Raw genomic sequence first — 72,089 nt, 5'->3', positions numbered from 1 at the left:
TTCTGGAAGGTGTAAATCAAAAGATTTTATCTTACACCTGTCAGCCTGGCTACGATTAACAAAACCAGTGATAGCTCATCCTAGTGAGGATGTAGAGTATGAGGAACTCTCCTCCATTAGTCTCCTTATACAATCACCATGGAAATCAGTGTGGCATTTCTTCAGGAAGATGGAAATCTACTTACCTCAAGATCTAGCTCCTCTTGGGCATATACCCAAAGGATACTTCATCCTACTACAGAAACACTTACTCAAACTTGTTTATTGTCACACTATTCATAATAATCAGAAACTGGAAACAAAGTGAGTGTTCCTCAACAGATGAATGGATAAAGAAAACATGGTACATTTACACAATGGAATATTATTCATTCATCAAAACAATGAAATCATAAAATTCACTGGGGGGGGGAAGGATCCTACGTGAGGTAACCCAGACCCAGAAAAGCAAATATTATTTGTATTTGCTTATATGTAAATATTAGCTGTTAAATTAATGATAACTAAGCTACAATCAGAACCACATAAGTTAGGTATAGAGTATGGGACTTAGGAGCATGGGGGAGGGGCACAGATAAATTCCCCCCAGAAAAGGGAAATAGAGTAGTAGAACAGATAATTATGGATGAATTATGGTTGGGGATTAGAATAGGGAAATCAGATGGAGGGGGTAGGGAAGAGAGAAACTGGGGAGAGAATATAGGGCAAGACAGCTAAAAGTAAAGGGCATTTGAGGCATAGTATGGAAATTTGATATAGCAGAAGCCTCTTCAAATATATACATATATGAAGGAGATCTAAATGAAATTGCCAAATAGTGAGGAAGACAGTTCCCAACTACACATTGTCAACAAATGAAGCTTCCAGGACCAAGAATGGGTTATATCTAATTGAGTTGTTGGCCAAAGAGGGTCTCACTACAAAGCAACCCACGCTGTTGTCAAGATTATAAGTTACACTCCCCTCAACCTCAAGACAAGGTCCTATTGCTGATGACCACACCTACACAACTCACTGAACATGGGGTGTGGAGGTTGTGCCTACCTAGAACTTTCACTCTTATGTGTTAGCATTCATGGTAATGAAAGGTACTCTACATGCTACCAAAGGAGAAAGATAATCACCGACCCAGCTACAAAACCTTTGATCTACAATGCTGTCCTGCCTGCAGGATATGCTAAGGCAATGGTGACACAAAGCTTGTGGGAGTAACTAATACAGACTTGACTTAAAGTCTGCTTCGTGATATGGAAACTTCTAGACACCGCTCACTGGTTGGATGACCAAGAACCCGAAACTAGATAGCCCAAGGAGCAAGGGGAAAAACCAACTACTGTTATACTAAAAAAAAAAAAAAGGCAATAAAATGACTCCTAATAACATTCTGTCATATTCATAGATCAGTGCCTTGCTCAGCTATCATCAGGGAAGCTTCCTGCTATAGGAGATGGGAACAAGTACAGAGACCCACAACTGGACAATTGGCAGAATGAAAGACCTTGGAATAATCAACCCTAAAATAAATGTTAAATCCTTCCCTCACAGCTCAGGGAACTCTAGAATAGAGGATGCAGAAAAAAGTAAGAGTCAGAGGGGACAGAAGACACCAAGGAAATGAGGCCCCCTAAATCAACAGGACCAGTGCACCTATCAACTCTCACTGAGACTGAGACAGCATGCACAGGGCCTGCATGGTTCTGCACCAGATGGGGTCCTAGAGCTGAAAGAGGTCGTCACATGTCCCCACCCCAACCCAGAAGCTTTCTCTACTGATAACCACTTGTAAATGAAAAGTTAGTTTCTTCCAGGAGAGTCTTACTAGGGAAACAAACTACTCTTTAGAGTAGGCTGCGTGTCCAGCAGTAGACAGCCCACAGAAAAGGAACTCGAGGGCATCTTCAGAAATTCCTTGTCTTACAATGTCATGTCAGGGTTGTTGGGTTTTTTTTTTTTTTGTAACTTTTTTGTTATTTATTTTTATTTTATTTTATTCATGTATTTTTATTTAATTTATTCTCTGTCTCTTTCAGTCTGTCTCTGTCTCTGTCTCTTTCTGTCTGTCTCTGTCTCTCTGTCTCTCTCTCTCTTTCCCTCTCTCTCTTTCTCTCCCTCGCTTTCTCTTTTACCTTACAGGCCCTTTGCATATATATTATGGTTTCCAGTTTTGTGGTTTTATGGGATTTCTGAGTGTGTGAATGAGTATGCCTCCCCACCTTTGCCTTTTCCTTGTGCTTTTTCTTCTGCTCCTTTTCTTCTGTTTGTTTTGTCAGACTCAGGTGTACTTATTTTTGCATTATCGTATTGTATTGTATTGTATTGTATTGTGTTGTGTTGTGTTGTGTTGTGTTGTGTTGTATTGTATTATCATCCCTTAGAAGCCTGTCTGCTTTCTAATGAGAGGTAGAAAAGGGTTGGATCTGGATAGGAGGGTTATATGGGGAGGAACTAGGAGGAACCGAGGAAGGGGAAAGTGTAATCAGAATATATTGAATGAGGAAAAAAAAACTATTTTCAATAGAAGGAAAACAAAACCAAAGTATAACCATGTGGTAAGTTGTCTAGACGTCTGGGATCAATGTCAAGCTGCAGCTGAGCCGCCATGTCAATGTGAGGACACCGGTGGTCCAGGGTGTGCTGAAGCACAGCTTCGAGCAAGGAACAAAACGCTCGGGATACTTAGAAGGAGCAGAGGCTGAGCTTGCCAGGTGTGCTGCAGTCAGAGACCAGCTGGCTCTTTCTGTGTCTACACATCAATTTTAGTGAAAGACAGTCTGGGATTGGGGTGAAAGCACGAAGAAAATGATTACTTTGGATGCCTCTATTGTGCAGCAGAGAGAAATGATAACGGGAAATTTAATGAGTGCTTTATTTTTATCAAACACACAAATGAAAGTTGTTAAATAGTGGCTACATTTTGTCTTTTGTGCCCAGGAAATGAAATAATGAGGAAACCTTGAAACTTAAAAAAAACTGTCCTACACACTATCTCCTTCCATTTTTATTCCAGTGCTCATACATACCAGACCTTTTGCATCTGAATAAAAGTAATAGACAGCCCAGTGTGCAGACTTCAGCCCTGTGTCCTCTTCTCCTCGTTGGCTCTAGGGAAGCACACCCGTATCGGTGGATCTATGCATGGAAACATACTTGAACTCTGAGAACGCTGTCTCTTAGCAACCTAACCATGCCACCCCATTTAAGATTATCTTCTCACCATTTCAGCTGCCTGCTTAGCTTGATTGCTCTTTCCCAGTGTGCACACAAGAACGACTGTCAGACAGTCTTGCCTTTTCTGGTGAGTTTTTAAAAGGTTTTTCTGGCTTTCTCAGCTGTCTTATCTGTCCTTTCCTGTAAATGACAGAGAATAAAATGTGTGGCCTCTAGTTCTATATTGCAAATGAATGTTGGTTCCTATAGATAACAACTTCAGAGCATTAAAAAAAGCCAGCAACTCCATATTATGATCAGTATCTTTGAGCCACAAAAAGCACAATTTATAAAATACTATCAAATTCATTAAAGTTGGGGAAAAATGAGCAACTGCACCCTAAACTGTTAATGTTGAAATAAAAGATTTAAAAGAAATATCACCTCAAAACAAATTTAAAAACATAAGTCAACCTTTGGCAAAGATTATTTTAATTTTCAATTTGGCCTTTTACAAAGAACTAGATAGGAAAAGTCAGCCAAATATAAAAATCTTTAGCCGTGACATGATTGTATCTTCTGATACTGGTGTCAATCAAAGAGCTAATTCACTAGTTAATTGTGCTAGCAGGCAGGAAGCACAACTAAAGAGCATGTAGCAGACTGAACTCTGCTTGGTTGATAACTCACATCATTTCCAGCTTCTGAAATGAAAGTTTAACTAAAGCTTCCACTAATTCTGAATTCACATTAATTCATAACTCAGCAAATACTTATTATGAACTTTCTTTAATTTATGCCACAAGAAAATAATTTAAGTATATTTGTCTGGTCAGACTCAAGTATTCCTATTAATGAATATATGTATGGGTATTTTATGACAAAATTAAATAAATGTAATTGATAGGATAGTTACATGGAAAGAATAATCTGGATTCTTTTAATATTGTATATAATTTTAAGAATCAAGCTTTCAGGAGTTACAGAGAATTCCAATTCTTTGCAGAGTTTACAGAGAATTCGAATTCTAAGCTTAAAAGTTGATAAATAAATTGTATGGATTTTGCCTGATTATAAGACATCTAATATTTATTTCATTAAGTTGGGAGTAAAAATTGAAGTATTCTAAATAAACCATTTCCAGAAATAATAGAGGGCATTTAATGAATAATTTAAAGTCTGTTTAGTCATCCTTTCATAAAAGCTATTTTCTCCCATATGAGGGCATAAGTTGAAGACATTTAGCTAATAAAAGGCCAGCTGAGTAGGTCTTGTGAAGGATCCTTGTTGTGTGGTATGTTTATCATGTTCTGGCAGATAAAGCTTGCTTGCCGTCAGAGGGCAGAGTCAGTCACTAGTAGACAAAAATTAACCACAGAGGTTTTAGAAGACGGAAGACAGATAGGAGAGGAAGTAGTAAGGCAGAGCGGAGAGGGACCTGACTCTCTGGTCTGGAGGAAGGAACAGAGCAGGTAGGAAGGGCTGGTGACATCTCTGATCTTTCAGGCTCTTACCCCAATATCTGACTCCTGAATTTTTATTGATAAAGAATAATTAAGAGTAACACTTCAGATTCTGAAAAGTAGAGCAAAGACGTAAAAGTCAAGACTCTTCTATGGACTTTTGTATACATGTGTACAAGGAAAGAGAGTGTTTGGGATAGACTCTACTGCAAGCTGACCAAAAGTATTAAAAAGAACTATTTCATTGGCCCCCAAGTCTTCTAGAAAACTTGAGAATACAGCTTGGAATACACATGACAGACTTTCTCTGTGATGTGTATGATACCCCTCCATGCTGACCCCTGTTTTAAGAACAACAGATCTTCATCTTCTCAACAAGTATCACAATAGACCACGTTACTTATATATACATTTTTAAATACACGTCTGTAACTACACATTGTTGTGATTAATGTGTCTATATTAATGGATAATTTTTAAAAGATGACCAATGTTTATGTCTAATACATTAACATATTTTATACAGTTGGCATAGCATTGTTTTGTTTCTTTGGGGGACCTATGACCTTTGTCTTCAATCACCCCAAGTCATCTACCTATAGTGCTGTGGGAAGGTCTGTGTAATTAGAACTGTCTTGGTAATGGAGACCAGAGCTAAAGTGTGAGGCTTTCTTCTTAAGAGTTTAGGACATTGGAAACTTAAGGCAGAACTTTACATGTGAAATACCTATCTCCATTCCTTCATCACATCACTGTGAGGAGTACTAACTTAAAAGAACTTGGGAACCCCAGACTAGCAGTATGAAGGTAAACACATAAATAGCTATAGGAAAACACCGGAGGATACAGGAGAGAGGGAAAATCAAGTTGATCAGCTATAGGGCCTTTGTATCTTTTACAAATACTTGAGCCCATTGATTAGGAAGGACCCCTGGCAAGCAAGGAGGGGCAGGAGCTACATGCTACAGGGAGGACAGTAATAGGAGTTGGCACTTTCATTCATGTTAGTGAGAAACTGGAGCAGATGTTCCATGTCTAGTCACTGCCAACATGGAGCTATGGATATTTTGCTGCAGTACAGTGGCTGATGACAGGTAAACCTGAGATAGATAAGTTAGAAGCCCCTCTTATACTGATGAGGAGAGACAGAGATCAGAAGCTGGGGAAGAGTGGCAAAGCTGTTATCACCTGAGCTAAATGGAAAGGGATGTGGACCAAACACACTCTTCGGCCTCTTTGGTTCATGGACAGGGTAGTTGCAGTTATTAGTTCAGAAATTCGTGCTACTTAGCCAGTGGTATAGTCACACACTTTGAAGCGTCAAGATAATCTTGCCTCCATTATACCCTGAGATTTGTAGAAAGGTTAAAAGACAGCATAAAACTGACAAACTGGGCATTTGCTTCCAAAATTACCCTGTATTACACAGAGATATTTAACTCATTGTGTTAGATTTAGTTTTCTTGGTTTTAATAATAGAAAGGCTTACCAAGGTTTAGTGATACAAACCTATAATCCCAGTTTTCTCTGGAAGGAAGAGGATCAGAAGCTCAAAGCCTGTTTGGGCTGCACTGAGTATGTTAGCTACTTTTCTACTGCTATGATAAAACACCATGACCAAGGCAACTCATAGAGAAGAGAGACTTTATTTGTGTTTATGGTTCCAGGATAAGATTTCACCATGATGGGAAGGTTTGGCAGCAGCAGTAGATATAGCAGCCAGTACTGAAGGATGAGAGTCACATCCTCCATTATAAGCATGAAAGAGAGAGGGCAAGTTGGAAGCAGACAAGGCTTTTTATTCTCAAAGCTTACCCTTGGTGGCATACTTTTAACAAGACAACACCTCCCCTCAAAAGTACCATTTACCAGGAGACAAGGGTTCAAATGCCTGAGCCTATGGGGGACATTTCTCATTTATAACACCACAGTGAGATCAAGGACAGGCTGGAAAAGTTAGAGATGCCTTGTCCCAAAATAAAAATTGAGAAGAGGGCCAAGTTTGTAGCAGAGTAATACAATACTTATTCGGTATGTTCAAAGAATAGGTTCAATGTATGATTCTATAATGACTATGTTTTAATTTATTTTTATTTTATTTTATGTTTCTTTTGTTTATTTGTATTTATTTTATTTTATTTTGCTTGCATAAATGCTATGTCAGTGGAGACAAGTGGAGGGAATTGGATTCTCTGTAACTGGAGCTACAGAAGGTTTTAGTTGCCTTCTGAGTGAGTGCTAGTAATCAAACCCAGGTCCTCTGCAAGAGCAATAAGTGCTTTTAACCTCTGAACCATCTCTCCCGTCCCCTGGTTCCACAATACAGAAAGTGTTTGTTATTGTGAAGAAATTTAGAAGAAATAGCTGAAGAATGAGGGATAAACTCATTACATTCTCTTGCGTGTTTAAGATGTGTTCACATTCACATGTTTACAGGCCTCTAACATACAAGCAGTGCAGGAAACATGTGACTGCAACCTTATCAAAAACTTTGAAAATTCCCACACTTGCTTAATCCCTGACCAGATGTAAACATGGGTGCTTATTGTTTAAGCTGTAAAACTACATGTGACCCTGAGGGGACAGTTCTCAAAGTGTGTTGTGTTATTGCTGGTCTTCAATATTCTTGATCATTAAAAGTTTTAATTATCCCTAGACATTGTTTTTTTCACTGTGCCTATATGGTACTGATATAGCTATTTTGATGTGTTATAAATCTTGACCATATTACACAATTAACAATTTCCTAAATTCATTTCAAAATTATTATTTATTTTATTTATATTCTTCCACAAATGATCTGAAAGGCACATTTTATTGTTTGTTCTTTGACAGTTTAACAATATTTGACAAAAGGGACATTTATACAATTATTCTCTCTACCATACCCTCTCTAATCTTGCTTTCAACCATAATGCACGCACACACACACACACACACACACACACACACACACAACCCCACCAGTGGCTCTCCCAGATGAATAGGTTTCAGGGTTTTTTTGTTTTTTTGTTTTTTTTTCATCAACCATTTATTTTTATTGTAGACATTTGTATAACCTTTGGATTGGAACTATCCAATGGAACCATTTTCTAGGTAAGATAGCCTTTGCAAATATGAAGTCACAGATTTGGATGCCTGTGCTAGGTCTGCACAAGATGGGCTCCCAGTAGCTAGATGTACACAGAGAAAGGGTTCAAGATGCCTTGTGCTTCACTACTGAACTATTTGCCGCTGATAGATCAGAGGAGAGGGGGGCCGTTGTCTTCATTTCCATGATGTTTTATTTTAAGCAATAACAAAGCTGTCTGCCATTATAAAAATAAAAATCATCAGTTGCTTACTAAAGGAGACAAATTTTATCAAACAAAAATGAGAGCACAGATATGACAAATTAGTAATGCTTTGACTTCCTCCTGGATTCCTACTCTTTTAGATTTCCGGGAAATCTGTTTGTGGGAGAACTGTGAGGCCATGTCTAAAACTGAGATGTCAATCAGATGCAATGGTGAGGGAAGCCATATGGCTCTCTGTATTTCCCATGTTGGAAGAATGACAAATTGTACATTCAGTTGCTACCATCACAATTTTCTCTACTGTGTAGAGAAAATACAAACTGGAACAAATGAATTTACCTCAATCTTCCTGCCTTCCTTTCTTTTTTTTCTTTTCTTCTTCCTTTTTCTTTCTTTCTTTCTTTCTTTCTTTCTTTCTTTCTTTCTTTCTTTCTTCCTTCCTTCCTTCCTTCCTTCCTTCCTTCCTTCCTTTCTTCCTTCCTTCCTTCCTTCCTTCCTTCCTTCCTTCCTTCCTTCCTTCCTTCCTTTCTTTCTCTCTCTCTCTCTTTCTTTCTTTTTAAATCAACAAGATTAGTATGAGCTGATCATGTTTACTCATACCTAAAACCCTAGCATTTGGGAGGCTGAGGCAGGAGGATTACTGTGAATTGGAAATCAACTTGTACAACAGTGTAAGGTCTTGTCTCAAAACTGGACCTAAGGCTCTAGAAACATTTTGGAAAAGGGAATAGAAGGATTATAAGGGCAAGTAGATCACAGAGTTTGCTGTGAGACTGTGCCTCCTAGTCATTTTAGAGGCTACTGCATTCATGATATCTCAAGACATGACTGCTTGAATATGAGGTAAACAAGGACATCAATATAGGCCAAAGTGGAAAGAGAAAAAACACAAGGCCTTAAGCAATCACAAAGAACTACAGGCAACTCAGGAATGTTGCAATCAGAAAAAAAAATAGCCTTCTCCAGGGAAGAGCACATCAGTTGCTTATCTAAAACCAAAAGGTCAACCATGAAAACACACATACAAGTAACATTATATAAACAGAGCAGGTTATATTTAGAAATATACACATATACACAGATATGTACATGCATATAACAACAATTAATAAAAAAGAGGTCATGAATTTGAAGAGAGCAAGGAGGGATATCTGGGAAAGTTTGAGGGAGGAAAGTGAATGGGTAGGTAAATAATATAATTATAATCACAAAAAATTAAAAAAATAATTAAACCTGATCAAATCCATATTTCCATTCTTTATTATAATCAAAAGATACAAAAATGTGGAACACAGAACTGAGTGTAAAAAACAATGGTTGACAGGCAGATCTCTTAGAGTTTGAGGCCAGCCTGGTCTACAGAGCAAGATCCAGGACAGGCACCAAAACTACACAGAGAAACCCTGTTAAAGTGTTGGCTAAGTGTACAGAAAACTGTGGTCATCCCATTCTGTGCAATGAACTTAACAGAAAATACTTCTATTATAAAGCAGTGTTCTTTGTGATGAAAATAAGATAATGATGTTAGGTATTAGAATAACTTGTTCTAAATAGTGTCATATCCAGTTAACAAAAAATATTTAGGCACAGATGTCAGCATATGCACCTAAAAAGTTACTTGATATCTTTATTTAGTTATATCATTCATATTCTGTGAAGACGCTGTCCAAGAGAGCTAGAGACCACAACAAATACCCATTTTAAAGAAGAAATTTCATTTCTCTTTATGTATCTCCATGTATCTCTACTTTTTGTTCTTATGCTGCTTCTGATTTCCTACTATTCTCTTGCATAAAGTATTGACAATATGATCTACTTTGTATTCCCTGTAAATTTCACTTCATTGTTGATTTCTCATGTTTGTGTCACATGTGTTTATAGTACTGTATAGAGCATACTATGTGTGTGAAACATAAAATATATGGTATATACAAATATATAGAGATATAGTATTTATAACTATAAGCTCAGATTATAGAAATAAATTTCTGAGAATAGAATTACCAATTGATAAACTATTCAACTTTCAGTAGACTGTGGGGACACAAAAGAAACTCAATATTCGAAAACCTTCATAATGTAAAAAAGTACAAAGGTTTTCTTCTAATTCCTGGGTGTTATTTGCTGAGTTCCTTGATAATGAGATGAAACACTAGATGGAACAAGGGGTAATCTACATGAAATTTTACTATTAATATCAATAAACCACATGCATTCAATGAGAAGTACAGTTTTTAATAGCTCTTGATTTTTCAGCATAAAGGAATTTGATAAAATCGTGTAGAGAGAATTTTTCCCACATAATATTTTTATTCATTATTTGGGAATTTCCCATCATGCATCCCAATAACACTCACTTCCCAGTCATCTCAGGTCCATTCCCCACCCTTATGACCTCCCCCCACCAAAAAAAAAGAGGAATTAAAAAATGTCCCATTTATGTTGTCCATCTACTCACAGGAGCATGGCCGAATTCCAAGCAGATCTAGTTTGAGGCCAGCTTGGTCTACAGAGCAAGTTCTAGGACAGCCAGGGCTACACAGAGAAAGCCTGTCTCAAAAAACAAAGAGGAAGAGGAGGAGGAGGAGGAGGAGGAGGAGGAGGAGGAGGAGGAGGAGGAGATTTTAACTGGAATATTCAAGTTCAATGTTGGGTTCAATTAACAGTTCGTGAGTATGAGACTCACAGCACTTGAGCTGCTTCTGCACTGTTGCTTCTAAATCTTGTTTACAAAAGTTTAATTGAACGGTAATTACAGGAGTTAATCAGTGAACGGTAAGTGCCTACTCGACATGTTCTGGATAATCCAGGAAAATTTGATGTATGCCTTCTAAAGATCATAGTGAATAATGAAAATCATAAAATAGCCCATCAGGCATTCTATCTAGCATGTTTAGAGAAATTTTCAATTATTAAAGTAAAATTAACAGACACTATTTTGGCCATTGTCTGTATAACACAGCCAATGTCTTAATTATTTGGAGCATAAAAGTAAATATTTCCTTTTAAAATTATTTGTTAAGAGATTTTCATCGATTCCTACAAATTAAGGTGCTATTTTATAGCAATAATTTTCAAATAATGCTGGCTTTAAATTGAACAAATGTAGTCAAATCTGTATCTTCAATCTATGTGACACATGGGAAATTACTGCAAGGATCTCCTCTTTCTTTTATATCTGTAACATAATAATACTACATGTTCTGAAAGGTTCCATGGTATATAAACAATGAAAGATAATGTTATCAAGTTCTTAGTGTGGTGCCTATCACATAATAAATTCTTAGTGAGGTGTGAGGAGATGGATATCAGAAAAAAACACCCCTAAAACATTAAAAATGTGGGTACACAGGAGGTTTTAGGGAAAAGGAAAATGATGTAATTATGCCATAATCACAAAAATTTTTAAAATGTCTTTTAAAAAGTATCATAAAAAAACAAGAAGCATGGAACTGCAGGAAACATTCTATATCTCATTTAATTTTAAAACAATAGCATAAAGCACGGTCATTGCTCCTGTTTAACAGATGAAGAAAATGAGGCAGCTTGTTCAGGTTACACAGCCAATACAAGACAGAACATGAGTTAAACACATAAAGGTAGTAGCTATTTGTACCATGATGTTATTGTCACCACCACCATTGTCAGTGCATGCTGCAATCTCTGTAGCAGACTAGGCTATAAAAATGAGCTCTTGGGTACTTCCAAAGATAATTGCCTCCCCTTGGAAGGAATCCAGAACAAGCCCACATTAAGCTAAATTCTGCATTAGAGTGGGCTGTCATACAGTTGGGAGGATTTATTCCAAGCACCTAGAAGGCACATGAAAGATGAATACATAGAAGTCATCAAAATTTTTTACCCTTTAAACATATCCCAGTGCTATGAGGAGAAAGGGAACAAAACCATTTTATCCATACACAAAGGCATTTTTAAATATCCACATAACTGACTTATGTAGCTGTCAACCTCTGAGAAATCAAATACAAGGCAAACTGATGCATGCACTGCATGAAATGCCATCTCCTTTGTCAATGAATAATAGAATTTAAGGGGATTTCATGCAAACATATGAGCCTAGAATGATGGGATTAAAAATGAAAAAGTAGAATTTTCCCAAGTTGACTTCTTTAAAGCTTTTTATTCAAATTACTTTCTCATCAAATTTCCTTATCAAATCATAAAATACTATGAAGTTAAAGGATTTGGGATATAAATTAATAGTGAATATATATTTTCTTAAATAAAACTTCAATGATTTAAGATCATATCTGTGTGGTATCATTATTTTGAAACACTAATATCAAGAGTAATTTCACAGACACATCATATTATGTCCCCCAAATGGACTCCAGATAGGTTGAGTATAAAATTAATATGATAATACTATTTTTCAAAATAAAAATATGGTTTTTTGTTTTGTTTTTGAGACAGGGTTTCTGTGTAGTTTTGGTGCCTGGATCTTGCTCTGTAGTCCAGGCTGGCCTCAAACTCACAGAGATCTGCCTGGCTCTGCCTCCTGAGTGCTGGGATCAAAGGCATGCACCACCACTGCATTTTATAATAGGATTTCCAAAGTGTTTCAAATGACTTTTAATATTTATTTTCACAATTGTCATCAAAGAGACAATCTGAAGAATGTCATGATGACAATGCTAGTCTATATGAGCACTTTGAGAATTCAGATACTTAGTAAAGGGCTTTATGCTTAAAGAGTCACAATTCATATGTGTATGTGTGGGGCATATATGTGATATATATGCATGTGTGTGTGTTCATGTGCCTATGTAGGCAAAGGACCAGAAGAGAATTCGACGTGTTCTGCTCTATCACTCTCCAGCTTATTCCCTTGAGACAGGATCTACTGAACCCAGATGTATATTGACATCCAACAAGCCCCGATAATCTTTCTTTCTTTGCCCCTGTAGAGCACTCGAGTAGGCAGGCCACCAACTTACGGTTTTAAATGGGTTCTAGAAATTTGAACTCAGGTCCTCATGGTTGCACAAGTGCTCTTACCCACTGAATGACATCTTCATACTCCTAAAGATGGTTATTATTATTATAATTACTTGCATAGAACACTATTCATCACAACTGAGGGTCAGGGATCTGCCAGTGTCGCCCATAAGACTCCATCACTTTCCACATCTATAGTAGTTCTGTAAATTTTACCCATTTCCTTGCTAGGATCTATAAGGCTAGTGTAGTCCTTTACTACTGATCATAAGACTTAACAGAACTATGAACTTCTTCCTCTTTTAATACCTAAATCATCTATAATTGCAATGAAATTTTATCCTCAATATAAAAGGACATGCAAAACAACAGAGTATCTAAACATATTGATGAACTGTTTGCTGGGATAATTCTGTCTGTATATTTTCTCTTGAAAGGGTTCTCTTGAGAAGTAAAAGTTAATCAAAAAGATAGCTACTAATAGAACTATAACCTAGAAACACCAGAATTAAAAGAATTTAGTGAAATTGCTCTGCAGTTCTCACTGCCTAGCTGAACATTTCACAATCTAACCTGTTTTCTTCCCAGCATATATTAAGCATATATTAGAATATATGCCCAGCACATCATTAACTCTGGCCCTTCATTAGAAACATAAAGCAAAAGTTATCCTACTTTCATTTATTTGAAAACCAACAAAAATGATCGTCTCCACGTTTAACTTATGGAGGCACCTTTTGACATTTATTACTATACTTGAATATGTGTTGGATCAGTATAAACATTTAACTTTTCTGTCTCCATTTCTTCTTCCATTAAACGAGCACATGGACATCTCATAGTGTTGTTATGACTAAATAAGATATTGAAATAGTAGAGTGTCTACAAAATGCCTTGATATAAAGTTAGCAGCCAATAAATTTTTGGTCTTCTTTATTAACACTGGATATCTTGCTAAGGCACTCAGGTCTGCAAAGTAAATAATAATGAAGAGTCCCAGAGTCAGGTGGCAAAGTCTGAACTAGACAACCAAGTGTCTGTCCCATCTATGCAAAAGCTTTTCTCACTACAATAAGCTATATAAATTCTGAAACTACTTACTAAAAAAAAGTCCGGTTCACTTTCCGTGGCAAACACTGGGAAATACTGAGCCTAAATGGTTGCTAGACATAATGATAAATCCTTATCCATGTTTGGAAAGTAAAATATAACTGTCCTAACCCTGCTACACAGCACTTCACCGGTTTGGAAATGTTGCAACATTTTGTAGATGCAGATGGTGAGGAATGAAAATCAAATGCAACAACTCTTGAAGCGTCTTCACACAGATGCAATATGCAGCGTCACTAAGCACTCCTTCCCTCCCTCTTTCCTCACCTTCTACTCTTCTTTAAAGGAGCTGGCCACCTCGGGACGCTGGTTCCAGAGGAGCACTGAGCAAGGGCGGGGCGTAACTCTCAACAGAATCCTGAGGCCAGGAGCCAGGATGCGTGTACAGGCAGAGCTAAGCAGCCAAAGCAGACTATGATCTGTGTTGTGAGCAGCTTTCCCTTTCTGACTGGTGAAGTCAGAATTCTCACGTGTAAGTCAGAAGGGATTAAAGAACACTACAATATCAGCTACAGTGGCTGAGCAACTCCCAGGAGTGTCAGAAGTTACAGGTGAATCACTGTCCTTCCTTCCCACCCTTCCAGCCCTGTGTCCAGTTGGCAGGGGACGCAGCTCTAAGAGGCTGGTAGGCACTCAGCCAATCTCAGCTGATCTCCTGAACTTGGCTTCTCCTTTAACCGTGGGGTCGCTGTTATTTAAACCCTTGTCTCAGCCCACGCTTGTTCTATTCCTTGTCTTTCTGCCTTCCTCCTTTTCCTAAAGTGAGAGCTCCCCTTTGTGTTGGAGAACGCGCCTAGAATGCCTCTTCTGAGAAATTTTAAGAAGTGTGCAGTATCCCAGTGCTCAAGAGCACCTGGCAGCCTGGAGTCCCCCAGTTCTTAACGACCCACTGGAACTTCAACTAGAAGCATTAGCTAGCCTTGTTTTTCAACTAAGAGCTGGAAACCTAAGGGAGGAGAGGAGAAAATCTAGCATGAATGACAGATGGGAACCAGAGAGAAGTGGGAGGAAATCTTGAGTCGGGTACCCCAGACATGTTCCCCCACGTGTTCACAGCCCTAGAGAACATCGCAAACTGAATACCTTACAATAGAAGAGGGACGGTTATAATTACTCAAGTTGGGACTCAGATCCTGCTATCACCGCCTCTTTTCACAACTTTCAGTCTGCAACTGGGCAACAGCGCGGGTCACCATCCTGCTTCCTAGCACCTGATAGAGTCCTTCTCTTTCTGCTTGTGCCCTCTGGATCTTCCCATTCCCTCCCTTGCCAGCTCCTTTACTGGACTCGCCGTATATACAATCCATAGAACCGTGTAGCCTAGGGGTCTCAATTACAAAGTTGAGAGAAGGCTCTGCCTGTATCTAGGAAGGGCCACCGGGTCAGGCTGTGTCCTGGGGCTGTTTCCTCCCTGGACGACCCATGATTGCATGACCGGTTCCCTCTGCGCGACCACTCCTGCTCTCCCAGCCTCCTCGCTCTACCGCGCACTCGCAGCTCCCTAGCGACACCAGCCATCAAGCTGGGGGGGTGGAGAGAGTCGGGGTGCGCAAGTGGGAGGCCTCTCCCTCGGGAGCCTGGGAGATCCCTGCCGCCAGCAGGGGCCGTGCCACCGCCCTCGCGGGAACCCAGGCTTTCATCCAGAGCCTTCCCAACTTCGCGGTGCTCTTAGACCAAGGTGGTCAGGATGGATCTGTCACCCCGCCGCCGGCCGCTGCTGGACTCGTCGTCGCTGGACAGCGGCTCGCTGACCTCGCTGGACTCCAGCGTCTTCTGCAGCGAGGGCGAAGGGGAACCCTTGGCTCTCGGGGACTGCCTCACGGTCAACGTGGGCGGCAGCCGCTTCGTGCTCTCGCAGCAGGCTCTGTCCTGCTTCCCGCACACGCGTCTGGGCAAGCTAGCCGTGGTGGTGGCCTCCTATCGCCGCCTGGGAGCCCTGGCTGCCGCTCCCAGTCCCCTGGAGCTTTGTGATGATGCCAACCCGGTGGACAACGAGTACTTCTTCGACCGCAGCTCCCAGGCGTTCCGCTATGTCCTGCACTACTACCGCACCGGCCGCCTGCACGTCATGGAACAGCTGTGCGCTCTCTCCTTTCTTCAGGAGATCCAGTATTGGGGCATCGACGAACTCAGCATCGACTCCTGCTGCAGGGACAGGTACCCACAGGGCGCGGCAGCTGGGTGGGAAGGCAGGAGAGGGTGATAAGAAAGCACAGGCAAAGACTCGAGGCTGTGCATAAACTTGCCTACCCCAGCCTTGTGAATAGATGTGTCCGCCTCTTGACTGGAAGGTAAGGTGTTTGTGTGAGGCCAGAAATCAATCCTAAAGTCAACTTGTGCGTTGAACTTTAAAAGCAAAACAACAACAACAAAACTCCTTGCCCAATTTCTTCCAGAGACTAAATACTCTGACTTCTTATGAAAGCCCAGGCTGATCAGACTTTGTGTAAACACCTGGTAATTAAGTAGCTGAGTCAGAAGAAAGAAAGAAAAAAACAAAAAAACAAAAAAACAAAAAAACAAAAAAAAAAAAAAAAAAAAAAACCTATGTCTGAAAAGATACACAGGAATGGAAGGGTTTGGATTATTATCATTCATCATATCAGAACTTGAACTCTGAAAAACTTGCTTGAAGGATCTCTTCAGACCCTTAATGAGAGTTCATTTCTCGGATGATTATTATAGGCTCTGACAGTGACTTATTGTTGACCTCTCACTACTATTACTCCTTCATGGATGTTTTTCTTTTGTACACACAAATGTTCCAGGTGACAAACAGATGTTCTTGTCACCAGAAAATAAGTCACAAAAGTTCATTGGTCCAAAATTGCCTAGTTATGTATAAATCCTGTTTCCATAAATTTCTACTAGGAAATTGTCGTTTAAAAAGTCAGAAGTGGGAAATCTGGCAGGGACCACCCTGGGTAAAATGTTAATATATTTCTATATTTTATCACTATGTGTGACCTCTTTGTCAAATTTAATTCTCTTGTAGTTCTGTGTGTGTGTGTGTGTGTGTGTGTGTGTGTGTTTAATTAATTACAAAGTTGTCTTCCCTAAAAGATACTTCAGAAGAAAGGAGCTGAGTGAAACGCTTGACTTTAAGAAGGACACAGATGACCAGGAAAGTCAACATGAGAGTGAACAGGACTTCTCACAAGGACCTTGTCCCACTGTCCGCCAAAAGCTCTGGGATATCCTGGAGAAACCTGGGTCTTCCACAGCAGCCAGGATCTTTGGAGTAATCTCCATCATTTTTGTGGCAGTGTCCATCGTCAACATGGCCCTGATGTCAGCTGAGTTAAGCTGGCTCAACCTACAGCTGCTGGAGATCTTGGAATATGTGTGCATCAGCTGGTTCACAGGGGAATTCATCCTGCGCTTCCTGTGTGTGAAAGACAGGTGCCGCTTCCTGAGGAAGGTACCCAACATAATAGACCTCCTTGCCATCTTGCCCTTCTACATAACTCTTCTGGTGGAAAGTCTGAGTGGCAGCCACACCACACAGGAGCTGGAAAATGTGGGGCGCTTGGTCCAGGTTTTGAGGCTCCTCAGGGCTCTTCGCATGCTAAAACTGGGAAGGCATTCTACAGGTATTCCTATTTTATTGGTGCCTTTTAATTTCCCTTTGTTTAAATGCTTTGATCCCAGCACTTGGGAGGTGAAGGTAGGTGGATCTCTGTGAGTTTGAGGCCAACCTGGTCTACAAAGCAAGTTCCAGGACAGCCAGGACACAGAGAAACTCTGTCTTGAAAGAAAACAAACAAACAAACAAACAAAAACCAAGCTTTAAATAGTTGAACACATCACCACCTTCCAGCTTTACCCAACTCTCACCTCTTAAAAAGTACTAGAAAGCAAAATCTTCAAGATGTTATCAGAGACATAGAGCTATCTCTCACACGGTTTCTGTTTACAGGGCATGGTGGAACAATTTGATCATCTTTTAACTTTTAACTTTATTATATCTCAGTGCTATGTGTATACACACACACATATATGTATATGTATACACACACACATATATATATACACATACATAAATACATTTTTCTTCTCAAAGGTCAAGCATACAACATACATAAATGGCATATAAATTATATGCTATACATTGGGCCATTAGCTATTTTGTATTCCACTTCCAAAATGTATATATATATATATATATATATATATATATATATATATATATATATATAATTTTATTCTTGACTGGAGAGAAGAGTCTTCCTTAATCATGGCAGACAAGAGATGGCCAGGTGTTGATGGTCTTCCTCTAGTTTTTGATGAATAAGTAGAATCATTAATCTTTGGAAGAAAGAGATGGCAGTAACTAAATGCCTTACTTAGTTATTGAGAATTTATTAAACTTTGAAAGATCAAATGAATATTTTCTAGAACCCATACACACACACACACACACACACACACACACACTAACCTGACCTTGAAAATTAGAGCCAATGCCAATGGAAATTGAACAGAGCAATTAAAGAGAACTTTTATTTTCTGAAAGTAATGGTGCTCAGCAGTTGGTTTTCTGACTAATTCATATTCTAGGGTTATAAAGTTATACTTTAAAAGAAAATGAGAATATTTCCATGAGTTTGTTGAAATGTAAATTCTCAACCCCAGCTGTCAGAAGGTAAAATTTTAGTATATGGATTACTTTCTGGACCATGCACTTTAATAGGTATGCAATTATTTTTGAGCTAGGTATTTGGGGAGTCATGTGTTTTTGAGAAACACTGGAGCAACATGCATAATAATACAGTACAAATGTATATACACACAATGTGTTTACAGAGTACTACTGCAGTGAATGTTCACAAAGATATATCTGAATGACCACTGTAAGGGTGGTGGTAGCTATGTCTGCCTATTAACGTAGGAAGAAATTAACCTGCAATTTCTTTTCCTACATCTCTGTAATTAAGACTCACCCTACAAAATTCTACTTGTGTATTTTCCTAGCTAGTCTTACACACCAGGGATCTGATGATGGGGTTTCCAAGAACTTTTACAAGTAACACTCTTTGTTTCCTGACACAGATAATGGGATGCTTGCTTTGAGTATTTATAAACTCTTCCCAGGATTCAATTTCTAAAACACTGAGAGCTACATTTTTTTTCCAAAAGAAAAGAAAAGAAAAGGGAAATAATAGTAATTTCCACACTGTCACCTTCAAAAGTTTTCTCAGTTCTAAAGAAAGTACAAAGTATTAACAAAGCCTTAATTTATTTAAAGTGTATGACAAATACATGAATATTTGATAGTTTTATGTCAAATATAACATTTAGAAAATATGGCCACAAACATCATGAGTCCCCACATATTTGGAACATTTGTTGAGAGATATTATATAATAATGGTTAGGATCCTTGACAGTCTTGGTGTAACTCCGGTCTTGTAGCTTTGTACTAGACACACCAGCCCTGTTACTGTCAAACTCCTTATCTGTAAAGTAACACAACAGTGACAACATCTGTCACATGGTATTTTTGAGGAGTGTCTGAATTTAGTTATGTGGGTGATATTTTTATTTTAAGTGAAATCAGTTGTTCTAAACACTATACTTATGTCAATTTATTTCTAAACTGTCATTCTATATAGACACACTAAAGACAATTTTTCTAATGAGATATTACAAAGTTATTCTGGATATTCTTTTGAAGTTAAACTTCAAAGTTAATGTGCGTTGTTCTTTTAAAATAGGCGATAATAAGACCAAAATATCTCAATATTTGAAGAAAAATCTTCAAAATAAATAGACTGTGGGTAGTATTCTAATAATGCATTTCAAATAATCTCTAAGGGTGAATAAAAATGAAAAGCATTCTTTTTATTAATTTGGGCTTTCAAGACAATTTATTTGTGCTGTCATGTTGGTATGACTTCAAAAGAAACATTTGTCTAACCTTGGAAAAGGTTTCTCACTGGTTAGTTCAAAGCCTGGTTTATAATGGGCTCTTGCTGCTTTCTTTAGCACATAAGTTTTTTACAGGTGTTACAGGACTCCCATAGGTCTGGATCTCCTGATAGTTGGTAAATTTCTCTAGTTCTTCCATTAATACACATTTTGGCAATGAAAAAATATTGCTTAGTCTTTATCTTCTTACAAGGAATCAGAAACATCATATGGTCAAGGGAGATAAGGACTAGAATTTTAATGGGTATTCTGAGAATTCTAGAACCTTCTTATGTACTAGTAAGAATGTGTTCTGGATATATATTTGATGTCTGTGGTGTCACTGGTGCCTAACTTACTCCTGTGTTTTTACTTCATTGCCATGGAATACATCCTTCCTCTCTGGATTTCAGTCAATGAAGCCTCTGATTGAATTAATCTTTATCATGAGTCAGAAAATAAGAGGCAAAAATATATGACAGCAACATCAAAACAATGATAAAAAGAAGTATCTGAAATGACATACTGAAAAGAAGCTTTGATCATGTGAGCCCTCCACATTACATCCTGGCAAAGGACTTTGATAACATGAAGTGATAAACTCCTGTAAGACAGCCTCTGTCTGTCTTTCAGTCTCATGTTTTCAAATTAAAAAAAGACAGAAATAGCATGAACCCAAGGATTATACAAGTAAATGAATGAATATAGTTACATTTCTCCTTATCTTTCAAACCTGGCCCCACTAACAAGACTATAAGCTTTCTGAAAACAGAGGTCATGATTTAGTCTTCATTGTATCCCCCAAAACATTGCTCAGCATATTAGTTATGCAGAACATGCTTGTGGGTGGATTTCTAGGGGGGAGAGAGGAAGGAGAGAAGGAAAGCAAAGAAGGATGCTCATGCCTGACAGCAGCTCTTCTCTTGCAGGATTGCGCTCTCTTGGGATGACAATCACCCAGTGCTATGAAGAAGTTGGCCTACTGCTCCTGTTTCTATCTGTGGGGATTTCTATATTTTCAACAATAGAATACTTTGCAGAGCAAAGCATTCCTGACACAACCTTCACAAGTGTTCCTTGTGCATGGTGGTGGGCCACCACTTCCATGACTACAGTAGGATATGGGGACATTAGACCAGACACCACTACAGGCAAAATTGTGGCCTTCATGTGTATCCTATCGGGAATCCTTGTCTTGGCCTTGCCTATTGCCATTATTAACGATCGCTTCTCTGCTTGCTACTTCACTTTGAAACTCAAGGAAGCAGCCGTGAGACAGCGGGAAGCTCTCAAGAAGCTTACAAAGAATATTGCCACTGACTCATATATCAGTGTTAACCTGAGAGATGTCTATGCCCGGAGCATCATGGAGATGCTTCGATTAAAGGGCAGGGAAAGAGCAAGTACTAGAAGCAGTGGTGGAGATGATTTCTGGTTTTAAGTTTACCTATGTACATTTGACTGGATTGATGAAGCCTTGCTACTATGGATATCTGTATATTGATGATGAGTTTCTTGAACTCTTCTCATCTTCTTTCTGGTCTATTGATTTCCTAGAATATTTAACATCTGCTATAGCAACTACTGATTATTTTGACACACATGTCTTCAACATAGCTGATTAATAAAACCAAAATGATTTGGGAAAAGAAATACATATCTGAATTTTCAAATATTAATGAATATAATTTCATACAAAATATAATTTCAGACTTTAAAAGTTTAAAGATTTATGTGTTAATGTTTTTAGGTTTTTGCAGCTTTGGGTTTACTTTTTTTAATGGAAGTTGAACTGCACAGCCCAGAGGGAAAAAAATTAGTGAACATTTGAAATTACACTGAACATCATTTTGCTATTTAAAAATATTATCCAAATAAATTACGTTTTCTCTATAAATTAGACATTATATTCTGTTGAGCATAATGATAAGCTTTACAAGCAAACACTGAAACTTTGTGGTCTTAGAGGGTACCTCTTTTTCCATCAAGTGCAAATCACTGGGCCAAAATGGACAGAGCTCCGCCCTTCATCACTCCAGTTGCAAGTGGCCTCAGACTGCTGAGAATGCAGTAAGTGAGGCTTCAAGTGCCTAGCCAGCTTCATCATCCCAGCTGAGTGTGGTGTGTGAAGAAGAAAGCAGCACAGGTCTTTGTGAAAATTAGATGGTTTGTAAAATGTCTCATTATGGATGAACTATTTAAGTTATGCCTTCAAAACCATGAAATCATGAATATGTAAAAGTGAAGTTGTTAAGATCCTAAATTTATTCATTGAAAAGATTAGATAGCCTTTTTATGAGTGAAAAATATGTTGAATGGCATCATTAGATGAACTTGAAAATCTTTTTATTTGTTAAAAAATATTGTGGAAAGCTTTCTGATTGTTGAGGTAAATAACAAATGTTCAGACTTTGCAGGCACTTTGACAGTATTTATGGTAGTAATACAATGCCTAAATGTTGTGGCATTTAATTAAAGCCAAAAGTTTTTAAAGCTAAGAAATAACCCTGGTTCTAATATAATAGTAAGTAATATTTTCAAAAGCCTGACAGAAGATTCCCTTATTGCCTACTTTCTTGATGTATGCAATAAAGTTCCTAAAGAAAATAAAATTGGTCCTGAGATAGAGATCTTACTCTTCCTATTTATAAAACAAATATACATGAAATGTATATGCATACATACAGAATAACTACAATATCAAAACTTTGTGGGCAATAAAATTAGGAAAAAACAGACACTGTCTTGCTGAAGTTGATGGTAATGAGCATTGCAGAAGCTTTTGCTTTAAATCCTGGGATTGAAATGCAATCCCATCTTCCCAGCATATGCAAAGCAGAGAGAGGAGAAATATAAGCTTGGGGCCAACACAGACTGCATAGCACATTCAAGGTCAGCTTTGACCGAATAGCAAGTTCAAGGACACCTGGAAGGCAGGGTAAGACCCTGTCTCAAAAAGAAAAAGATAATCCTTTGTCTTAATATATGGTTTGATAATTTGTAACATGTTATTTATTATATGGCTACATATTTCACCAAAGGTATTTAAGGCATCCTACTATATTACAAACTACAAATTAAGCAAGAAAGGTGCCAATCATCTGTAAGATGCCATGGATTATAAATACATTCCATATATATATATTATATATATATATATAATACTTACCACAGAGGCAAGGAAATACCTCCTGTTTTCTGGTGTACATGCTTAAATTCTGAACAAATTTCCTTGGCACGAGTTTTAAATTATATCCTCAGGTACTTAAATTTACTTGGCTTGTTTGTACTTCTCCTAAATATTTTAAGAATATTACAAAAAGTAAATAATATTAAAATAAATGTCCTTTATTTTAATGACAGGTTCTTACTATGTAGCCCAGCTAGCCTGGAACTTACAATACAGATGAGGCTGTCCTCAGACTCATAAAAGTCTGCTTCCCAAGTGCTAGTATTAAACTTGTGTAACCACCATATATGGTAATATTTATCATACAAAAAGGCATGGACCCTAAAGCAAGTCTGGGCACCACTAGCCATAACATAAAACTATCCATTGTCTGAATGGGTAGTAGATGTCAGACATAGAAAACAAATTTACTCTGGACTTTCTGGAAATTTCTCCAGTAATAATTGTCACTAGACTACAGTCTGTAGTTTCCCTCAAATATCACAATTATATAATTACTCTTACATTCCTCTAAAATATTTTACTTTAGAGTAGATTTTGTTCACATAATATATTCTAATTATGGTTTTGACTTTCCCAACTCTGAGATTCTCCCCACTCCCCTCCCATCCAAATTCACACTATTTCCACACCATTTATGCTCTCCCTTAGAAAACAAATGGGCATCTGAAGAATAATAATAAAATAAGATGAAAAAACAACAGGAAGCTAGGCGGTGGTGGTGCACACCTTTAATCCCAGCACTCGGGAGGCAGAGCCAGGCAGATCACTGTGAGTTTGAGGCCAGCCTGGTCTACAGAGCAAGATTCAGGACAAGTACCAAAATTACACAGAGAAACCCTGTCTCCAAAAACCAAAACCAAAAAAAAAAAAAAAAAAAAAAAAAACCAACCAGCAGAAGTACAATAAAACAAACGGAAGAAATAAACCAAAAACCCACAGGAAGCACATACAGATGCACACATACACACATATTTGCACATACAGATGCACACATACACACATATTTGCACACACAGGAAGCCAAAATATATACATAAAGTACCTATAAGGTTACAAAAAAAAAAAGAAGCTTTGACAGAACAATATGAGACAAAGAACCTCCAAAGATACCACTGAATTTGTTTTGTGTTAGCTATCTACTGCTGGACATTGTGTTTGTATATCCGGTGAGACTACAATGGAGAGAACTGGTTTTTCATTTGTGAGTGGTTATCAACTGGCAATAGCTTCTGGGTTAGGAATGGGGCTTGTTTTAAATTCGCCTCTTGGCTCTGGGACCTCATCTGGCACAGACCCAGGCAGGCTCTGTGTATGCTGTCACAGTCTCTGTGAGTTCATATGTGCACCAATCCTGCTGTGCTTAGAGGGCCATGGTTCCTCCATCCCCTCTGGCTCTTATACTCTTTCTGCCTGTTTCTATGTGGTTCTCTGAGCCCTGAGGGGGGCGGGTAGGATTTGATGAAATATCTCCATCAAATCCCACTCAGAACTTGAACTGAGTGTTCCAAGGTCTCTCACACTGTGCACACGTGTCTGACTGTGGGTCTCTGTATTTGTTCCAAACCATTGCAAGAGGAAGTTTTTCTAATGGTGATTGGAGCAAGGCATGGATCTATGAATATAGCAGAATATCATTAGGAGTCTTTTTTCTACAATCCTTATTCAGAACGGAAGTATTTGGTGTTCCCCTTAGTTCTCTGAGCTATTGAGTCTCATGGTTTTTGGTCACCTAAGGAGTGTTGGGGATGGCTTCTATTTCATGGAGTAGGCTTTAAGTCGAATCATATTCTGGTTGGTTACTCTCATAAGCTTTGTGCCACTATTGCATTAGCGTATCTTGCAGGCTGATCACCATTGTAGATTGAAGGGTTGATGTTTACCTTTTTCCTTTGGTAGCACACAGAGTATCTTCCAGTAGTACAGACACTAGTGTGTAGTGGTAAAGGCTCTGGGTAGGAACCAGCTTGACTTCTCTGTGTTCAATGAATTGTGTAAGTATTGTCTTGAGCAATACAGACTTGCTGTCAGTTTGTGGAGAGCAACCAATAATGCTGGCAATAGCATGGGTTATTGGAGGTTCCCATGGGGTCCTTTTGGCCAACAACTAGATTAGATATAATCCACTCCTGTCTTCATTTACTGATGAAATATGTCTAGTCAGGTCTTCTTTCCTCCCTTCATTTGGTCCTCCCATTCCTGCCCCACGCAGTCCATCTATACCTATCTATTCTATTTCCCCTGTCTAGGGAAATCCAATCTTTCCCCCTAGTCCCTTATTTTATACCTATTTATCAGTTCAACAAACATTTACTTAAAATCCTATGAGTATTGAGCATTAGAGAGTTTTTGCTAATCAAGAACAAGTCCTATTCTCTTGTATTTAATACCCTATTCAAAGACATGCAGATAAGACAAAGGAAAAAATGAGATATTGAGAGACCAAAACTTAGCTAAGTCCACACAGGAATCACATGGCAAAGTCAATTTATTAATCTACCTGACTCTAAAAAAAATTACCCTAAAATCACCTAGCAGGTTTTCCTAGTACATTCACTATGCCTTAAAAGAAACATAAGCAGATGTGGGACCATGGTTCCAAAAACAGTTGTGGGAGAACTCATAGCTTTTATAGCACAAATATAAACTGTCTTTAGAATAATCAAGAGTTGAAATTTTATTATAAAAATTATATGTATATGTCCACACATCAATTTTCATGAACACAAAGCATCCTAAAATATTTTCTACATGTATGATTTATTAACTATATAAATTTTGTCAAGATACAGACATTTCTAAAAATATTTAAAAGTTTGAAATACTTTACAATACAATTGCTTAGGTGAACTTGTTATTTACAAAATACCAATGAATTTATTCAATAAATATACATATAAGCAAACTCGATTAACTTTAAAGATTAACCAAATGAGAACTCTATTTTATATGTATAATTATGAAAAAATTGGGCATTGTTCAAAATTTATGAATTATTGTTGTAGAACAATATTGAATTTTTTAGAAATCTAAAATAAATAAATTACTGTCTTTCTCTAAGCTATTTGGAGAACACAAATTAAAAACTTTTGAAAGACAAGTAAGATGGCTCAGCAGATAAAGATATCTGCTGCCAAGACCAATGACCTAAGTTGAAGACTCTGGGACCCTGATGATCTAAAAAAAGAACTAACTCCCAAAGGTTGTGTTCTTATATCCATCAATACTCCGTGCCAGTCTTGTGTTGCCCCCGCCCCACTTAATAAAATGCAACAAAAAGTCTGAATGCACACAGTAAAATGTTTAAATGTTTTAAATAAATATTTAAATAAATAAATGTTTAAATATTTTAAAAGGCAAATGTCAGAAGTCACATCACATTCCTGTTTTGTTGTTTCTCTACCATATGTACATAAAATATGCAAGGGACAGTTTGTTTATTATTTTAATGTATGGGAGTAATATGCAGAATGTAGAATTCACAAGGAGTCCAAGAAGGTCAAAATCTTTGTTTTACAAAAGTATTGTTTTCATCATAACCCTTTGACTAGCTCTTACAGAAAATATATATGCTGACTCAAGATGTCTAAACAAAACATTATCTTTGGGTAAGTTTATTTCATTAAGATGAAAATCCTGGTCCTTTGAAAAATCAGGCATTAATTTTTATCTTACCAGGTCTTCAATTTCAGTCCCAGAACTGGTTGACAAATGCTGTGGTCCAATGTCTCCCTTAATGACTGCCATTTACAAAGTATCCCCAATCCACTTTGTAAAGCATGATTATATATGTAAAACTTACAAGGATAACTTTATCAATTAGCCCCATAGGCAATTGTTTACATGGAATACTTGAAAAGTGATGGATACTGACACTTCCCTTTTCCTAACTTCACACATATTATAGTCAGTTCTTAATTCTCTCCCTCACTTCCACTGACCTGCTTTTCTAACATTCAATCAGGGATGCTCCATCCCAATTCAATCCATTCCAAAGCCTAGTTGAAACTGTCCCTCTGGAGAAGGTCAATGCTGTAGCCTGCTCCTCTTTACATTCATGCCAGCAATCCCATTTGGATTCTTGGGTTTGTGAGCAATCAAACTGCACCTCCTGAGTCCATTCACTCTCAAAGTAACTGGAACCTGCTAACACCTCCCTTTGATTCTTCTTTCACTCATAAAATTGAATCATCAAAGAGACATTCTACAAGAACCAGCACCCACATTCATCCACCCACCTCCATCTGTTGTTCTCCTTCCTTCCTTTCTATTACAAGAGTCAACCCGGCTATCTCACTTTTCTCTCCAGATCCAGGGATTGCCTCGGCATCTCTTTCCATTTTCCCCAGCAGATCATCACTTTTCCCTTCTCCCACGGACATCCCTATCACCATAACATATGTCTTAATGTTCCCATTTCAAAAGGAACAAAATAAAAAATATGGACAAATTAGCTCTCTAGATCTCTCTTTATCTAAAATCCACCTAATTTTCTGCTTCCCTTCATGAAGAAATTTCTGTCAGGGGTTTCTGTGTTCAGTATTTCCATTTTTATAGTGTTTCTTATTCTTTCTTAAAAATCTACTCATTAGTTTCCTGCTGACCCATCTCCTGTAAAATTAGGGTTCTCATGATCAGCAATGGCCCAGTCCTGCTAACAACAGTCATATGTGCTCAGGTTTCATATTGCACTTTAAAAGGTTAATTATGGATGCTTCTTTGAAACACTTCCTTCACTTGACTCACAGCACTTTGCAGCTACCTAATTTTACCCTTCCTTAATACTCACCACCTTTTTTGGCTGAGATGTTCCATTAGAGCCAAATCCTTACTCATCTGCTCCTTTTGGTTTATATTTTTTTCACTTGACAAAATAATCTAGTTTGTGACTTAAATATCACTGACATTTAGTCAACTCCTAAATTTCCACACTGAGACCAGACTCTCCTCTCACTGCCTGTATCTAGTTAGCAGATATTTAATAAATACCTCATAATTAGCATGTCAAATGCAAAACTGTTGACATGTTTTCAAAACGTCTAGGTTAAAAAATCTTCTGAGAAGATGATCAAGACAAGTAATTACTGGTTTGTTGATGATGTTCAAGGTATTCATTGTGAAAGTGAACATGTGGACAATACAATATCAGAAAGTCAAACGAGGAGCCTTCAGATCATAGAGCAGATAGGAAAACTGTGATGAGGCTAGAGAAAGGAGGGAAAGATTGTTATGAATGAGGTTCTAAGACATTGTTGTCAGGTTAATAGAGAAGCCTTGAGCAATGGTAGCCACTGAGGAGTGTCCTAACTCTTAGAAATGGAACTATATTGTTACAGTTCATAGAGAAAGATCACAGCTGACTTAAACTGCCGTCACACTTCCCCTAAAAGGAGGACCAAGCAATGCATTTTCTTTGCATCATAGTCAGCCAGTTCATGTGGCTCCCCAGATTTTCTGCAGGCATTTCAGGCCCAACATCTTCATGAATCCCTTGAACCTCTTAGGACACGAGTAGCTTGGGACGAAAAAGGTAGATGGAATGAACTAAACCCTCAGTACTGTTGGCCTCTTAACAACTTTTCGTTGTCCTCTCCCTCCCTCACAATTTATAGCACCTAATCACAGAATGTTATTTTCCACACTACAGCTTAACATCCTAAAGAAATGATAAAGAAAATTCTAGTCATCTTCTGGTAGACTTGAACAATCATTTTCATTCAAGAAAACATTTTTTTAAAAGTCATTATTGTGTGCTGAAGCATATTGCATTATGGTTCACAGTATTATCATTTCCATCTGTTATTAAAGAAAGAGAATGCATAAAAATGGTATAGCAGAGGAATTTTCAAAATATTCTAAACCCTATTGTTTTCTGTTCTAAACTATTAACACCATACTCAGCATGATGCTGCTTTAATGGGCATTTCTAGTAACCCAAGGTTTCAAAACTCCTTTCATGTCTTCCTAGCAACTCGTGTAAGGCCACTGAGTTAGGTAAATATATTTAGCTTTGAGTAACACAATGCAGTTAAATCTGAAGTAACAGAGACTATACTTTACAATTTTTTTTATCTTCTACAGTTGAGTGGATACTCCCAATTATGTGAAACCTTATTTCTTTAATTCACCTTTTTTTTAAAAAGTCTTGTAATCTAAGAGGTTTTATAGGCAAAAAAAGGGAAAAATGAATACATATATATATATATATACATATATATACACAAAATCAAAAATAATTATATCAAAAAATAATTGAATTAAAGAAGATTTGACAGTTGAGTAAATGAATGTATATAAATGAAAAACTAAATGGTAAGTGACAACTCATGGTTAACAAATGTGATTTGGGAATTCAAGGCACAGACAGATTTCTCACTAATCACCTCAGTATTCTAGCAGGATATTTAGTCTGAATTTCAGCTATCTGCCTAGGAAAGCCGAACCTTCTTTAAAAAGTCATTTCAGTTTCTCTAAAAGAGGGCAATATTTCCGAAACCCCACCGTTACTCTTGTCTTTGCTGGTATAGCAAATGTTTTCTCTTAAGTGGTCTATAATTATCATTGTCAACTCACTCTAAATGGTGCATGTGAAAATAAAAGACAGTTATAGTTGCCATGGAAACTGTGCAGAGAATTTATTTCAACAGGCCTCACTTCTAAAGTTAAAAAAAAAATAAAAAAGAGGTTTACAGACAATAGTACTACCTTGACCACAAGCTGCTGGGGAAAGAAAGAAATGACACAGGTGTGCAAGTAAAAACCTTGCTTTTACCTTTAGCTGAACTCACAGCTTCTTGATTCATATGAGCTTATTATGTATAAATTTGTTATCTATTTTCTTTTCAAATGACCAAAGAAAGTGTTTTCCAAAACTCATCCTGCATAACAATGCAGCTTATTTTTTTGTAATATCGTAAGTTCATAATCAATACACAATAACTGTAAATCTTCATTAGAGGTAAGGTAAACATGTATACAATCTATGTAGGGAAAAGGGGCTAGCAAAAGAAACCCACCCTGACCCTGGAGCCCAGAACTAGGAAAAGATGGCTCAGATCAGAGGAGAAAGAAACACAGTTTGGCTCAGTCAGATCAGAGCCATCTCTGCCCCTGGCCAACTGACTTGCGAAACCAACCAATCACAGAGCAGGACAGTAGAATCCTGGGCCCCAAGTCAACCCCTGGTGGACTCCACCCCCAAGACATCCTGTGTAAACTGCCCTGCCTGGTCAGTTAGAAGGAAAAGGCTGTTCTCTCCACCCTAGGAGAGGCAGCTACTCTCCTGGACTCCTCCTTCCCAAATGAATCTCTTTCTCAAAAGAGTTTTGCATGTGAAGATCTTCATTCACTGGCTTTTTCTATTATCCCTCAGGGTTAAGACACGGGCAGTAAATTTCCTAGGTTAAGTTTCTATATCCAATAAACCAAATGAGAGTAGATGTAGGCGATTAATAGCTTTTTAGGATTAGAGCTGGGGGTCAGCGGAGGTTAGCACTTTCCCAAGTTCGCTGAGGGAAAATTTAGAGCATTCACTCTCCTTAATCAGGAGGAACCAGAACCAAAGGTTTTGGACATTCCTTAATCTCCCTAATGTGATCTATTTGAAAGACTCCTTTCCTGACTACATGTCCTGTCAAATGGAAGATAACTGCAGGAAGCTTGTTGGCTTCTAACGTTTGTCTCAGAGAACGGAGTGGTGATTAGGCTGTGGGAACCCAGGTTATTGACCACATGACTAAATTCTCTCACCGGAGATCCCACGAATGGGGGCGGAGGAGTCACCCAACATACCAGCACATGGAAGAAATTGTGCCCAATAATCTATACACTGTTGGGTCTTTTCTGGGGTGGGTCCCACTCAAAGAGGGGAGAGCTTATGGTTTCACACACGAAATCTACAGCAGAAAACAGGCAATTCATTCAAAAGGCAATAACTCCAACACACCCTGCGTTCTTGATTTAATCCTCCATGACAATCAAGGATTCTGATGGGTTGACCTTACAAATGACTGCACAGTTCTCCGGCCTGCAATGATGTACACTGGCCTTGCTGTATCTAGAAGGCCTTAATTCCGTGGTATCTTGCATCATCTCTGGCTCTTACACTCTTTCTCTCTTCTTCCATGGAGTTCCCTGAACCCCGAGAGGAGAGATTTGATGGAGACATACCATTTAGGACTAAGTGTTCCACAGTCTTTTGTCTGACGATGGGTCTCTAATTGTTCCTAGCTGCTGCAATCACAAGCTTCTTCAATGATGGCTGAGCAAGGCACTGACCGACCTATGAATACAGCAGAATGCCATTAGCTGTCATTTTATTGCTGTTCCTTTTTTTTTTTTCCGGGTTTTTTTTCTCTCTTTCTTTTTTATATATATATTTTATTTTACAATACCATTCAGTTCTACATATCAGCCATGGGTTCCCCTATTCTCCCCCCTCCCACCCCCTCCCCTTACTCCCAGCCTACCCCCCATTCCCACCTCCTCCAGGACAAGTCCTCCCCCAAGGACTGTGATCAACCTGGTAGACTCAGTCCAGGCAGGTCCAGTCCCTTCCTCCCAGACTGAGCCAAGTGTCCCTGCATAAGCTCAAGGTTTCAAACAGCCAACTCATGCAATGAGTACAGGACTTGGTCCCACTGCCTAGTTGCCTCCCAAACTGATCAAGCCAATCAACTGTCTCACCTATTCAGAGGGCCTGATCCAGCTGGGGGCCCCTCAACCTTTGGTTCATAGTTCATGTGTTTCCATTCATTTGGCTATTTTTTCAATAATTGAGTAAAACTGAAATTTATTATAGGCCACAGTCGTCCTAGGGACCTCCATGCTATATATATAGCCTCTATGGTTCTATGGGTTGTGGTCTGATTGTTCTTTATTTTATATCTAGAATCCACCTATGAGTGAGTACATACCATGACTGTCTTTCTGGGTTTGGGTTACCTCACTCAGGATGATTTTTTCTAGTTCCACCCATTTGCCTGCAAATTTCATGCTTTCATTGTTTTTCTCTGCTGAGTAGTACTCCGTTGTGTATATGTACCACATTTTTTCATCCATTCTTCCATTGATGGGCATCTAGGTTGCTTCCAGATTCTGGCTATTACAAATAGTGCTGCTATGAACATAGCTGAGCATGTATCTTTATGGTATGAATCAGCATTCCTTGGGTATATGCCCAAGAGTGGGATGGCTGGGTCTTGAGGTAGTTCGATTCCTAATTTTCTGAGAAACCGCCATACTGATTTCCACAGTGGTTGTACAAGTTTACATTCCTGCAGTAGTTATGCGGTTTTCCCATAGGTCCCTGGGTTGTCTGGTCTCAGAATCTTGACAGTTCCATCTCATGGAGTGAGCTTAACCCAAATCAGAAATCGATAGTTTACTCTCATTACCAGTGTGCCCCTATTGCACCAGCATATATTCCAGGCAGGTCACTCTTAAAAGATCAAAGAGTGATCTGCTAGTTTGGTGTTTATCTTTCTCCTTTTTTGGTAGCCTGCAGAGTACCTTCCAGTACCGTGAATACTAGTCCATAGTAGTGAAGGCTATAGGCAGGCACCAGTTCAACTTCTCCATTAACTATAATTAATTAAAGGTAACACATTCCCCATGCTGGAAACTTCATTTGGTGATGAGAGATGTCCAGTTGAGGCTTTGTCTATCCCTTCTTTTTGGCAATTTCATCTAGATCATCCTCATATATAAATATGAATGTGTAGTATATATATATGGAACATATGCTATACATAATATACATATATACTTTATAGTATATAAGGAACATATACTATATAATATAGTATATATATGCATGTATATTGGGAAGCTTATACTATCTATATTAGCTTTTCATACATCTCCTCAAATGGACTTTAGCAAATGGACTTTAGCTGTCCATCTCCTTATTCCTTCCCTTACTCCTCTCTTCCCTCCCCTTCCCTGTTTGATCCTCCAATTCCAGCCACCCACTTTCATCAGTCTATAACTATCTAACCTAGTTTCTTGTGGAGATCAGTATCCCCCCCCCCACTTCCTTAGTCTCCAGCTAACCACTGTGGTTATGTGGATTATAGCTTGGTTATTCTTTAGTTAACAGCTAACATCCACTTTTAAGCAAATACATGCTTTATTTGTCTTTCTGGGTCTGAGTCACCCCACTCAAGATGAATTTTCTAGTTTCTAGTTTCATCCATTTACCTGCAAATTTTATGACTTCATTTTTTTAAATGGCTGAGTAATAGCTCACTTTATAAATATACCATATTTTCTTTATGTGTTCATACATTGACAGACATCTAGGTTGTTTCCAGTTACTGGCTACTAGGAATAGAGCAGCAATGAAAATGTTTGAGCAAGTGTCTCTGTTGTTTGATGAAGCATCCTTTGGGTATATGTCCTTTGGTATAGTTGGATCTTGACACAGTTCTATTCTCATCTTTCTGATGAAACACCACACTAACAGTGTTTGTACAAGTTTGCACTCCCACTAACAATGGATGCACTCCCACTAGTATTCCCCTTCCTCAACATCCTGGCCAGCATTAGCTTTCTTTTGCCTTATTGATCTTAGCCATTCTGATTGGTGTGAGATAAAATCTTAAAGTAGTTTTTGTTTACATTTCACTGCAGGCTAAGAATGTTGACCTTTTAAAACATGTTTCTCAGCCATTTGAGTTTCTTCTTTTGAGAATTACCTGTTTAGATCTGTATCCCATTTTTAATTGGGTAGTCACATACAGAAAGACAAATGCCAGCTGTTTTTGTCTCACATGTAGATGTTGGAGAAAGTTGATGTGAGTGTAGAATCATTACTAAATATAAGGAAGAAGATGGAGTGGACTTGGAGAAGACAGGGTAACAAGCACCAAAGCACAGAGGTTAAAGCAATAAATTTTAGGGTTCTACAGCATGTTGTGACAAATATAGTTCATATGAATCTATTATCCACATCATATATAACAAGAAGAGAGGAAGTGAAAGGCTCACCATGAAAAGTAAGGGCAGGAAGATGGACTATTAACTACTATAATTTTATCAACATTCAGTAGGTTCATGTATTGAAATATACTGTACCTCCATAAATATTTATAATATTATATATTAGTCAAAACTTTTATATTTAAAGTTATTAAAATATTAACTACTCTAGTTTGAGCATTAAATACTAGTGACATGTATAATTGAAAAAATGTGCTAAACATATACATATCTCAGGATTGCAGAACTTTCTTAGCATCATCAAGGCAGTATTTAATCTCCAGCAACACACAAGTAAAAAGCAAAAAGTCTGTGCATAGTAGCCAGGCTCATGCCTGTAATTCCTGCACTTGTAAGGCTGAGGCAAGATGATGGTCTGAGTTCAAAGACAGAGTAGGCTACATATGATATGACTTCAAGGCACGATCTCCAAACAACAATAATGATAGGTATCAAAAAAAAAAAAAAACTTTTGCAAAGTTAAGAAATCAAAGAAATCAATTTGTTTCATCCCAAATCTTCAGTTCACAAATAAGACTCCACTCAGCATCCGTCACATCATATTATAAATATAACTCCAGAGAGTTTCCAGCAGCTATATATGAAAATCCAATTAGCAAAATCATCTTTCATATAGTGCTGACACATTTTCTAGAACTATCTTGTAAAACACAGAGCAAGATACAATCATTTAATTACACATGACACTTTCACAAGGACTTTGCTCATGTGCAAAGATAAACTAATTAACTGGTGCTATAGGGGCAGGTTAACATACAGCACCGAGAAAAGTATTGTGGCATAATTTGTTCAAGCCATACCAGAACTGGCAAGGATGGTATAATAATAGATTTTTTTCTGCCTTACTCCCAATTTTAAAGAAGAAAAAATTATAAATCAAAGAATGTGTATGAAATAAAACAATCACATATATCCAAGTTAGATTCAAGTAAGTTTTATAAAAAAAAATTCTGGGGTTATTTTTTAACCTATGTCATAAAGTTATTTCTCTGAATTATCATTTTAAACACTAAAATTAGAACTCTTTTATCAGTGGTCACATAATCATTAATCCATTATTTGGAGACAACATAAATTATTCTAGCATATAAGAGACATTTATGTACAGAATAAAAAATTATTAGAGTCTTAAATTTATTGATTTATGGCCATTACTACTCTTGGTAAAGTTGACGAAACACAATGTAACACGTAGGGTAGACTAGGAGGAAATGAGACAGATGTGAATGGGATGTACTATGGTGAGGCAGGGAGCTAGGAGCTAAGACTGGAAGAGATCCAAGCCCTCAACAAGAACTGCAAATTTCACTGCGGCAGCTTGTGGAAGAAATGACACAGGAACTTGCAGGGTGTGTCCTGAAAATGTATGTTAGCTGGAAGACTTCCTCAACCTTATTTCTTGATTTTTATGGCACATGATTTCATCATACAGCATCATGTGAGCATACTGTGTTTTTTGTATTTTGGGTTGTTTTTTTTTTTTATGAGCTAATGCAAGTCAGTTTTACCTTCTATTGGTAAAGTAGTTGAGCATTATAAGAAAGCTGGTTTTACAAATTTTTGTGCTGTTTTGAGTTTATAACAGTAACATGACCTCATTTTCTTTCTTCTTCTTCTTCTCCTTCTTCTTCTTCTTCTTCTTCTTTTTTTTTTTTTTTTTTTTGGTTTTTTGAGACAGGGTTTCTCTGTAGCTTTGCACCTTTCCTGGAACTCACTCTGTAGCCCAGGCTGGCCTCAAACTCACAAAGATCCACCTGGCTCTGCCTCCTGAGTACTGGGATTATAGGCGTGCGCCACCACCGCCCAGCTCATGACCTCATTTTCATCCCTGGTAACAATATTATAATTGAAACAAAACACTTATGTCAGAGATTGCTTTATTGTTTTTAAAATGACATTGTGGAATTTTCAGTTTCCCTTCTGCATGTTGGACTCTCTAAAATCCTCACTCTATTCCAGCAATGAAAAAAAACTAGGAAAAATTAAAACCCAACTATACTCCTGGAAGCTACATGAGAAAGGAGGACACAGAGAGACATCATGACCCATGGTTGGGAAAACAAGGAGTCACTGTCCTCCAGCAGAGATCATTACAGGAGCCCCTGCCAGTGTGCTCAGAGTAGGTAAGGCTGAGGGTTAGAAATCTCCAGAGGGAGACAAGAAGGGAGATAGTCAAGTCTAGCCCATCATAGCCTTTTATGTAAGAGAAAGAAAAGAACTCAAACCTTCTACCAAGCTGCCTCACCTATGGGAGGTAGGGTGTGGAGCTGACTAAGGAATGCCAATGGAGCTCTCAGGTTAGAAACGCAGATTCAGTGAATGACAGAGACATCCTGCAGGGCTCCCTTCTCTTTATAGCAAGATGTGACATAACCAAGGTCCCTTTGACCTCAGCTCTTGGAGCACAGCTTATCGTGTGTAAGTCTTACAGTAATTGCCTCTTGGGTTTCCAAAGGGATTTACAAGGCAAATAATTAAGAATAAGCAATAAGGGCCAGGGATATTGCTCACTGGAAGAGTGCTTGTGTAGCATATGTTGTGTCCTAGGTTCAATCCCCAGTAAAACAAAAGGAACTACCACCGATGATACTGTTTTCCTGGGTTGTGATAGGAGTCCAGAAATATCTGAGCTGGAGCAGAGATGAGAGGTACTCAAAACTGAAAAGCAAAGCTATCACACAGGCTTTTAGCAATGATTACAAATACACACATACATATAAATGTGCTACAGTGGATGTGTAGTGTCACAGTCACTCAGGCTTATCTGAAGTTATCAGTGCTTTTTTTTTTTTTTTTTTTTTTTTTACTGTTTAAAACCAGGACAGATAGCTATTGTGTTAATCAATGCTCTCCAGAGGAACAGAACTAGCAGGGTGTGTACGTGTGTGTGTGGTGTGTTAATATGCGTGTAAAACTGGCTCACACTATCAGGAGACTGGCAAGTTCACAAATTGCCATGCAGACCAACAAGAAAGTTGATAAGAGCTGTAGTTCAAGTCTGTGAGGTCAGTCTGCTAGCAGGTTCCCTCTTCCCCAGGTAGGTCTGCTTTGTTTGTCTATTTGTTTAGCAGTTTTTCTTTTCTTTTCTTTTGTTTTCTTTTGTTTTATTTTTTTTCTCTTAATGCTTTCAGAAGAGTAGATAAGCTTACCTATTTCATGAAGGGCAGCCTACTTTCCTGGAAGTTTACCAATTTAAATGTTAATCCTCTTAAAACTACCTTCCAATAAAAATATAGTATTTTATTTAACTAAACAACTGACAATGGAACCTAATCAAGTCCATCTGGTTGACATAAAATCAATTAACATATTTATCCATGGAAAAATTTCAATATCACTTGTCATGAGGGGATTCAGAACTAGTGAGATACCACCACTTCAAGGACGACACAGCAAATGGTAAAAAGAGTGAAGAAGACCCTGTGTTCATGCTGGTGGGAATGCAGTCACATGCAAAGATAAATTGGCAGTTTCTTAGGCAAAAAGAAAAATGTAGCTTTAGCATATGACCCAGCAATCACATTTCTAGATGTTTATCCAAACTTACTAAAAATGTATGATACAAAATATGAAGGCAAATATTTATATCAGATTTATTCAAAATCACAAAAACGGCAACAACCAAGAAGTTCTTCAATAAGCTAACATATAAATAAATTGTGATCTATCTATAAAATGGAATCTTATTTCTCCTTAAAGAGGAACAACTATGGAGAGAAGATGTTGAAGAATGTGGATTTAATCAAGTTCAATATGGCTAATTGAGACATACCAATTAAATGAAATCCTGGTAAATTCAAAGCCATAGAGCCAATGAAATAATCATTAGTTGTCTAAACTTAAATATTGAGGCAGGGACAGAGACATATAGGACAGTGAAATTATTTTGTATAATATGATAATAGTAAATGCATGAGATATTTATTTTTCATCAATAAAAAGCCACACAGCAATGCAAAAAAACTAGTATAGGTTATTTTTTAAATTGTTATATAGAATACCAGAGGATCTATGAAGGAAACCAGACTGATATAAGAGAATCAGCGTATAAGCAAACAAAATAAAGAAAAAGATGTAATGGTTGAGTTTTAATTGATGAAGTTTGCTGTGAGGCTAGTTAATAGTAAATGGTTATTATAGATGTATTTAATATACAACTATGCTGTAATTTAATTATTAAAGAAGTGAATAGTATCTAGTTTGAGCCAGGTCCTCACTGACAGGAGTAAGTAAGACAAGGAGTCTAGAAAAAACCATGTGATTTGAGTTGGATATATCAAGATAAAGTCTTGTTTAATACAATGCCATATAAAATAATAGTATATGCTATTTACATATATAATGTGGCTTGATCTAATTTTGTCATATTAAGTAAAAGGACATAACAGAAATACCATCTCAGTAACTGAGTATGCCTAGTCACCATTATTGGTTTTCTTTCCTTCCTTCTTTCTTTCTTTCCTTTCTTTCTTTCCTTCTTCCTTCCTTCCTTCCTTCCTTCCTTCCTTCCTTCCTTCCTTCCTTCCTTCCTTTCTTTCTTTCTTTCTTTCTTTCTTTCTTTCTTTCTTTCTTTCTTTCTTTTTTGAGATTTATTCATTTATTGTGTATACAGTGTTCTGCCTGCCTGCATGCCTGCAGGCCAGAAGAGGGCACTGGATCTCATTATAGAGGATTATGAGTCAACCTGTGGTTGCTGGGAATTGAACTCAGAACCTCTGGAAGAGCAGCCAGTGCTCTTAACCTCTGAACTATCTCTCCAGCCCTCAATATTGGTTAATAAATGCTATTTTCAGTATGGTTTTTGAAAAAATGATTAGTTATAATACTTGATCAGGAAATACACAAGATTAGTCCAGAATATTTTATGGTTCTAGAAAACTACAAAAAATTCAAAAATAAGTCCCCGAATAAAAAACCTCACACAGAGTACCTATGTCAATGGTATTTAATTAATGTAAAATCTCACAATGACTAAAGCTGACACATCAAGCAACAGAACGAATTAGAGTATTGCAATTTAACCCTATCCATAAATTAAACATTCATGATTCCATCCTGATATTAATTATTGAATAAATAAATTAAAGATGTAAAAGAGACAACTCTACCACACAGGAAAAGGAGCTAAATAATGTATGTAGATGATCCATCTTAGAGAACGGGGAGTAGAGTGTGCCACTCTTTGAGTGTTGGCCATGAAGGGACTTTCTCAGAAAAATAGTAGCAGAGATAATGGAAAAACAGATAGTATTCAGTTCAGAAGCCTGACAAAGACTTTGGCAAGCACTGATCAAAACAAAAGTTACATCTATAATCAAAAACCACATAGATAATGTCTATACTAAATGTATTTCTGAGATCTTCCACCCTTAAACCCACAGTCCAAGCCAGGAAAATTCCATAACAAATCTTATGATGATTTCAAATATACCTCTCAAAACTTTTACAGCAAAGAAAGTCACATACAAGCAGAGATTAACCAGACAGAATGCATGCAAAATGTTTCATGACATCTTATAGTTATGGATGGATGCATGTATGGATGCATGCTTGGATAGACAGATGGATGGATGGATGGATGGATAGGGGTCCTAGAATGAGATTATCAAAAAGGTAGGAATGGGATATAGGGAAATACAACTAAAATTAAGGGTCATTTGAGGGGAAATATGGAAACCTGATACAGTAGATACTTCCTAAAATATATACATATATGAAGGCAATCTAAATGAAATTGCCATATGATGGGCTAGAAAGAGCCTCAACCAATAATCTCTTGTCATCAAATGAAGCTTCTAGTATCAGGATTGGGTTACACATAAGTGATTTGTTGGCTAAAGAGGTTCCATGGGAATCTCAAAACAACCCAGGCTGTTGGCATGACTATAGGTTGCTCCCACAAATTTATGGAAAGACCCCATTGCTGAAGATGACATCTACCCAACTCATGGAAAAGTCAAGCTGGTGCCTATATAATGCCTTTACCCCTAAGTGCTAGTGTATTTGGTTCAGGAAGGTACTCTGGAAGCTACCAAAGGAGAAACATAAACACCAAACCAAGAACAAACCCTTGGATCAACAATGGTGTCCTGCCCTACAAGATATGCTAGCCAATGGTGGCACAAAGTTTGTGGAACTAACTAAAAAATATCTGATTTGACTGATGGCCCACTCTACAAAATGGAATAGACATCATACACCCAACATTGATTGGGTGACCAAGAACCTGAAACTAGATAGCCCAGGGACCTAGGCTAAAATCAAATACTACTGTTCTAGAAACAAAATAACAACAAAAAGTAGTAATAAAATGACTGCTAGTGACAATTCTGCAATATCCAGGTCTTGCTCAACCATCATCAAAGAAGCTTCCTCCTGCAGCACATAGAAACAAATACAGAGACTCACAGCCAGACATTATGCAGAGAGTGAGAGACCTTGCAATACTCATCCCTAAATAGGTTATCTCCATCAAATACCTCACCCCTGCTTAGAGAACCCCAATGAAGAGGAGGCAGAAAGAGTGTAAGAGCCAGAGGGGATGGAGGACAGGAAGAAAGCAAGGCCTTCTAAATCAACACGATAAAAGCATATATGAATTCACAGATACTGAGGAAACATGCACAGGGCCTGCATGAGATCGCACCAGTTGAGGCCCTAGAGCTGAAAGGAGAAGTAATCACATGTCCCCATTCCTGACTCAGGAGCAATCTCCAAATGACAAATGAAAATCCCTGCAAATGAAAATTTAGTTTCCTCCATAGGAGTCTCTTCACGGTAGCCTGCAAGCTCGGTAGTACATGGCCAATAGAAAACAAACTCTTTGGATGTTTCTTGTCTCATACTGTCATGTTAGGGCTTTTCCTCATTTTTTTAATCTTTATCTTACTTTTAATTCTTTTGTTTTTATTTTATTTTATTTATACATTTTTCTCTCTCTGTACTCTACAGGTCCTTTGTGGATATATTATGGCTTACAGTTTAGATTTTTAAGGGTTTCTTGAGTGAGAGAATGACTGGATCTGTTCTTGTATCTTCTCTTGAACTCTTTTCCTTCTTGTTTTGTTTTTTGTTCAATTCCAATGTGTTAACTTTTGTTTAATCATATCATATTATATTGTATTGTTTTATATTATATTACTATTATATTATTATCACATTGTAGCTTGTTTGTTTTCTAATGAGAGACAGAAAGTGGGTGAATCCTGATGGGAGGAGAAGTGTAATAGAGCTGGGAGGAATAGAGAGAGGAGAAACTGTAATCAAGATATATTATATAAGGAAAAAAATCTATTTTCAATAAAAGGAAAAAAATACATACATACACTAAAAAACCCTAAGAAACACCTGAATAACCCATGATCTTAGGTTACTAATATCACATTAATTAATCTTATTTAGTTATAATAATATCCCCCACTCAGACAGCATTCTAATGGGGTCTGTTTATTGAACATAGTGTGGGGACCTTTACTACCATCTTCTCACACTTTCTCTAAATGAAAAGCTCTCCCCAAAGAAACCCTGCTTAACAATTCACGTGATTAAAAATGTATTAACCTAATGAGTGCTGATAAAGTACATTAAATGATCTGTTCCAAAGAGATGATGAATTAAGCCGCAAAAAGAGTTGACATTAATGATTCACCAAATTTCATATCACTTCTCTAAAAAAATCACTAGACATTAAAGTGATCAAGATGTGACTGCACAGTTTAATAACAAGGCTTTTATGGGGAAAGAGGCAAGATAAGAGTTCAGAGAAAGAACAGAATTGTCAAATTTTTCCTTCAGTTTTCATTTTAGTTATTAAAAATTAAAAGCTCATTTAAATTTTAATTGACTTAATATCCACATTACGTTTAATTGTTTGATTCTCAATGGATAATTATCCTTCAGGATAAATGGGTCTATCTTTATTTCAGCATAATTACAAAGAGCACTAGCTATTTTTGCTTGTATTAGAAGCAATTTACCTCTTGTAAAAATGCTCAAAAAAGAGTCCTGTGGATGATTACAGATCATCTCAGATGGCCTTTGCGTTTAAAAGGAGACCCTATTATGTTGTCTATTATCCTCCATCACAACCTCATAGGCTCTTCATCTAACTTTGAGTAATACTGAGGCTTTGCAATCTCCCTGGCACTACGTAATGGCAGGACTTCAGTGGTTTTCCTCCGAAGTACTTGCTGATGCAAAAGGTTTTCACTGAGAATTTGTCACTTTTGAGCCACTTCTTTCCACGTCAGTTTGCCAAAAGTCAGCTTTCTCTCTCAAGCAAAAATACTCAGTGAAACAGCCCTCGAGGAAAAGCACACAAGTAGGATGTCATTAAGGTGTTTTCAATGTTTGTTTAGGTAAACAGTTCTACTTATGGTGTACAATCTACCAGACTAAAGAAACTATTACTTAGGATACCACTCATATAGGACTTTCTTGTTCATCCATTCAGTCTGCGTCTAATACTTTATACACAAAATACATCCAGAGAGTACTTAGATCCTCCAAACAATTTGCTGTGTTTCACATTACCATTCTAAAATATAAAAATAAATCACAATATACAAGTGTTATTGCTACTTACCTCTGATATTACCTACAATAGAAATCTTTGAAATTGACCACTTTCATTGCCTGGGGACATTAGGCTCCTGATTCTTCAGACTTCGAGGCAGATTCACACCACTGACTCTTCAGAGCACTTCCTGGTCTTCAGCCTCTTACCCAAATTGCATCATTCTTTCTCCTTGTGCTGAGTTTTCCAGCTAAAGAAACCAGTCCCTGGGTTCTACCTCTCCAGTATCCAAGAGACAATGGTGGCATATACAGCTGCCAATAGAGTCAATTAATTTAATTTTATGTAGAATATAAAATTTTGGAATTTCAAAGATTGTTTATTTTGTATATGTTACTTAAAAAATCAGGGTATAGATGCTGTAATTTCAAGAGTATTATTTAGTAAACATGAAATTGACTGTTACTATAATAATATACCTAATGAAACAACAATGAAAAAATTAGCTGTGTTTACAATCTCTGTAATTAAATAATTCATCATGGGCATTTAGAATCCATTCCCAGACAAGCAGGTACTAGACTATGAGAGTATGAGTGTGTGTGTGTGTGTGTGTGTGTGTGTGTGTGTGTGTGTGTGTGTGTTTGTGTGTGTGTGTTTTAAATAATTAAAATTCCCAGATACAGAAATTTAAAAAGACATTTTACATTCTGACAAGGTGAGGGCAACTAAATAATTGATATGGAAAAGAAAACACAGGAAAAGTAATTACTTTTTTCAAAATAAACAAATTGCTCCAATTAAACAGCAATATAAAAAATGTTCAGCTAATCTTTGAGTTGGAAGTAGATAGCACAATTAAGTGATCTAGACCCCAAAGCAAATAGAGTAGATAGAAACTGAAAGCATTTTAATGCAAGGGAAAAAGATATTCAATTGGACTTTAAATTACAGAACGGTTCATTTCTCATAGGATTTTTCCACATTAAACCTCAAAGCGAGTAATAACAGGATGTGGGGCCTCAGAAGGACCAAGCCTAATGACATCAGAAAACCCCCTCTTGCTCCAAATAGCTGAACATTTCAGAGACTGAGAAGGCTAATATTGTATCTACAGTTCATTTCATTATTTTGCTCTATTTGTCTTTATTGACAGAATTTCTGAGATCTTGTCTTTCCAATGATTTTATTACATTAAGAATTTTTGCTAAAAAAAATTCAACTGAATGTGCTGGTTGCAACTGTATTTTGGGGTTTGAAAGCATCAAGGCTTCTTCTAAAGAGTTCATTTTAGCATATGAAAGCAAACTGCAAATCAGAAAAAAACATTCCTCTCTCCCAAAGCTAACCTCTAAATGTAGGTTTTATTTTATTTTTAGAGAAAGTAACAGGCTTAGGCTGAAATTATTAAAATATGTATTAATTGTTTCATATAATATTCTTTGATCACATTATTCCCACCCCTACTTTTCACGGGTCCTCCCATCTTCCTCCCCACCCAATTTAATATTCTCCTCTCTAGATAAATTAATAAATAAGTAGGAAAAACAACAAGAAGCAAATTTCAGGAAGTAAAAGAAAGGTGTGAAGGAAGGAAAGAAAGCAAAAAAGAAAGAGAAGGGAAAATCAATAAGACAAAAGAGAGCTGGGCATGGTGGCACACACTTTTAAACTCAGCACTTGGGAGACAGAGTCAGGTGGACCTCTCTAAGTTTGAGGCCAGTCTCGGGTACATAAAGAGTTCCAGGACAACCAGAGTTATATAATGGAGACAAGCTATTATTTAAAAAAAAAAAAAAAGACAAAAAAAATCAAAACAAAACATTAAAAGCTCATGCACATGCGCGCGCGCGCGCGCACACACACACACACGCCCATGAAGTCAGTTCTATGATGTCCAAATATTCTTGGGCATGGGGCCTGTCCAGGGTGTGATTTCTCCTCTGGAGAAAACTGATTGTTTCCCAAAAAGGATCAATTACAAATGGCTTCTTGGTTAGGGGTGGGACTTTGTGTCCACTTCCCCTTCTCAGTGCGGGGATTTTTGTCTTATAGAACCCGTGCAGGTCTTGTGTGTGCTGCCATAATACCTGTGAATTCATATGTATCATTCGTGTTGTGTCTGGAAGATGCTGTTCCCTTGACGTCATCCATATCCTCTGGCCCTTATGGTCTTTCTGCCTCCTCCACTGCACAGATTCCTGAGCCTTCTTTGGGGTGAGAGGTATGATATAGACATCCCTTTTAGAGCTGAATGTTTCCAAGTGTCTCATTCTGCATGCTGCCAGTTGTGGAGCTCTTTGTTAATTACTATCCACTGCAAGAAGCAGCTTCTCTGATGAGGGTTAAAAGATGCACTGTTCAACAGGGAGTATGTCATTAGGAACAATTTTATTGTTATTGAAAACATATTTTAGTATATTTCTTAGTTTACTACTTGAGTGAGATGATATAACAGAATTTCTTATACTTGAATGTTTTCTATATTCATGGGTATTAAATGATTTCTTAAAATAGAATGTTTAATTTGGAATTTCTTTACACTGTTAGAAAAAAGCTCTGCTGGGTTTCTGGATGAAGATGGACATCTGAGACCATCACCACAGCAACCAAGACTTAAAATAATACTGAGTTAGTCATTGGGAACACGATGTAGGCTGCCTTTAATATTTCTGTTTGCCCTTTGTCCCTGCTAATTTATGTGCAATCTACCTCCAAATTTAGTCTATAAAAATTATCTCCCTCTGAGTTTGTAAAGGTATATAAATATTAATTTTTTTAAAAAAAATTCACGTTTAGCTTTATCCCCATAGAAGCCACCTGGTGGCCTCTGCTGATCATGATAGTTGTCAGCTGTTACTCGAAGTAAAAAGTATTACAGTGAAATGCAACTTGGCACAATGAAAAAAATCCAATTTGGGGAGTCAAAATGAATCTGTGTTCTAACCACAATTTTGCAACATTGACATATTTTCTATTCTTTAGATAAAAATAGGATGGCTTAGGTTTGTTATAGAGAGGAATATATATATATGGATATATATATATATATATGCAGGTCACAGATTAGGTGCTCAACATACAGTGAGTCTCAATATATTCTTTTTTCCCAATATAATATTTTTATTGATTATTTGGGACTTTAACACAAGAAAACATGCACACATATTGGGAAATGATGTGAGGTTCTGCAAAGATGGCTCAGTGAGTACAGGCACTTGCTTCCAAGCCCAGTGACCCGAGTTCAGTATCAGGAACCCACACACCAGAAATAATCTATTCTCAAAAATGTGCGCTTACCCACCCCACACACACTGTGGTACATATGCATCCCTGTACACACAGAGACACAGACGTAGACACATACTTACACAAATGTACACAGACAGATACACACATGCACACATAGAAACACACATACACACACATAGAGAAAATAAGTTAAAAAAGAGTTTCATGAAGCATTTTATTGGCCACTGTGATTCTCCCATATTACGCTCACATATAATTTTTAAGTTTGAGGACTAAAATTCATACACATATGTTTGCATATACCTATGTATGTGTATATATGCATTCATTCCCCTAAATAAATATCTATTTGAATATTATGTGTTAGCAGTATAAACAGTACAATTAAAATAAGCCTGTTTATTGTGCTTTTAAAATGGAAATAATTAAAAACTTTATCTTTGTATATGTCTGTGATATCTTTAAATATTTATTTGAATTAACTAATGAGTGAAAAAGATCATCCTCTTTAAGGTGAGTGATGACTTTGCACATAGCCATAAAAATAAAATAATATTTCTAAGTCCCATTCAATCACTATATATATATATAAAAATATATTTACATTTTTGTTCACAAATCTTTGTTTCTTTTTATTACGTTTCTTGTTTATTTATTTACTCCATTGTTTCACAGTTATTTTTACTTCTTCAATATTTTTTGTTACAAGATTTCGTTTTGAATAATTGGTATGTGGTGCTGATAGTTAAATTTTATTCCTACAGTACTAGGCATTAAATATCCAAATAGTAAAGGAAATATGCTTTCTTTCCTAGACTAAACCAAGAAAGTTGAAAACTCCTAATAAATAAATATAGATTAAATATGGGTAGATAAATAAAGCTAGGTAATTATGAATGTCATATGATTAGCTTTGATGTCAGATTTTCCTATGTTCTTTATTCGTGGTAGGCTACTGTACATTCTTCAATGAAAGCAATCAACCAAAATAGATCACATGAAGAAGCAGATAAAAAGCTTCTGAACAGCAAAAGACTCCATCATTCTAACAAAAGCAGCCTTCTGAGTGGAAAAAAAAACCTTCAAAAATCACCCTTCTGATGGAGGATTACTGTCTAGACCAATGGTTTTCAACCTTCCTAATGCTGAGACTCTTTAATACAGTTCCTCATGTGGTAGTGACCCCGACCATAAAATTATTTTTGTTTCTACTTCATAACTATAATTTTGCTACTGTTAGGAACCATAGTGTAAATATTTGATATTCAGGATATATGATATGAGACCCCTCTAAAAGGATCATTCGACGCCCAGAAGTGTTGTGACCCTGAGAACATTGAGAACCACTGATCTAGACTGTACAAAGAACTGAAAAAAGAAAAAAAAACCTGAACATCAAGAAAACAAATAATACAATTAAAAATGAGGTGTAGAACTAAACAGAGAGTTCTCAAATGATGAAAGAAAAATGACTGGCTGAGAAACACTTTCTAAAAGTGTTCAGCACAGACATCCTGTGCCCCTCCCTCACCCATCGCAGCCCCAGCAGCCAGTCAGCAGGTCAACCATCCCCCTGTGTCAGCACTCCCAGAGGCACAGGTATCACCTGCACTGATTGGAGGAAGAATCAACACCTGTACCGATAACTACATCAACCAAGATGGGTAGATGGCAGCGTAAGAACACATTCAGCAACATAAAGAGCAATATGGCACTTCCAGAACCTAGTAGTTCTACAAGAGCAAGACCTGAGCATCCCAGAGCAGATGAAGCAGAAGAAAACAACCTTAAAAATAACTTTATGAAGATGATAGAGGCCCTTAAAGAGGAAGTGAAAAATTCCCTTAAAGAGGTCGAGGAAAAGTCAAACAAAAAAAATTGGACGAAATCAATAAACACCTTAAAGAAAGCCAAGGAAAAACAATCAAACAGGTGAAGGAAACAGTTCAAGACTTGAAAATTGAAATAGAGGCAATAATCACCAAACAATAGTCCCAGTATTCAAACACATTGAATGTGGGACATTTCACATTCAAACTGTAACAAGTGGGCAGACAGGAAAGAAGATAGGGAAAGAGGAAGTAAAGACAGGAGGGAGGAAAGAAGGAGGGTCGAAGAGACAGGAAGGGAAGGAAAAAGGATGGCGAGTGAAAGGGGAGGAAGGATGGAGGGAGATAAGGTTTGTTCCTTTAGAAAACCTACTATATTTACATTTATAAAACACTTGTTCAGTTGAGATGCTTAAATGACAAAATTTTACCACAAAAATAAAAATATGTAGCATACAAGGTTTTCTGACAACAAAAAGAAATAAGCAAAAACAACTAATCTAATGAATCAGGGTTTAACTTCCTTGGCAGTCTCAAAGTGACAATACAAACAAATATTACACAACAATTTAAGTTGATAAAGTATTACATACCAACAGGGATATTTAATTCAGCAGGTTGTTAGTCACATATTTCCAGTATGTGCAATATGTACAAACTTAAGCTAGATCTTCTGTTATACAAATGTGTTACTTATATAAAGTAATAATCTCAGAAAGGAATTCTTTTTGGCTTTGAAATAATATTATTTCAAAGCTGAAAAGCCTTGAGTATAATGTTATCTAGAAAACACCAGATGGTAAATATATCATGCTATAATGAAATTTGCAAATGAAAAGTGGAGAGAGAGGGAAATAATATTCCCAATGGTTGATATACTGAAATAATTGTTTTCCTAAAGAGACAAAATTAAATCAAGCCTTATGTTAAAACTAAAATTCACCATATTAATACTTCACAAAATAATAATCTGTTGCATTCATACTAAAAATTTAAGCTTAGAATGCAATTTATAGAAATTCAAACAATACTAAGAGTAAATGTTACTTTGAGGAAGACAGAATGAAAATAATTATTTTCTTCTTTCATCTCCACTTTCTATAAAATTCAAACATTTAAAGCTATACTTGGTAATTTTCAGTGTTAAAGTATTTCTTTTTCTTTTTTTCTTGTTGTTCAATCTTTTCTTGTTTCTCTTAAGCAATCGCTATCATTTTAAGTGTTTTGTCCAGTTTTTATCTCCTCTCAAATAGCTACTTCCTACCACAAGTTTAAAAAGTTCAATAGGTTAATAGACTCCTCTTCACAAAACCAAACTCTCTCTGCATGAAACAGTAAGATAATTGAATAGAAAGTTCTCGAAGATTTGCTCCCATTGACTTAATTTAAATGGGTTGTAAAATAGTAACTTTGACAGCTTGTCACATAACATAAGTTAATATCATAATTGTAGATGTAAAACTAAGACATGGAACTTTTAGTTTTAAAAATCACATACAGTTTCTCCCACAATAATATTTCATCAAAGCATTGTAAAAGACTATGAGTATTTCTAGCAGACTTTGGTGAAATATATTCCTTGAATATATCAATAGACATTTGAAAATCTCAATGAATATGTCCTTCAAAGGTTGCTATATAGCCTGATAAAGTGTATTTAATGTGTGGATCACTGATCTTAACTCCTTTTCTCTCTTCTGTCAACCATGGTTTCAATTCTTCCCTGTAGTAATTTTCATAATAATTTTAATGAAAGGTTTGATAAAGGCAAGTCTTGGCTTTGTTAATGTAACACAAGCTAGAGTCATCTAAAAGAAGGGAACCACAATTGAGAAAACATCTCCATAAAATCCAGCAAAAGGGCATTGTTTTAAATCATAGTTAATGGGAGAGGGCCTAGCTCAAGGTGCGTGGTGCTATCTGTGGGCTAGTGGTCCTGGGTTCTATAAGAAAGCAGGCTGAGCAAACCGTAGGGAGCAAGCAAGTAAGGAGCACCCCTCCATGGCCGCTACATCAGATCCTGCCTCCAGGTTCCCGTCTTGACTTCCTTTGATGTTGAAGAGTGATATGGAATTGTAAGCCAAATAAACCCTTTCTTCCCCAACTTGCCTTTCAGTCTGATGTTTCATCACAGCAACAGAAACTCTAACCATGACAATGCACAGGCTGAAATTATACACTTACATACATTCTTTCGTCATATCACCTACCTGAAAGAATTTACTTGTTATTTTTAAACTTTTAATAAATTTGTACTGTGATAATAAATTTAATTTCTTTAATACTCACTTACCTCACAGTACAATATATGAATTTACTAAGATTTTATTCACTTCATCTTAAACAAATTTGCCTTCAATTTAAGGAGCTTCACCCACTGAGGAGTACAAGTGTTATGTTTAGAGTATCTCAGTGCTTTCAATACTTTTAAAAACCCTTGTACTGGACAAGAAGGAAGCCTATGTTTTTCTATGCTGTTTAGGTCCTGAGGAGGATGGTAGACTTCAAGGAAAACATTCTCATATATACTCAGACCTATGAGATATATCTTTGTAATTACAGGTCAAATTAAGCTTTTGTGCCAACATTATGATCTGTAAGCCTCATTCATCTGTAGCCTAACAGCTATTGACTTTATCTAGACAGATGAGCTGTTGTGTTCTCCTCTTCCCCTAAACATTAAAGGAGTTCCTTGCTCTCCAAGAACATGAGGAATCTTAGTAATATAGTCTTGACCTTTCCCAGGGATCACAGACCTCAGTTAAACAAGAGAAGCATTGCAGAAGTGATGTGCTACTGAGGTATTTTTTTTGTCAACTTGACACAAGCTGAAATGAGGGAATGTCAGTTGGAAAACTGCCTCCATGAGAATGGAGTGTAGGCAAGTCTGTGGGGAATTTTATTGATTGGCATGGGAGGGCCAAGACAACTTTTGGCAGTGTGGTGACTAGGCAGATGGACCTGGATTGTCTAAGCAAACAAATTCAGCAAGCCAGCGCAAAGCCTTCTTCCATGTCCTTTGCTTCAGTTTCTGTCTCTGTGTTCCTGTCTTGATTTCCTTATTTGACTTGCTTTCATGATGAACAGTAAGTTATAAGATGAAAAACAAAACACCACCACTAAAACACCAACTTTTCTTTCCAAGTTGCTTTTGGTCATGGTCTTTATCACAGTCATAGAAAGCAAACTAGGACACATGCTTGGCAGGGCTAGTGTTTTTCAAAAAATCTCAAATCAACATGAAATTGTGTCATTTTTCCTATATTAGGCAATCTGCCTTACCACTCTATTATCATACATCTCCACTTCCTTTCTCCATAAGCTTGGCAACATCCATCTAGCAACTCTGGTTGGTGATACCTAGCTGAGACCCAAGTGTAAAAATGACATGAGTGGGTTAGAGAGTTATCAAGTGCCACTCAAACATCTGTCTTTTCAGTTGGGATATCTAAAATCAAGATTATCACCTGAATATCTGAAACAATTGGGTATGAATTGAACTTGATATAGAAAATGAAAGTTGTTTCGATTTTTGCCTCTTGGGACTCCTATGCTCACTTTCATTTTCATATGCAGCATTTCACTGCCTGCATAAAGTAGTTAGTAAAAATTGGCTCTTTTAGAGTTGGGTATGTACTTCCTTCTTAACATTTAGAAATCGTTGATACTTTGAGGTATTATAGAGTCCTAGCCTTTAATTTGGTTAAAAGAATTCAAAATTCAATATAACTTCTAGAGGCTGGGAAAATGAAATAACAGTCATAAAAATGATTGGCATGCATAATAGTGAAGAAACGGAACCAATATAAAAACATTCAAAAATGTAAGATTGGACTGGTAATAACATTAAACTAAGGGGCATAGTTAATGGAGGCTCATTCAGAAAGAAAGTGGATTATCTCAGGGTTTCAGAGTTCTTATTAAACAAACACATCTTCTATCCTTTTTTTAAGGAGGAACATGTAAATCACAATAATAAGAATGTTACTGATTATCTTGTATTCTTAAAACACAAATTTTATTGAAACAGAAGTCTGTCCTAGAGTTTCTATAGATATAATGTTCATGTAGTCATAAAACACCACTAATCAGAATAAAAATTAGTTTAACAACTGTGGGTTCATCATGATTGTCAGTTTGATGAGAGTCGCAGTAACCTAGGAGATACACCTTTGGGAATGTATGTGAGAGCGCTTCTCAAGAGGACTGAGTAGATGATGACCTGCCCTCAAACTGAGCATCCAAAGGGCATCCCTAATGTAAAGACATTTGAAAAAAGGAAAGTGTTAACTGCTGTCCTTGCTTCTTCCTGAGTTTGTCTACTGCTACTGGCTTTGCCCACCTCTACTGAGCCAGGACTCCAGATTCTTTTGCTTTCTCATCTGCAGTGAATAGCAGCAACTCCCCAGGCATCTTCTAGGCTTACAGTGTCAGATTCAGACTGATGAAGAATCCAGCTTTGTTGGCTGAGCAACCACCAGGCTCTCTGCCACACCAGCATGTAGATAGTCATTGTAGAACTGCTCAACCTATGTAACACAATTAATAAAAAAATTTTATAGCATATATACATTATGTTAGTTATTTTCCTCTAGAAAAATCCTGCTTAATCCAACTATTCTACCAAACAACCATTTACTTAATGTAATTCATATTTAACATCAATACTACTTATAATTGCTATATTTATACCAAAAGAACCCACAACCATCACAATTCGACATAAGCCCTGCATAAAATGTCAATGAGTTCATGAATAAGTATCCATAAGGAGACCTGTAGAAATCATTACAGGAATATAAGCAGCAAAGTGGGTTAAGACTTGTTTGGTACTTTTGCGTTCGATGCACTGTTGTAATCTGTCATATATAATTCTCAAAAATGTTTTAATTATTAAAATGTCCATTTAAAGATCCAGATTAAATCAGACATGGTGAGTCATACCTAAGTTTAACACTCAGGAAGCTGAGGCAGGAGAATTGCAAAGGAGGTCAAAGTTCACCTGACTTGAGAAGCCAGTTATCTGTTAATGTGAGCTACATATCAAGACCATCTCTAATAATAATAATAACAACCAAACAGCATGCTTAACATAAGATCTAGTGCTGTGGATATCGCTCTATATAAATAAAACACTGACGGCCAGTGACCAGACAGGAAGTATAGGCGGGACAAGGAGAGAGGAGAATTGGGGAAACAGGAAGAAGGGGGGAGAGACACTGCAGCCACTGCCAGGACAAGCAACATGTAAAGCCGCTGGTAAGCCACCAGCCACGTGGCAAGGTATAGATTTATAGAAATGGGTTAATTTAAGATATAAGAACAGTTAGCAAGAAGCCTGCCATGGCCATACAGTTTATAAGTGATATAAGCGTCTGAGTAATTACTTTATATGTGGATTGTGGGACTGCAGGGCTTGGTGGAACCTGGAGAGAAGCCCTCCAGCAACAATCTAGAATAACTAATTAGCAAGGATCATGAAATTAAAAGTTGTGTGGCTTGTAAATGAGGGGACCTGTTCAATTCTGGACTCATCCATGTTCCTTCTCCACTTTCTGCCTGATGATCTTATCTAAACTAAAGAGAGAATTTATTCTCATGATAGTTTTGCATTCAAATAGTCTAGCCACCTCTTTTAAGTCGTCGAGTTTGATATGTAACTAAAATAATGATGGTCACTCTATCATAGCATCACTCAGTTTTTCCCAGGTTCATTTTTAACGAATCAGATTAATTTGTTCAGAGACATTTTATTAAAAAAAAATCCTTTTCCATTATAGACTTGATATAATCTGAGAATTTTCATAGTTACTAGCTGCAATTTCCCTCCTCTAACCCAACCTTTTATATGGTTTATAACCATCTTCTGCACCAGTAAAAACTATAATCATTTAATGCATACATGCTTCACACCTAGTTCTTATACCAGGTTTATGGTATAATGCTGGATCTTATTAAGAGACTTTAGACATTCTAGTTCTTTGAAATAAGTGACTTTAATATAAAAAAGCTGTTGATCCATGGACAGAGTGTTGCATGCCTATGATGCCAGTGCTTAAGAAGCTGAGGCAGGAAGGTTGTGAATTAGACATCAGCCTGAGGTGTGTAGTGAGACCCTCTCTCACAAACCAAAGTCCTGAAACAACTGTTAAATTACAAAATTGTTAAATAGTTTAAAAATCAAAATATAAGTGTTTTGCTGCCACAGGTTGAGGGGTGAGGGGAGGAGGGCATCTTTCCTTCACCATGCCACCACATGGCAGAGAGAGGGGCATGACCTGCTCATCCATTCTCATGTGCTCAGGGCCTGCCCATGCATGCCCCTGAGAACAGGGTCAGCTTTATTTTGCTGGCTAGATGAGGTCTAGGACCCTATTCCCTGAGTGCTTCAGTGGGTGAGGGGCAGGACCAGTTCTCCTAGTGTTGCAGCCAGTGAGGGTGTGGAGCCAACTCTGCATAGTGTATCCTCTGGGCCTTCGGTGGTTTCAGGAGCCTCAGACATCAACACAGAAAGGCTGCATCCAGGACATGAACCTAGACATGGGCACCAGCAGACATTACCATGGTCCTGGATGGTAATCAAGCCACCCACTTCAGCCTGTTCCTCATCACTTTCACCCCTTCAGATATGCTTATGTCCATAGGAAATGAATCTCTCTCTCCCTCTCTTCCCCCTGCATGTGGATCTCTTTGCCCCACTCAGTCTGTTCAGTCCATCATCTACAATATATTTTTAAAATATTGATATTTATAAAAACTTAGGTGAAATGTAAAATAAACTATAATGCATGAAATAAACCTGTGTGTACACCTAGCTAGTTTGTTAGTAAGATATCCTCACGTACTTAATTTTTGTCAGGAGAGTATTCAAAATCTCTCAGGAATGTTCTATAATATAGTAGTATTAACTATAGTTTGCACAGTATACAATAAATCTCTGGAAATTAGTTCACTTATTTTGGTGGATATTTAAAATCATTTTGCCAACATATTTTTATCTGCATTCTTACCCTAAACCCTGATAGTCACTGTTCTATTCTCTATAGGTTTATATTTGATAGATCCATATATAACCAAAGTTAGGTAATATTATTTGTCTTTCTGATCTTGTATCAGGGTTCTCTAGAGAAATAGAGCCAATATAATGCATAATTGTGAGCAGGAATATATTTGATTGGCTTGGGTCTCTGAGGGAGTTGAAGATTAGTTAGTTATAGTTGAAGATTAATTAGGATAGAAAGTGAATTAGATATAGTATGATAGATAATGGAATTATTTTCTCTGAATTTGTCAAATACAAATGAACTAGACATTGTTTAGGTATTTATTACTTGTATATATTGTATCCAAGATAGATAGTCAAGAAAATGAGATAAAAGCTGGAACAAGAGGAATCAATAATGCATCGAATCCCAAAGCTGAAAGTCTCAAATGTTCTTGAAGGTCATCTGATTCATGACCACAGCTCAAAGTTAGAAGAAACTAGTATCAGGAGCAAAAGAAAAGCATCTGGTCAAAAAGTCTCAAGCTTTCATACTAGCAACCTGTCCCCTTTTGGTTCCTTCATGGCCTATGAGACGATATGTGGATAGCACAAATGTTTCCCCCCTCAGTGTACTGACCCCCTGATAATTTAGGTATACAAAATTCTTAAATTTCATTTTTCCAAATACCCAGAAATAAGTTTGGTTATATATCATTAACTATTTAGGAAATTATATTATTGAGGAAACTCCATACTGTTTTCCAGAAAGGCCCTACTAAATTGCATTATTTTTCCGGTAACAGTACCTCAGAATTCCCTTAAATTCATTTCTTTATCAACACTTATCTTCTGTTTTCTTAGTTATTGTGAAGTAACAGCTCATGAATTTGGCCTAGTTTCGCCTAATAATTAGTGGTATTGAGTATTTTTCTTATATACCTAATAGTCACTTCTATGCCTTAAAAAAAAAAAAAAAAAAAGTCCACACAGGTCATTTTGCACTTTGAGCTGGTTTGTTTTCCAGCTATTTGATTATTTGTCTTCATTGTACATTTGAAACACTGACCTCTGCCTGTTACATGATTTGGAAATGTGTTCCCTTATTCTACAAATTGCCATTGCAATGCAGCTTGTTTTCTTTTCAATGCAGATGTTTTTTAGCTTGATACACCCCATTGGTCTACTTTGGGTTTTGTTGCCTCTTCATTCTTCATTGTGTTTTCGTTGCTTCTTCATTCATTTTTGCTGCTTCTTCATTCTTCATTGTGTTCTGGTAAAAATCTGCTTTTTAAAAAAATTTTTTTTCACCTATAGAATTTTTGGCTATAATTAGTGAACCAAAATTCAATAGTGTTATGCTGTAAATGTCTTTCTGTATGCTGTGAATATGTGTTGCTCTGATTGGTTGATAAATAAAGTCATCTGGCCTATGGTAAGGCAGTTTAGAGGCAGGTGGGAAATCCAAACAGAGAGATAGGAAGAGAAAGGAAAGCAGAGGAGACACTGCCAGCCACCACCATGAGAAGCAAGATGTAAAAGTACCAGTAAGCCACAAGCCACGTGGCTAAGTATAGATTTCTAGAAATGGGTTAATTTAAGATATAAGAACTAGCTAGCAATAAGCTCGCCATGGCCATAGTTTAAAAAATAATATAAGCATGTGCGTGTTTATTTGGATCCAAGTGGCTGTGGGACTGGCGGGTGAGAGAGATTTGTTCTGACTCTGGGCCAGGTGGTTCACAAGAAAACTTCAGCTACAAATGGCACCCAATGTGGGGCCATTCAGATAAGATAACCCCTGAACTATTTACACGTGTGTAAAAATATACATAGACTTAAAAGAAAGAGGAAAAGGAGGATAGACAGTCATATAATGAAATAGATAGTTTTAAAAAATAGTCTTTAAAGAGAAAGTAAAAGTAACATAAAAAATACGCTATGTAAAGATGCATATCACACAGAGAGTCTGGATTATGTTGTCTTTAGGATTTTTAACTACAGAGAGACATTTGATTGTAAAAACTGCTGAGTTAAATCAACATGCATATTTTAAAGATATCTTAATTTCAAAATTTATGTCTAAGGATATGTTGCTTTGGAAAAAAGGTTTTGCTTTTGTTTCCACAGAAGATGAGAACCTGTGGATTGCTTTCAGGCTAGTATGGTTTGACCAGCCAAGATCCCCTGAAAGGTCTCCTATGACACAATAGCCCAGATAATCCAACATCCAGAACGGCTTCAAAGCAATTGGCTCAGACAATGCAGCCTCATAGACTATTCCAGTCAGGACTTAACTATAATTCTTAATGTTCTCAGGATCCCCATAAGAATACAGTGCCCTCTATCAGGAAGAAGTAGCCTAGAAAACTATGTCCACATTCCCCCAAAATGGATTATGGACGTTTGTCTTTGTTTAGGTTGTTGATTACAAATTGCTATTGGTCATAGTCAATATTCTTCTAAAAAGGGGAATATGATATATAGATATAATATGATGAAATGGTAGATTATTGAATATACTTTTAAAGAACAACTTGTTTAAAAATGTTTTACAATGCTATGATTTTAGTTTATTGATACAAATTTAGAGTTGATTTTGTTTATATATATATATATATATATATATATATATATACTCTTGTTTAAGGTATTATGTTTATGTAACTCATTTAAATTGTAATGGATAATTAAGAAATACAGATTAATAATTAGTCATCCATGATTATCAAACATATAGTCATGTTCATTAAGTTTTCTAGGTATACATAGATATAATTCAATTAGGTAGATGATCTTCAAACACTTCAAAGACCTACAGAATATGGCATTGAAAATGTTTTAAAAACTTAGACTTTCCTAGACAATGAGACACGTCTGCTCCTGGCAGCACAGATTTACTTCAGAAAGAAAGATGGGCATTAAAGACACTCCATATGGAGTTTATCTTCTTCTTCGCAAAAATAGCCATTTGGACAAGAAACTGTTCTTGCCTAGACTGCTTGAAAAAAATGCTGTATCGGCTGGACATGCAGGACCCACAGGAAGGTGACCACTGAACTTTGCAAGGTCAGATAGTCCTTCAGGTTCCTGCTTCACAGAGGAAACTGCTAGACACTCTACAGTACATAGAGAGAAGCAACTGAGAGACTCTAAGCCTATAGGCTAAAGATGGATGCCCTAACATTGCAGAGAAACTCTGGGTTACTGTCCAGGCAACCAGCTGTCTCTGTCATTTCCAGAATTTTTGCAAGTTGCTTACAATGTACTTTCTGTTTACTTAGATAATATTGTATCCTTCTGAGGTCCTTGATGTAGTTGAGGATGAGATAGTTATAATTTTCCTTAGTTATGATAAAAGATAAGTTAGATTTGAAAACTTAGACTCACAAATATAGGATAAATAGGATATTTCCTTTGAATTTGCCAAATATAAAGACTAGATATTGTAACTGTAATTCTTGCTTGATAACTGCTTTGTTATATATAATTTTACCATGTTAAAGTTAAAATTTTCCTTTTTAATTAAACAGAAAAGGAGAAATCCTGTGGAATAATGCTTTTGTACACTGGTTCAATAAAATGCTGATTGGCCAGTAGCCAGGCACAAAGTATAGGTGAGATAAGCAGACAATGAGAATTCTGGGAAGAAGAAGGCTGAGTCAGGAGATGCCAGTCCACTGTTCAGGGAGCAGAATGTAATGGCCACATATAGACTAACAGAACACATGGCGACATATAGACTAACAGAAATGGGCTGAGTTTAAGTGTAAGAGCTAATCGGTAGTAAGCCTGAGCTAATGACTAAAAAGTTTTAACTAATATAAGCCTCTGTGTGTTTACTTGGGTTTGAGCAGCTGTGAACCAGGCAGGACACAGGAAAACTTTCAGCTATAGTGTTAACTAAATCTCCTTTTTTCCCCTTTCTGATATTGATTTTAAGTTATTCATTAAGGTTGTTACTTCAGTGTATATGGTATTTCTAGAAACTTAGGTTTGATCTTTTTCTCAGGTTTTTGCTGTAAATTCTTTCCTTCAAGTTATGAACATTATTTCTTTATGGGTTACATTCCCTCAACCTGTCTAATTATTTAGACATGTAAGTCCATACCACAGAAACTTCCTGATCAATATTTTCCTGGTAGCCTATTTTTATATATTCAAGATTCTTAAAAATACATTTTTTGATATCATGTTTTTTTGGCTGAAGTCAAGGTATGAGAAATTTGCATTTATACCTCTAGAATTCAATTCAACATCTTCACAAAGTGACATTTAAAGAAAAGTTTCACACTGCAGTCCAAATAAAATTGTTAAAATGTTATGTTGGATGGTTGCAGGAGGTGGGGTGGGAATCATACTATGTGCCAACCAAGGTAAAGAGTATTTTGAAAGTTGCAGGCTCCAGTACATCAGATCCCTAGAAAGTTCTTTGGCTGAAATAAGATGCTTGGGTCTGGAGATACCTGGCTGGTAACCATAAGAAAACTAAATCTTGGATCCTCTACTTCATTTTGCCTCTCCTTTGTCTTGAAACTGTGAGTCAAATTCCTGCTAAACTCTGCTTGTAGGGTTGTCAGTCATTCAATAAATATCTGTCTAAAAACATGATACAAAGTTGTTTAACCCTAAATTTACTAGTCTATCTCATCTGCCTTTAAAAGTGAAGACACAAAGTCAAGACTAACTGGAGGATTTTAGTATTATCTTTTTCAAATGTTTAGTACAATAACAAGGAACTTTAAGGGGCGTTCTAACCATGACAAGTCTCTAATCATTGCCCTAAACTTGAAATTATATTGGATCCTAGGATTGGTGGAACCTTACAGATGGATCGCCTCATGAAGGAATGATCTTCCTAAGTAGAAACAATTACCCCATAGTAGAAATTGAATCTGATTGTCCCCTCAAGCCATGAGGACATCTGTCGCAACCACTTCATACAGCCAAGATGGAAATAATGATCAACTAGACTACAGTTTAGTCAAAACTTCCTAATTATGTATACCTCCCCCATCTGTGTCCTATTTCTACCTCTATTTAAACCCAAAACTCAAAGGAGTAACCAAAGTTTGGCTGAGACACTTACTCCAATATGACATTCTGATTAAAATTATTTTTTATAACTTTATTTATTTTTGTTTATAGACAGTAGCTGGACCTGATTGATATGAATCTCTACCTGGAACTCTGGCCCAGGGCTCTGGTTATACTTGGAGAAAACTTACATTTTGTTTTGTCTTGTCTTGTTAATAAACATGTGTGATAATTAACCTAAAAACTTAAGATAGTGTAAGGCCTATGATAAATATAAGTGGCACCATCCCATGCCTCAGATGTCCAGATGAATTAAATGGGAAGGAGAAAAGTCTGTTAACACAGGTATGCACTCATATTCTTCCCTATCTGCCATGGGATGAGCAACTTGTGTTACCTGGTCCTATCGCCATGATGCTGGCCTCAGTGGGTACATAAGGAAAAGAGTAAGTACCATAGACTGAACTTTGTCAAACTGTGTTCCTCAGATGATGTTCACACAAATAGAAAGCTGGCTAACAATGCATGTATGAAGAACCACAGACTCTAAGAGATTTTATCATAAAGAACAAACCGTGACTTCTGAGCATTTTCTTCAAAGCTATTTTGTTCCAGGAAATCACAAAATAGTGAACTCATAATTATTTCTTAGACTCTGATATTTTGCCTGGAATCAGTTGTTTATTGCCATATGTCTATATGTACTACCAGTTTTGTAACTGGAAACAGAGAGATCATTTCAATGGTCTTCCCATTCTCCCTATTTTACCCTCTCCAAATCTTGACTTTTAATTCTTCTGTTTTGAATACAATTTTTTTTTTGAGACAGGGTTTCTCTGTATAGCTTTGGAGCCTGTCCTAGAATTCACTCTGTAGTCTAGGCTGGCCTTGAACTCACAGAGATCTGCCTGCCTCTACCTCCCGAATGCTGAGATTAAAGGTGTGCACCACCACCACCAGGCTTTTTTCTTCTTTTCTTTTTGGTTGAATAAAATTACTGACATGAGTCTGTCTTTGTTTTAAACATTTCTCCAATGTGTTATATATATATATATATATTTATCCAGTTTTGCAGTCATAGTCTGTGAACCATCTATAATAGAGCTAATAGAGCACCAATCAGACTCATCGTTATTATACACTCAGGAAACCATGCTTTATGTACTTCACATATCAATAGAAATGTTTTCTTATATTTAAGGTTTTTATTATGCCTTGGTTATTTTTATATTAACTGGGAGCTTAAGGGTCACAGAGAGTATTTTTCCCACTGAAAATAATGGAAATATGATGTTTCCAGTTACTATTTTACTACAAAATAATTGATTTTCAGTATTTTCAATAGACTAATCATGGTATGTAAGGGGTATACAGTTTATTAACTTAGTCATCTCTGTCCATAATCTCAGATTGTTTGTTTGTATGTTTTGCTGTTGTCCTTGCTGTTTGTTTTGTTTTATGTCTTTTTGGTCTATGGAGTGACATTCATGTGTAATACATCATTGTGTGGGACGGGGAGGGAGTGGGCAGGGAAGAAATGGTTCTTTTCCTGAAAGGAAGGAACAGTGTTCTTATAGAATTCTTTGCTCTGCTTTAAGAAATGCCTTTCTAGACAGACTTATTTGTGCTTGCTTCTTACTGTTCTGGTATTCATGATTAGCACCATACTGGGATCAGTTTTATGTTACCGTCTCATTTTCTCTAAAATATCTTCATCATTTGCAATTGTAACTTCAGAGATAATTTCATAGTCATTGGTGGATTTGGCATTTTTTCCATGCAGAGACTTTTTTACTCTGTGCAAAACATCAGAAGAAAGAAGTTTCATGCTGCCCGGGATGGTAGAGGGGGTTTTTACAGACTCAATTTCCAAAGATGCCTACATTAGCTTTTTGGGAAAATATTTATTGGAGTCCTAATTATGTCTCTTTTGGTGGGTCTGAGGTTTGAATTCCTTCATTTGTGAATGTCAAGCTCCTTGACATAGAGGGAGTATGTCTGGATATCTCGAATATCAAGGCTACCATCCTACCACATATCAGTACTATGATACTGGATTTTAACACCAAATTGTTGTTTTAATGCATGTTAATTTTCTCCATTCCTCTATCATGCACATGTAAAATAATTTTTAAGTTCCACATCTTTACAATGGGAAGCATTTGTATATTAATCTGGATCAAATGTATTTCTATACATGAATAATATTTGAATTAATTTTTTTATTTGAAGCGACTCAACCTATAACTATCTCTGTGCCTTTTCTTTGTAATGAATTGATTACACCTGATTTTCCTTTCTTTCTCCTTCCTTTTGTATGGCTACTACAACAATAGTAAGCCTCTTCTCGGGCAGAGCATAGTTATAGAGTGCCACCAAATCAAAGCAAAACTGTGGTGGAGTATACTTTGGTTCACAAATATGAACCTCTCCGCAAAGTTATGGAGTATTAATTTAAGATGTGTCACATTCATTTATGCTGTGGAATATTTGTTTAATGATGCAAGGATATGTTGCATTCTTTTAAGTTGCTTTTGTTTAATTCTGGAAAGATGTGTTACTGGGCCTGTCTAAAACACCTGGTTGGTCTAATAAAGAGCTGAACAGTCTATAGCTAGGCAGGAGAATGGATGGGCAGTGCTGCCAAGCAGAGAGAATAGGAGGAGAAATCTAGGCTCAAAAGAAGAGAAAAGAGGGAAGAGTGAGAAAAGGAGAAGGAGAGGAGGACGACAAGGGCCAGCCACCCAGCCAAACCAGCCAAGGAGTAAGAAGGGGAAAACAACATATATATAATAAAGAAAGGTTTAAAAAAAAAAAAAAAGCCCGGAGGAAAACTGTAGTTAAGGAGAAATGGGATAATGTAAGTTAGAAATGCTGGCTAGAAATAAGCCAAGCAAAGGCCAGGCATTCCTAAGTAAGATTAAGTCTCCATGTATTTAGTTGGAAGCTGGGTGGCATGCCCCCAAACAGTAAAAAAAAGACAACAACAACAACAAAAAAAAAAAACCAACTACATCTTAGCTCAGTTTATGATAAGAGAAACATGTTCTCTGGTGTAGTCAATATGACATGTTATCCAATAAGTAATATATAATACAGTTTTAAGGTTTGGATTGGAATCTATTTTTTTCTGACTTCAGAAAACAAAAGACTATATTGCAGACAGAATAAAGCAGGGAGTAAACTGAAAAAACTAGATACCACAGCTGCCAACACAGAGAATTTACAGCGGTTTTACAACTTCCAACAGCTGTGTCATCATGATAACTGCATCTCCCGTGGCTGGGGCACGGAAGAAGAAAGAGGATGCTAGCTTTTAATAGTCCTACAGTGGAATCCTCAAGTGGAAATGCAGCCTCAGTGGAACGGCAACCACAACAGGTAGAAGATTTTTATAAGATCCAGTACAAGAATGAAAGAAAAAAAAACTGGCATGTGTGTTCTTTTTGTTTTGTTTTGTTTTGTTTTGGCTTGGCTTGGTTTTCTTTTGTTTTGGGCATATGTTATCCCATAGTTTTGGAACATTCTGGAGGAAAAAACTGTTTACAGTAGCAAATCAAAATACCATGCAAAGATCTGGGAGAAATTACTATAACAACTTATATATAAGCACTAAAATACAAAAGTGTGTCTTAAAAAAAAGCACATGACATTGCTTGAACTACAGTTTTACATCGTGATTTATTATATTATTTATACTTCAAAGAATAACATGTACAAACTTAAAATACCTGATCTTGGTCAGATTTTAATTTTAGAAGAAAATGTTCTATTAAGTATTGTAGTTTACAACTTCCTAATATTCAAAAACTTTGCTGAAAAATATCAGTAGTGATATTTATACATGCATTTTTAATATTTTATCCTAATATAATATCTCTCAACATTTGAAAGGCCCAAATAACTCAGAGGACACATGACTCCCCAATGAACAATATTTTGGCTGCAGCAAAGGCATCTGAAGTACAAGAGAGATATGGACTTTAGCGTAGTTGAGCACCAAAAGTTAATATGGTTTAGGTTGCATGTTGCTGCTATACCTTATCACACAGTCACTAGTAGATTTTAGAGTAATACCAAAGAAAAAATATTCTTCTGCTTTCATCTTCATAGGGTTGGGACAGATAGTTTCTTCATATATTTCAACCCAACAATAAATTTCAAAGGCTCAATGTGTCAGATTCATATCCAGCTCTCTCCTATTTTGTCAGACATTAGAGTTTTGAAACCGTCAGATAATTACTCTTGGGGTTTGCTGCCTAAAAGTACTTGTTTTGACTTAATATTCATTACTGGTGTTCATATACAAGTGTTTTGCCATTGTCTTTAAATTAATTAATGACAATTTTTTAATTTTTTGTTTTTAATATAGTAAATATCATAAGACGTAATCTACATATATAAAAGGCTTTTGAAAACAACAATAATGTTTAAAACTATGAGGATTTCATGACATAAAATATTTAATGACTCATATTCTAACATATTGTCTAGAATGTAGAGAAAAATATCAGTATATTGTTTAACTCTCAACAATAATTCTTTTTTAAAATTTTTATTGATTCTTTACGGATTTTACATCATGCATCCCAATCCTACTCATTTCCCTATCCCCTTACCTCTGCCCTCGTGACCAGCCTTCAAAAACAAAACAAAATTTAAAACTATAACAAAAATAACAAAAAAAAAAAAAAAAAAAAAAAAAACCCTCATTGTGGAAGCTGTAGTGTTGCCCGGTGAGTCACATCATATACCCTTAGTGCATACATCTTTACTTGTAAGTGTTCATTGCAATGTATGATTGGTCTCACTCAAGGCATTTTGGCTTCTGCTACACTATGGACACTGGGCTCTCACTGGGACTCCTCTTGGATATCCTGTTGTTGTTCTGTGTCTTGGAAATTCTGTAGTTTGGTATCTACAGACCCAGCCCCTTCACATACTCCGGCAATTCATAGATGAGATGGATGTTGGGGTGGGCTAACTCATAGACCTGGCTCAGGGCCTCAGTGAAAACTGGGTTGGTCAGCCTATCTGCCTTCCCTCATCATGAACACTAGGGCAATCTCTCCAGCACTGCCACGGCTAGCTGACCCAATGCAATAGGCAGCAAGGAGCAGGGCCATTTCTCTTGCTCTAGCCCTTAGGTATGGATCTTTTGCCCTCAGACCACCAGGGCCAGCTTCACTGGTTTTCTCAGGCAAAACCAAATTGCTGCAGTTGTTGAGGGACAGAGGCCCTCATGCCTCCAAGGCCCACTCTCCCACTTGGCAAGGCATGGGGGAAGACGTATTTCCACCACCCATGCCTCCACATGGCATACGAGGAAGAGGGCAGGCGCCACTCTCCTGCTCTCACATCCACAATACCAACTCACCTGTATCCCCACCAACAGGGTCAGCTTTAGCCTGCTCCCTAGTCGAGGTGCTGGGCCTGCTCTTCCCCATGCTACATACAACAAGGGAGGGGCAGGACCAGATCTCCCCCTCTCATGACCCTAGAGCCAGCTCTCCTATCCGTCACAGGCCACGGGTGGCAAGGCACGGGGTGGAGGCTTCTTTCCCTCATCCATGCCACCACATGACAAGGACATGGGGTCAGCTCTCCTGCTCTCCGGGGTGGCTCACGTCTGCCCCCACCAAGAGGGGCAGCTCTACTGTGTTGCACAGGTGAGGTGCAGTGCCAATTCGCCCACTCTCATGACCCCAAGGCCAGCTCTCCCACCGGCCACAGGCAGTGAGGCAATCGGGGGAGGCCTTTTCACCCTCACCCACTCCATGATATGGCAGGTGAGGGATGGGGCCAGATCACCCATGAACTTTTGTGGGGGCGAATGACCTGTGCTGCCTTTAAGAGGGTCATCTCTACTGTGCTATCAGGGTGAGGTGCAGGGTCTGTGCTCTGGAGCGCTGCAGCCAGAGAGGGGCAGAGCAAACTGTGTAGCTCTATCCTCACTGCATTTGGTAGCAACAGGAGCGTCATGGACCTCACTACAGAGTGTGGCTGCTGTAGGGCCGTGATCTCAGGTATGCCCCCTACTCCCAGCCCCAGCAGCAGCCCAGGCCAAGGCAACACCACGGCCCCAGGTTGGCAATGCAGGCCACTCAGGTCTGTATTGGTCTGGCGGTGATGCAGCCCTCTAACAGCAACATGGCCTCAGGTAGCGGTGCAGATCCTGGACCTCCCTGTGGCCTTTGGTGACAACCTGGGCCACCACGGACATGGTTTTATTGCAGCCTGAGTCTATGTTGAGGTCCTTAGTTGGCAACCCAGACCTCAATCATCTGCTCTGTCTTCTATGGTAACCTGAACAATGGGCATCAACAGACACCAACCACAGTTGGGCCACAGACCCAGACATGGCCCTCGGCCACAGTTTGGGTCCTGAAGACACCATGGCCTCGGGAGGCAGCTCAGACCTCCCAGGTCTACATGGTCCTGGTGGCAGTTTAACCGTCAAAGACCAACAGTGCTTCATGGCTTGGCCCAGACCGTATATCTCTGCTCTGCCCTCAGTCACAATGGGAGCCATGGACATCAATTCAGAACCAGGACACAGCAGGGCCATGGAATCAGACATGGCCCCTGGCAGCAGTCCTGGGTGGCAGCTCAGACCTCCTGAATCAGCATGGCCCCATAGTGCTGAGTGGCAGTGCGGGCCTTTTAGATAGGCATGGCCCCTGTGGGGGCACATCCCTCAGACACCAACCTGGTCAGAAATGGTGGCCAAGACTCCGGGTCCGTAGAGCCCTCAGTGGTAACAGGAGCCACGAACATCAACACAGACCCTCATAGTTGCATCAGAGCCACAGACAGCCCAGGAACTGCCTTCACCATGGACTGGGTAGCAAACAGGCCATCCTTGTCAGCCTACACCTCGCCATCCTCCAGATCCACCTCTTTCTCCAGTGTATGAATCTTTCTGCCTCTCTCACACACACCTTTTCCTCTTTCTGTACTCACTCAGTGGTTGATTGTGGCCACCACTGCCTGGCTCTGTGGCTAACTAGTGGCTGGTTTTGCCCTCTGACCTTCAGGTAAGCTTTATTTATTAGAGCATACACAAAATATCACCACATCAATTCTTTGCCTTTAAGATTCAAGTGGGTTTTTCCCCCAATGTAATATTTTTATTGATTATTTGTGAATTTCACATCATGTACCCCATCACACTCATGTAGCTAGAGTTTTCCTGCCTTGCCCACAGTCAGGACAAATCTCTGTCACCTGCCAGTCCCACAGCCGCTTAGACCCAACCAAGTAAACACAGAGACTTATATTGCTTACAAACTGTATGGCCATGGCAGGCTTCTTGTTAACTGCTCTTATAGCTTAAATTAATCCATTTCCATAAATCTATACCTTGCCACGTGGCTGGTGGCTTACCAGAGTCTTCACATAGTGCTTGTCATGGCGGCAGCTGGCAGTGACTCTTCCTCAGCCTTCCACTTCCCAGAATTCTCCTCTCTCCTTGTCCCACCTACTTCCTGCCTGGCCACTGGCCAATCAGTGTTTTATTTATTGACCAATCAGAGCAATTTGACATACAGACCATCCCACAGCACACTCACTTTCCAATTCTCCCAGCTCTGCACCCCCACTTTTGTGACCTACCTCACACACACAAAAAAAGAAAAAAAAAAGCCCCATTTGTGTTGCCCATATACTCACTGGAGCATGGTCACACTACCCCTTAAAGAAAACTGAGTCCTTTCCCACCCTTACCCTTGAGATAAGCCATCATTTGTGGAGGGCTACACTTCTGCATCCTTATTACAAGTTTTTAGAGTTCTCTTCGATAGATTTCTGTCTAGGCTCTTACCTTTTAGGGGTGGTGGGGTTAGCAATTATACAACTCTTAATATTAACCCTAACTTTTTCTCAAAGCCTTAGTGATTGCTTTTAACAGAAATTGACCTGAACACAACTATGTTCATCTATTAGAATAGTTAACTGAATCAGACATTCTAGACAGTTTGCATGCCTCCATACCCACTAAAAAATAACCCCCTTAAGAACAGGAACAAGGAGGGATATATTGGAGCAGGTCAATTATTGAACAAATGAACTAGGGACTAATGGGCATGCCATTCATTTTCTTATATCACTTTTGAAATTCAGTCTCATTATCTATAGCTGTATTTGTAATTATAACTGATTACTTTCTTTTTAAATTTAGCTTCACTTACATCAGATTAGATTGCCTCTAGGCATTTAATTAAAATTCTACATCCCTGGATAGTTATTGCTTCTAGATTGTTAAATGTTTATAAATAGATTTGCCTACGCTGGAATCTTTCTTCTTCAAAATTGTGAACGTTTCTGAATTAATGGTGCTTCTTTGAAGCATTTTATATACATATAAAGCTTAAATTACTTTTTATGTTTCTTTTGCTTTCTAATTCCAAAGTCTTTTTTCTTAGTCAGCAATTCCAATGTATCTAGTTTGTTCATATACATTTTGTCATAGTAGAATATTTCATGTAACATTTGCAAAGATAGAAAATACCTAAAAGGTCAATAAAGATTACAGTACACTGTCAAAGCAAGCTGTATCTTCCAGTGTCTGTAAAAGCATTACTGTTTCTGCGTTATTCACTCCTCTGTCCTTAAATACAGGATTATTTCTTGAGCAGAACTATTTATTATTCAATGTCTATATATGTCCTAGTGTCTATGAAAGCATTGACTTTACTGCATTACTTATTTGGAAATTCTTCAACAGAATTCCGAGTTGTCAATAGAACTATTTACCAACATATATACATCTATAATTTCCTGAAAGCCCCAGTATTTGATCTTTGTCTAGTGTCAGTTGTACCCTTTAGTCAGCAAGTCGTATTCTGAACTCTTAGATGACCTACGTAACTCACATATCAATATAGTATAAGTATGAGAATTTACTAATTCAGCGTGACAAAGTTAATTTTTTTTTTAAGATTTATTTATTTTTACTATGTATACAGTGTTCTGCCTTCAGGCCAGAAGAGGGCGCCAGATCTCACTACAGATGGTTGTGAGCCACCATGTGGTTGCTGGGAATTGAACTCAGAACCTCTGGGAGAGCAGCCAGTGCTCTTAACCTCTGAGTCAACAAAGTTAATTTTACAGGTTGATCAGAATGTGAAAACCATTGTGTCTCAAAATGTTACGATATTTTCCATGTTAAATTTCAGTTTTCCAGAAGGCACTATTTGGATACAGATAATTTCTTGTATATCAAACAATTCTAATACCAAGTTTTGCTTTTCTGTTAATGTAGATCTTACCCAGAGAATCTCAATTTTCAAGAGCGAGGAGAGTCTAAAGTGTTATTTCACATTCAATCTAAGAAATTAGCTTCTCAAATGCTATGAGTGCTGAGAGAAGAACATGAATTTCTGGGTCAAAAACAAAGGTTTATTCTCACAGCTGTTCTGGCAGCATGATTATAGAGGATATTTGCCCTGCTCCATAAAGTTCTTCATGACATCTGCAAACACTGTGGTCTATATCTCAAGAGAAGCCAAGACCTTAGTACATTTGGAATGAGAAAAAGTCATTGAAGCTATCATACTACAAGCAATCCCTTCTCCAAGAGCAGAAACCAGTTACCAGCAACCCTGCTAGTGTCTTGACCTACTTTGTTGTCTGTATGACTAGCTACAAGGTGGCCCAGTATCAAGAGACAAATAAAAAAATGAGGTCTATAATTGCAACAAGAATGTTAGAAATGACCAGAACTGATGGCTGGTTGGCTTCCCAACTAACACTCTCTCTTTCTCTCTCTCTCTCTCTCTCTCTCTCTCTCTCTCTCTCTCTCTCTCTCTCTCTCTCTCTCTCTCTGTCTCTCTCTCTCTCTCTCCCTCTCTCCCTCCCTCCCTCCCTCCCTCCCTCCACATATCATTATATAATCTCATTCACATCTTAATTCTATGATAACTTCATATCCAAAACTATTAGAACAAAGCAGAACTTTCTAAAGCAGATAAGAACAGCTTGACCACATTCACAACCATTAATCTTTTCTAGCAGTTTTCAGAGGGATTTGTTTCAGTTCAAGCAACTGTAAGTTGCCTTCCATACAGAGATCCTGTATTCATTCGGAAAGCAATACAAATAATAGGGGAACCTTAATTTATGTCCTTTAATTTCAAAATAATCTATTGGCATCTACTTATTCAACTCCTACTCTTTTAAGTTGTTTTAGCTCCACATATTGATTTTTTAAAAAAAAATTCTTTAACTCATTTATTTCCTTTTAAATAAGTAATTTACCCATATTTCCCCAAAATTCTGTTATCATTTGAACACTGTTTGGTATGATTGCCTTTTAAGATACAGAGCTTGTAACAATAGAAGAGTTTATAAATTTGAGACAGAGCAGGGGTCATGGGGGCATTGTAATAGGGAGAGAAAGAAGTGGAAATGCTATAAATTTAGTGAGTATATATAAAAATTCCTCCAAAAAAGAAAAAAATAAACTACAAAAACATATATAATATTGGAAACAGTGGTCAAGATTATATTCAATGAAGGTGATGAAATAAATATTCAAATCTTATGTAAGTATTAATATTTACTGAAGTTTTATATTCAAAACATAGAAAATCAATATTTCTTTTAGTAAATGAATTCATAAAAATCAATTTACTAATTAATCAAAGTCTAATTATCTATAGTTACCTCATGTACATAACTTTGTTGAGCTTGATGAGTATGTTTTTAGGGTAAGAAATTTTCTGTTGGGTTTATTTACAAAGTTTTTTTTTTTTTCTTAGAAAGTTTGAAGGCCATCTGTTGAGTTATTTTTAAATATAAATGTAAAACCCCAGCTATTTACTTATTTGGACTGCAATACTAAGAATACTCCCCACAAAATAAAGAGTGAAAAAGGAAAAAGAAGTTGTCATTGGAAGCATTTTTTTTAACCCAGAAAACTTTCTCATAAACCAATTTCTTCTTAAGACTTCATTTGACCTATAGAGCTCTAGTCATAATTGTCAATTAGCTTTCAACTCTCTACATCCTTCTCTCCATTTTGCCTTAATCATCTTGGCACAATTTTTAGAGCACTTACTACAAACACATACACGTGCACATGCACACATAAGCAAACATATACATTCACAAGCACACATACACTCAACTTATTAAAATTATTTTATTATTTTTAATATGTTTTCCATTGGAATTGAATTACATCACTTTCCCCTCCTCAGTTTACTTTCTCCAGCCACTTTGAGATACCCTCCTAACTCTCAAGTTGATATAGGCTCTTTTTCTTTATTATGGTCACATACACATGTGCATACATGGTTGTGTGTGTGTGTGTGTGTGTGTGTGTGTGTGTGTGTGTAGATAGATACAACCTGCTGAGTTCATTTTTGTTGTTTGTGTGTATATGGTTTCAGGGCTGACCCTCTACATTGGACAACCAATAATTGGTGCTCATCCCTGGGAGGGGCTAATTCTCCTTAAATGGAGACCTTCATGCAAATCTCTTATCAATTCAGAACACCTGGATCTTAATCCTCTAAGAGTCCAAGCATTGACATTTAACTGCTAGAAGAAAGGCTAATACACATTCCTCTTCTTGTCTCATTGTAGGTCAGAGAAATGAACATATAATTTCAATGCAGGACAATAAGTGTATAAAGGAGACATTAATAGAACATTATAAAATTATTGAGGAAGAAGTAACTGCCTCTAGCTAGAGAACTGAGCAATCAGGACGAGTTTGTTAAAATTCCCACCCACGGCAATAGGAGAATCGAGCATCTGAAATAAAGTGACTAGTAAATTAAAAGGTCATGCCAGCTAGTGTGGTGTGCCTACAACAAAGGAGACATAATGGGGATTTTTAAGACAAATTAGATGGCAAGAAATCCAGAATTCAGTTGTAAATGGCTCAGTTTCTGTTACAGGGCTGCAGGTTGCCATAAGAGGCTTTGAAGTGTTCCGTGAAATGAGTTAGGTTCATACATTACCGGCTAGATCTGCAGAATACAGATTGATAGGGTAAGAAACTGGTCAGGGTGAGGGTAAATGGGAAGATTTTTAAAGGGACAAGCCAGGGTTAGCAAAGCTAGGCAGAGTGCAAAGGTCTCAGACCTGTTGAGATTCCTAAGGTCTGATTAAACATTTTTTTAAGTATATTTTTTACAATCACTTTACTTAAGAAAGTCACTAGGTAGCAATTTAACACATTTTTCTTCCTTAACTGCACATAAAAGGATAAAAGGTACTTCAACTAGCCAAAGACATCTTAGAATTGATGTGATTAAGCAAATTAGCATATCCAAAAAATGGCCTGGGCAAAAATATCTTAGTTTGGAGGCTCTGAATTAGAGGGGCTTTGATAAGGGAGGAGTGAACAAAGAGGTCTTTACAACTACTCCTGAATTCTCAACACAGGGC

General features: G+C 37.4%; 1 protein-coding gene and 1 long non-coding RNA gene across 2 annotated transcripts; one reads left to right on the top strand and one right to left on the bottom strand.

Moving 5' to 3' along the window:
• Nucleotides 1-14,911: 14,911 nt before the first annotated feature.
• On the top strand, nucleotides 14,912-22,512 carry Kcnv1 (potassium voltage-gated channel modifier subfamily V member 1). The gene is made up of 3 exons (XM_028867935.2): nucleotides 14,912-16,132; nucleotides 17,039-17,568; nucleotides 20,814-22,512. Exons 1-3 carry the CDS (start codon nucleotides 15,663-15,665, stop codon nucleotides 21,323-21,325), a joined length of 1,512 nt encoding a protein of 503 aa, XP_028723768.1. The 5' UTR covers nucleotides 14,912-15,662; the 3' UTR covers nucleotides 21,326-22,512.
• Nucleotides 22,513-30,367: 7,855 nt separating this feature from the next.
• Nucleotides 30,368-67,117, bottom strand: LOC119086392. Its single transcript, XR_005089677.1, has 3 exons — nucleotides 67,077-67,117; nucleotides 52,014-52,200; nucleotides 30,368-31,355 (listed from the first exon to the last, which is right to left on the bottom strand). It is a non-coding gene; the product is annotated as an uncharacterized LOC119086392 (long non-coding RNA).
• Between the last annotated feature and the right edge of the window lie 4,972 nt (nucleotides 67,118-72,089).

This window comes from Peromyscus leucopus, chromosome 20, assembly GCF_004664715.2.
Source record: "Peromyscus leucopus breed LL Stock chromosome 20, UCI_PerLeu_2.1, whole genome shotgun sequence".
NCBI classification, from domain to species: domain Eukaryota; kingdom Metazoa; phylum Chordata; class Mammalia; order Rodentia; family Cricetidae; genus Peromyscus; species Peromyscus leucopus.
Note: the sequence above shows the minus strand (reverse complement) of the source record. Positions and strands in the feature narration are given on the sequence as shown.

What these genes read in the sequence shown, in the direction of transcription:
- Kcnv1 (XM_028867935.2), top strand. Translation starts at nt 15,663, where the DNA reads ATGGATCTGTCACCCCGCCGCCGGCCGCTGCTGGACTCGTCGTCGCTG. An exon ending in GACTCCTGCTGCAGGGACAG is followed by an intron (nt 16,133 to 17,038) that starts GTACCCACAGGG and finishes CTTCCCTAAAAG; the next exon opens with ATACTTCAGAAGAAAGGAGC. An exon ending in ACTGGGAAGGCATTCTACAG is followed by an intron (nt 17,569 to 20,813) that starts GTATTCCTATTT and finishes CTTCTCTTGCAG; the next exon opens with GATTGCGCTCTCTTGGGATG.